We start from the raw sequence: 72,089 nt of genomic DNA, 5'->3' as shown, positions 1-72,089 counted from the left end.
CCCCAACAGCAAAAGCTTTAGAGCAAATATTAAACTTTTCAGGTCTCAGTATTTTAGACAACTCTCTCTCATAGACTCTGGTGTTGAGTATTTAACAGTTTTGCTTCCAATAATCAGTAGCAGGTGAGATGGATAGAGATTGGGAAAATCCTGGACTGGATTCCTCACCTGCAGCTCTCAGCAACATCTAAACTGTGGAGTGGAACAATAACCCAATATACAAATAAATTGTTATTCTTGCATATCTAAGTTTATACAGACAAATACATGTCAGGATTTGTGGGAATACATCAATTCCAATACCACAGTCACTATATACAGCTTGTACTTTAAATTCCTTACATGTGAGTTTTAAATCTGTTAAAATGAAAATATGTTGATTAAATGTTATTGTGCGATGGTATAATAAATCCCAAATAATCTAATGCAAGTTATGTGTGGTTACATTTACATATTTAGGGGATTTCTAGCTTTGTTATGTATACTTAAAGAGGCAGAAGGTGGTAAATTAACCCTTTCCTGCCTGGACTAAATTGTCTACATAGGAACTAAATTCCAATGTAAACAAATTGAAATCTCACGATCGTTCATGTGATCATGTGATTTCAATGATGGGATCGGGTCTGGGGGGAGTGTCTATGATGCTAGGCACACCCTCCAGCCCGCAATCCCATTTACCAAGCCTCTATGGTTTCAGGACAGCCAAACGGCTAGGATGTTCAATGCAGTTAGCACAGCATGGATTGTCCTAATGGTGGGAAAGGGTTAAGGTGTATATTGAAATATCCAAAATGTATTTTGTTACTTCTATATAGGAAAGTAGCAAAAGCTGTATTCCAAAAGTCCAGCAAACATACTTCTCTTCTGTGTAATGAGGATATTTTTAAAGTAACAGAATGTAGGCTACAGTCATACTAGCTATAACAACATATGGCACAAAAAGATTTTTCAGTGCCTAGCAATAGTGATGTCATGAATTGTTCGCCAGCAAATAGTTCCCGGCAAACATAGCTTGTTCGCGTTTGCAGCGGCGGGCAAACATATGCGATGTTCGATCCGCCCCCTATTCGTCGTCATTGAGTAAACTTTGACCCTGTATCTCACAGTCTGCAGACACATTACAGCCAATCAGCAGCAGACACTCCCTCCCAGACCCTCCCAGCTCCTGGGCAGCAGCCATTTTAGATTCATTCTGATCCTGCATTGTTAGTGAGAGGAGGGACAGTGTAGCTGTTGCTGATTTTTTAGGGAAATTGATAGCTAGGCTAGTGTATTCAGTGTCCACTACAGTCCTGAAGGAATCATCTGATCTCTGCTGTTTGGACAGCACCCCAAAAAGCCCGTTTTAGGGCTAGAACATCAGTCGTTTTTTTTTGTTTTTTTTGCCTGTGTAATTTTGACTGTGAAACATCAGTCTGCTAGTGTAATCTAATTGCAGTTGCCTGTCTGCAGTGCCACCACTCATATCTGTTGTAACAGTAGTGTAAATTAAAAAAAAAAACTTTTTTGACTGTGAAACATCAGTCTGCTAGTGTAATCTAATTGCAGTTGCCTGCCTGCCAGCGTGTGTGCCAGGCCCACTTGCTAAGTGCCACCACTCATATCTGTTGTAACAGTAGTGTAAATATTTTAAAAAAAAACTTTTTTGACTGTGAAACATCAGTCTGCTAGTGTAATCTAATTGCAGTTGCCTGCCTGCCAGCATGTGTGCCAGGCTCACTTGCCAACTAGTGCCACCACTCATATTTGTTGTAACAGTAGTGTAAATATTTAAAAAAAAAACTTTTTTGACTGTGAAACATCAGTCTGCTAGTGTAATCCAATTGCAGTTGCCTGCCTGCCAGCGTGTGTGCCAGGCCCACTTGCTAAGTGCCACCACTCATATCTGTTGTAACAGTAGTGTAAATATTTTTAAAAAAATATTTTTTGACTGTGAAACATCAGACTGCTAGTGTAATCTAATTGCAGTTGCCTGCCTGCCAGCATGTGTGCCAGGCCCACTTGCCAACTAGTGCCACCACTCATATTTGTTGTAACAGTAGTGTAAATATTTAAAAAAATATTTTTTGACTGTGAAACATCAGTCTGCTAGTGTAATCCAATTGCAGTTGCCTGCCTGCCAGCGTGTGTGCCAGGCCCACTTGCTAAGTGCCACCACTCATATCTGTTGTAACAGTAGTGTAAATATTTTTAAAAAAATCTTTTTTGACTGTGAAACATCAGTCTGCTAGTGTAATCTAATTGCAGTTGCCTGCCTGCCAGCGTGTGTGCCAGGCCCACTTGCTAAGTGCCACCACTCATATCTGTTGTAACAGTAGTGTAAATATTTTTTAAAAAAAACTTTTTTGGCTGTGAAACATCAGTCTGCTAGTGTAATCTAATTGCAGTTGCCTGCCTGCCAGCGTGTGTGCCAGGCCCACTTGCCAACTAGTGCCACCACTCATATTTGTTGTAACAGTAGTGTAAATATATTTTAAAAAAACTTTTATGACTGTGAAACATCAGTCTGCTAGTGTAATCTAATTGCAGTTGCCTGCCTGCCAGTGTGTGTGCCAGGCCCACTTGCTAAGTGACACCAATCATATCTGTTGTAACAGTAGTGTAAATATTTTAAAAAAATACTTTTTTGACTGTGAAACATCAGTCTGCTAGTGTAATCTAATTGCAGCTGCCTGCCTGCCAGTGTGTGTGCCAGGCCCACTTGCTAAGTGCCACCACTCATATCTGTTGTAACAGTAGTGTAAATATTTTAAAAAAAACTTTTTTGACTGTGAAACATCAGTCTGCTAGTGTAATCTAATTGCAGTTGCCTGCCTGCCAGCGTGTGTGCCAGGCCCACTTGCAACTAGTGCCACCGCTCATATCTGTTGTAACAGTAGTGTAAATATTTAAAAAAAACTTTTTTGACTGTGAAACATCAGTCTGCTAGTGTAATCTAATTGCAGTTGCCTGCCTGCCAGCGTGTGTGCCAGGCCCACTTGCCAACTAGTGCCACCACTCATATTTGTTGTAACAGTAGTGTAAATATATTTTAAAAAAACTTTTATGACTGTGAAACATCAGTCTGCTAGTGTAATCTAATTGCAGTTGCCTGCCTGCCAGTGTGTGTGCCAGGCCCACTTGCTAAGTGACACCAATCATATCTGTTGTAACAGTAGTGTAAATATTTTAAAAAAAATACTTTTTTGACTGTGAAACATCAGTCTGCTAGTGTCATCTAATTGCAGTTGCCTGCCTGCCAGCGTGTGTGCCAGGCCCACTTGCCAACTAGTGCCACCACTCATATTTGTTATAACAGTAGTGTAAATATTTAAAAAATAAACTTTTTTGACTGTGAAACATCAGTCTGCTAGTGTAATCTAATTGCAGTTGCCTGCCTGCCAGCTTGTGTGCCAGGCCCATTTGCCAACTAGTGCCACCACTCATATTTGTTGTATCAGTAGTGTAAATATTTAAAAAAAAAACTTTTTTGACTGTGAAACATCAGTCTGCTAGTGTAATCTAATTGCAGTTGCCTGCCTGCCAGCGTGTGTGCCAGGCCCACTTGCCAACTAGTGCCACCACTCATATCTGTTGTAACAGTAGTGTAAATATTTAAAAAATAAACTTTTTTGACTGTGAAACATCAGTCTGCTTTTTTGTGTTAGGCTCACAGCGTATACTGTGCCCACTTGCCCAGTGCCACCACTCATATCTTTAATAGTAGTGTAAGTGTACATTTAAAAAAAAATGACAGGCAGAGGCAGGCCACCCCGCAGGTGCCGTTGTGGTCATGGTGCTGTGATTCCCTTTGATCCTACAATAATGCCCAGTGTTCAGAGGCCACTTACCATGAACGCGAAAAGTTCTGAGGAGGACCTAGTTGACTGGCTAACACAGGACACCCAATTTTCTACAGCTTCCGCTTGGAACCTTGACGCACCATCCGCCTCCAGCTTAGCTTCGGGCACCTCTCAAGTGACCACTTGCCCGCCTGCCGCCACCACCAACACTAGCACCACAGCCGCTTCACTTGATCTGTCAGAGGAGTTATTGACACATCAGTTTGAAGAAATGAGTGATGCGCAACCATCATTGACAGAGGATGTAGATAACAGTGATATGTCTCAGTCAGGCAACATTACAGACATGGACGTACGGTGTGATGATGATGATGATGTTGTACCCGCTGCTGCTTCTTTTGTTGATTTGTCAGATACAAGTGAAGTGGTTGATAATGATGCGTCCATGGATGTCAAGTGGTTGCCTGCTAGAAGAGAAGAAGAAGAGGGGGAAAGATGGGGAGACAGAGAGGAGGAGGAAACGAGTTGGAAGCAGGGGGAGGTCATCATAAGAAGCTAGTGTCACAGTCAGACAGCATGCATTGGCACCCAGGGTCAGCCAGACAGCACGCCAATCAACGCATGCTGTTGCCACCACCAGAATGCCATCATCGCAGAGCTCAGCAGTGTGGCATTGTTTTTGTGTGTCTGCCTCTGACAACAGAGATGCCATTTGCAACCTGTGCCAAAAGAAACTGAGTCATGGGAAGTCCAACACCCACCTAGGTACAACTGCTTTGTGAAGGCACATGAACAATGATGGGATGAACACATGAGTAGAAGCAGCACACAAACTCAAAGCCGCCATCCTCCTCGTGGTCCAGCATCTTCAGCCCCCTCAACCACTGCTGTCCTACTTGCCCCCCTCTCAACCATCTGCCACTCCGTCTCTCTTACGTAGCAGTTCCTGCTCATCTGCCCACAGTCAGGTGTCTGTCAAGGACATGTTTGTGTGTAAGAAGCCAATGTCCCAAAGTCACCCCCTTACCCGGCGTCTGACAGCTGTCTTGTCTTAGCCCACCAGCTTTTACCATATAAGCTGGTGGAGTCTGAGGTGTTCTAAAAATTGGTAGCTAATGGGACACCACAGGAAGGTACCCGAACGAAATTTCTTTGCACAAAAGGCAATCCCAAACCTGTACTCGATTGTGCGAAAGGAAGTAGTGGCATGTCTGACACACAGTGTTGGGGCAAGGGTCCATCTGACCACTGATAGCTGGTCTGCAAAGCATGGTCAGGGCAGGTATATCATCTACACTGCGCATTGGGTAAACCTGCTGACGGCTGCCAAGCATGGAATGCGTGGCTCTGCAGAGGAGTTGGTGACACTGCCACGACTTGCATGCAGGCCTGCTGCTACCTCCTCAACTCGTCTTACTCCATCCTCTTCCATAACCTCTTCCTCGGCTGAGTCCTATTCTGCTGCTGCGTCTTGCTCACATCAATGGCACCCCCCAGCTCCGCAGGTACTATTCTACATCCCGGATACGGCAGTGTCACGCCGTCTTGGTGTTGACTTGCCTGAAAGCAAAGAGTCAAACCGGAACAGCACTCCTGTCCGCCCTGAACGCACAGGTGGATCTGTGGTTGACTCCGCACCAACTGGAGATCGGCAAAGTGGTTTCTGACAATGGAAGTAATTTGTTGGCGGCATTAAAATTGGGCAAGTTGACACATGGGCCGTGCATGGCACATGTGTGTAATCTGATCGTACAACGCTTTGTGCATAAGTACCCAGGCTTACAGGACATCCTGAAGCAGGCCAGGAATTTGTGTGGCCATTTCAGACGTTCCTACACGGCCATGGCGAATTTTGCAGATATCCAGCCGCGAAACAACATGCCAGTGAGGCACTTGATTTGCGACAGCCCGACACATTGGAATTCAACACTCCTAATTTTCGACCGCCTGCTCCAACAAGAAAAAGCTGTTAACGAGTATTTGTATGACCGGGGTGCTAGGACAGCCTCTGCGGAGCTGGGGATTTTTTTGCCAAGTTACTGGACGCTCATGCGCAATGCCTGTAGGCTCATGCATCCTTTTGAGGAGGTGACAAACCTAGTCAGTCGCACCGCAGGCACCATCAGCGACATCATACCATTTGTTTTCTTCCTGGAGCATGCCCTGCGAAGAGTGCTGGATCAGGCCATAGATGATCGTGAAGAGGAAGAGTTGTGGTCACCATCACCACCAGAAACAGCCTTATCAGCATCGCTTGCTGGACCAGCGGCAACGCTGGAAGAGGATTGTGAGGAAGAGGAGTCAGAGGAGGAATGTGGCTTTGAGGAGGAGGAAGACCAACCACAACAGGCATCCCAGGGTGCTTGTTGTCACCTATCTGGTACCTGTGGTGTTGTACGTGGCTGGGGGGTAGAACATACCTTCAGTGAGATCACTGAGGACGAGGAACGGGACATGAGTAGCTCAGCATCCAAATGGGGTCTTTCAGGCTGTCGTGCCTGTTGAGTGACCCTCGTATAAAAAAACTGAAGGAAAACGATCTGTACTGGGTGTCCACGCTACTAGACCCTCGGTATAAGCATAAAGTGCCTGAAATGTTACCAAATTCCCACAAGTTGGAAAGGATGCAGCAGTTCCAAAATAAATAAAAAAGTATGCTTTACACAGCGTATAAGGGTGATGTCACAGCACAACGGGAATCTAACAGGGGAAGAGGTGAAAGTAATCCTCCGACTCCCACAACCACGCCGGCAAGGACAGGACGCTTAACAGATGTGTTGTTGATGGAGGACATGCGGAGCTTTGTAACTCCTATGCATCGCCACAGCCCTTCGGGGTCCACCCTCAGAGAACAACTCGACCGACAGGTAGCAGACTATCTCGCCTTAACTGCAGATCTCGACACTCTGAGGAGCAATGAACCCCTTGACTACTGGGTGTGCAGGCTTGACCTGTGGCCTGAGCTATCCCAATTTGCTATAGAACTTCTGGCCTGCCCCGCTTCAAGTGTCCTGTCAGAAAGGACCTTCAGTGCTGCAGGAGGTATTGTCACTGAGAAGAGAAGTTGCCTAGGTAAAAAAAGTCTAGATTACCTTACCTTTATTGAGATGAATGAGGGATGGATCCCGAAGGGACTGACATGGGGCGATACATTTGAGTAAAAAAGGCCTAATGAGATGATCTGCCTTGGGCTATAAATGGTCCACAAGCTGCTGTATGTTATCTTCGAATGCCGGATGACTTGTGTGACTTATCCGCCACCAACTAGTGTTCAAGACGCAATGTTTTAGGGCACTTTCTGCCAGGGAAACAAACATCAATTTTTCTGGCCGCTGCTACAGCAGCGGCTGCAACAATACCTAATTTTTCAGGCATGTGTACATGCCAAATTTTTCTGGCCTCTGGTGCTGCACTGTGGCTTCAAAAAACAAAACAAAAAAAAAGGCACGTAACAGGGATTAAAGTGATAGGAATAGTACTACTTAACACACCACTCATATCTGGTGGCACAGTAGATTGCACGCACAGTTCCCCAAATTTGAAGTAGGAGTACCAACCAAGCATCTTTTTCCATCTCCCGGTTCCTAAAATCCATGCCATATACACGTCCCCTGATAGGGGACACCGCAATGGAAGGTACCCGGCTGAAATTTCTTTGCACAAAAGGCAATCCCCAACCTGTACTCGATTGTGCAAAAGGAAGTAACCTTACCATGGGTCCCAGGCCGCACGTCTTGTAATTCTCTGTCTGGGAAATTATCTATCTATCAAATCTATCTATTGATCTATCAAATCTATCTATCTATCTATCTATCTATCGTATCTATCAAATGTATCTATTGCATCTATTGATCTATCTATCTAATCTATGTATCTATCTATCAAATCTATCTATCTCGTGGCCAGACCGACCAAGCATCTTTTTCCATCTCCCGGTTCCTAAAATCCATGCCATATACACGTACCCTGATAGGGCACGTAACAGGTATTAAACTGATAAGAATAGTACTACTTGACAGACCACTCATATCTGTTGGCACAGTAGATTGCACGCAGTGCTCTGACAAAATGCAGAAGGACATTTGGCAGATGGACATTTGGCAGACGGACATTTGGCAGATGGACATTTGGCCGACAGATAGAAAGCTAAAGAATGTTTCGGCCGAGGGCAGATACGTTCCAGAGTGCTCTGTTCTAATCAGAGCCTCGGGCGCCGCAACTGCCTCTGGGAACCTTACCATGGGTCACAGACCGCACGTCTTGTAATTCTCTGTCTGGGAAATTATCTATCTATTAAATCTATCTATTGATCTATCAAATCTATCTATCTATCTATCTATCGTATCTATCAAATGTATCTATTGCATCTATTGATCTTTCTATCTAATCTATGTATCTATCTAGTAGATTGCACGCGCAGTGCCCCAAATTTGAAGTAGGAGGACCGACCAAGCATCTTTTTCCATCTCCCGGTTCCTAAAATCCATGCCATATATACGTCCCCTGATAGGGGACACCGCAGTGGAAGGTACCCGGCCGAAATTTCTTTGCACAAAAGGCAATCCCCAACCTGTACTCGATTGTGCAAAAGGAAGTAACCTTACCATGGGTCACAGACCGCACGTCTTGTAATTCTCTGTCTGGGAAATTATCTATCTATCAAATCTATCTATTGATCTATCAAATCTATCTATCATATCTATCAAATGTATCTATTGCATCTATTGATCTATCTATCTAATCTATGTATCTATCTATCTATCTATCTATCTATCTATCTATCTATCTATCTATCTATCTATCTATCTATCAAATCTATCTATCTTGTGGCCGGACCGACCAAGCATCTTTTTCCATCTCCCGGTTCCTAAAATCCATGCTATATACACGTACCCTGATAGGGGACGTAACAGGTATTAAACTGATAAGAATAGTACTACTTGACAGACCACTCATATCTGTTGGCACAGTAGATTGCACGCGGTGCTCTGACAAAATGCAGAAGGACATTTGGCAGACGGACATTTGGCCGGCATATACGTTCCAGAGTGCTTTGTTCTAATCAGAGCCTCGGGCACCGCAACTGCCTCTGGGAACCTTACCATGGGTCCCAGACCGCACGTCTTGTAATTCTCTGTCTGGGAAATTATCTATCTATCAAATCTATCTATTGATCTATCAAATCTATCTATCTATCAATCGTATCTATCAAATGTATCTATTGCATCTATTGATCTTTCTATCTAATCTATGTATCTATCTATCTATCAAATCTATCTATCTCGTGGCAATGGGGAGTTTGAGGTTGTGCAAATGGACTGTTTGCGGTGCGTTAAACGGGGAGTTTGGTCTGTCACTGTGAAGCGGGCGTAACCCTTAAACTACCCGATCGATACAACATCATGCCTGATGTTTTAAAGCACGTTATTCCAAACAATTTAGGAATGTTAGGTGATTTATGCCCTTTATGGATTAAAACCAGATTCTGCATCAACTATGTAATTTTCCATTGGAGTTTTGCCATGGATCCCCCTCCGGCATGCCACAGTACAGGTGTTAGTACCCTTGAAACAACTTTTCCATCACTATTGTGGCCAGAAAGAGTCCCTGTGTGTAGTGATGTCCCGAACTGTTCGCCCGCGAATGGTTCACAGCAAACATAGCTTGTTCGCGTTCGCCTTTGTGGGCGAACACATGGCGATGTTCGATACGCCCCTATGTGTCATCATTGAGGAAACTTTGACCCTTTATGTCACAGCCGCCTGACACATTAGAGCCAATCAACATCAGACACTCCCTCACAGACCCTCCCAGCTACTCGGAATCCGCCATTTTAGACTCATAACGACCTTGCTTTCTTAATGAGAGGATGTGTTGTGTTTTTGCTCCTGACATTAATAGGAAAAACATAGCTAAGCTAGTGTATTTACAGTCCAGAAGGACTCCACTCATCTCTGCTGCAAGCACAGCACCCCAAAAAGCCCTTTTTAGGGCTATATTTCGTGCCGTTTTTTTTTTTTTTTCGTTTTTTTTTTATTAGCATTTGCCTGGCTTTCAGGCTGTGTGTTTAAGGCTCACAGCATATGCTGTGATTACTGCCACCACTGATATCTCCCTAACAACATTAGTTAAAATTTAACTAACCAAAAATTTTAATTATTTTGCTAGTGTAATTTATTTTCATTTTCTATCAGGCCAGTGTCACACAGCATATACTCTGGTTCATTGCTCTGTGCCAGCCAGCAGCCACCAGTGTTAATATCCGTTTATAACATTATTTTAAATTTAAAAAAAAATATATATATTTTGCTAGTGTAATCTAATTACATTTACTATCAGGCCTGTGCCTGTCAGGCTCACTCAGCATTAATATACCTCATTTTTTTCAGTCTTTTGGTTAATTGGTCTGTGCCAGGCAGCCACCCAGCACTCATATCTATTCTTCTTCACCTTAATTCTAATATATAAAAAAAAAAATTTAAATTTGTTTGATAGTGTAATCTAATATAATTTTCTATCCGGCCCGTGTGTTTTGCTGACATACAGAGCCTACTGTGTTTACTTGCTACCCTCCCTAGTCTATGAGCCATGACTCATATGTGTTTAACCTTTTTTTAATCCCCCCCCCAAAAAAATAATTTCAATCATTTTTCTAGTGTAATCTAATAGTATTTTCTATCAGGCGTGTGTGTATCTGACTTACAGAGTCTACTGTTTTTAATAGCTGCCCTTCCAAGGCTATCAGCCACGACTCATATGTATGTGCTTAACCTTTTTCTTTAAATTCCCCCAAAAAAGTCTTTAAATCATTATGCTAGTGTAATCTAATTTTATTTTCTATCAGCCCTTTTTTCTAACTGTCTATCTGACTTACACAGCATGCTGTTGTTAATTGCTGCCCTACGTAGCAGCCAGCCAGTGCAACCACTAATAGAGTCATATGTGCATTGCACTTCTTAACATAATTTTAATATTAAAATCGAAAACTTTTAAATATTTTGCTAGTGTAATCTAACTTAATTTTCTATCAGGCCTGTGTTTTTGTCACTTACACAGCATACTGTATTAAATTGCTGCCCTACCTACCATCCATGACTCATAACTGCCACCCTGTGTGCCAGGCTCAACTAGCCAATTAGTGGCACCAATCATAATTCTTGTAACAGTATATAAAAAAAAAATCATAATTTTTTGGACTGCAAATATTCAGTCTCCTAGTGCCATTGAATTGCATTTACCTCCTGCCTGCCACTGCCAGCCTTTTGTGCCAGGCCGTCTAGCCAACTATTTACACCAATCATAATTGTTGTCACAGACAGTATAGTTACTAATTAAAATGAAAAAATTCTTTATTGTTGATCTTAATCCTCAGTTTGCTCATGCCCTAGAATTGCACTTTTCTACTGCCTTCCAAGCCTGTGTGCCAGGCCTACTTAAAAAATATTTACACCAATCATATTTGTTGTGACAGTATTCTAAATAATTAAAAATTTACATTTTTGGTAATAGTTGTTGTGAATCCTCAGTTTGCTGGTGCCATTGAATTGCACTTTCCTCCTGCCTTGCAGCCTGCTGTGAGCCATGCCCACCTAGCCAATTATTGCCAGCAATCATATTTCTTTTAACAGTATTGCAAAAATTGTCAATCATCACTGTTTTGACTGTCAGTAATCAGTCTCCTAGTGTCCTTGAATTGCCTCTACCTCCTGCCTGCCAGCCTTTTGTGCCAGGCCGTCTTGCCAACTATTTACACCAATCATAATTTTTTGTCACAGTATAGTTACTAATTAAAATTAAAAAATTCTTGATTATTGATGATCTTAATCCTCAGTTTGCTCATGCCCTAGAATTGCACTTTTCTACTGCCTTCCAAGCCTGTGTGCCAGGCCTACTTGAAAAATATTTACACCAATCATATTTGTTGTCACAGTATTCTTAGTAATTAAAAATTAAAATTTTTGTTAATAGTTGTGAATCCTCAGTTTGCTGGTGGCAGTGAATTGCACTTTCCTCCTGCCTTGCAGCCTGCTGTGTGCCCGGCCCACCTAGCCAATTATTGCCAGCAATCATATTTCTTTTAACAGTATTGCAAAAATTGTCAATCATCATTGTTTTGACTGTCAGTAATCAGTCTCCTAGTGTCCTTGAATTGCATTTACCTCCTGCCTGCCAGCCTTTTGTGCCAGACCGTCTTGCCAACTATTTACACCAATCATAATTGTTGTCACTGTATAGTTACTAATTAAAATTAAAAAATTCTTGATTGTTGATCTTAATCCTCAGTTTGCTCGTGCCCTAGAATTGCACTTTTCTACTGCCTTCCAAGCCTGTGTGCCAGGCCTACTTGAAAAATATTTACACCAATCATATTTGTTGTGACAGTATTCCATCTTAATAATTAAAAATTTAAATTTTTGGTAATAGTTGTTGTGAATCCTCAGTTTGCTGGTGCCATTGAATTGCACTTTCCTCCTGCCTTGCAGCCTGCTTTGAGCCAGGCCCACTTAGCCAATTATTGCCAGCAATCATATTTCTTTTAACAGTATTGCAAAAATTGTCAATCATCACTGTTTTGACTGTCAGTAATCAGTCTCCTAGTGTCCTTGAATTGCATCTATCTCCTGCCTGCCAGCCTTTTGTGCCAGGCCGTCTTGCCAACTATTTACACCAATCATAATTTTTTGTCACAGTATAGTTAATAATTAAAATTAAAAAATTCTTGATTGTTGATGATCTTAATCCTCAGTTTGCTCGTGCCCTAGAATTGCACTTTTCTACTGCCTTCCAAGCCTGTGTGCCAGGCCTACTTGAAAAATATTTACACCAATCATATTTGTTGTGACAGTATTCTTAATAATTAAAAATTAAATTTTTTGGTAATAGTTGTAGTGAATCCTCAGTTTGCTGGTGCCATTGAATTGCACTTTCCTCCTGCCTTGCAGCCTGCTCTGCCAGCCTTTTGTGCCAGGCCGTCTTGCCAACTATTTACACCAATCATAATTTTTGTCACAGTATAGTTAATAATTAAAATTAAAAAATTCTTGATTGTTGATGATCTTAATCCTCAGTTTGCCTCGTGCCCTAGAATTGCACTTTTCTACTGCCTTCCAAGCCTGTGTGCCAGGCCTACTTGAAAAATATTTTACACCAATCATATTTGTTGTGACAGTATTCTTAATAATTAAAAATTAAATTTTTTGGTAATAGTTGTAGTGAATCCTCAGTTTGCTGGTGCCATTGAATTGCACTTTCCTCCTGCCTTGCAGCCTGCTGTGAGCCAGGCCCACCTAGCCAATTATTGCCAGCAATCATATTTCTTTTAACAGTATTGCATAAATTGTCAATCATCACTGTTTTGACTGTCAGCAATCAGTCTCCTAGTGTCCTTGAATTGCATCTACTTCCTGCCTGCCAGCCTTTTGTGCCAGGTCGTCTTGCCAACTATTTACACCAATCATAATTTTTTTGTCACAGTATAGTTAATAATTAAAATTAAAAAATTCTTGATTGTTGATGATCTTAATCCTCAATTTGCTCATGCCCTAGAATTGCACTTTTCTACCGCCTTCGAAGCCTGTGTGCCAGGCCTACTTGAAAAATATTTACACCAATCATATTTGTTGTGACAGTATTCTTAATAATTAAAAATTAAAATTTTTGGTAATAGTTGTTGTGAATCCTCAGTTTGCTGGTGCCATTGAATTGCACTTTCCTCCTGCCTTGCAGCCTGCTGTGAGCCAGGCCCACCTAGCCAATTGTTGCCAGCAATCATATTTCTTTTAACAGTATTGCAAAAATTGTCAATCATCACTGTTTTGACTGTCAGTAATCAGTCTCCTAGTGTCCTTGAATTGCATTTACCTTCTGCCTGCCAGCCTTTTGTGCCAGGCCATCTTGCCAACTATTTACACCAATCATAATTGTTGTCACAGTACAGTTACTAATTAAAATTAAAAAATTCTTGATTGTTGATCTTAATCCTCAGTTTGCTCGTGCCCTATAATTATACTTTTCTACTGCCTTCCAAGCCTGTGTGCCAGGCCTACTTAAAAAATATTTACAGCTGCGAGTCTTATAGAGTGAAATAAATGTATGTTAATTTGGATCGATTTTTATCTGAATATGAGGGTGTCCCTGTTTTGGGTTGTCCAATTTTGGGATTACTATTTTGATATATAAGGATCCCCGGTTTATTTTGATCATATAACCGGGATGATGGAATAATTTCTATATTTTTAAATAGTCTTATGTCCTATGTTTTTTATATATATGTATCTTATAGATATTATTATAAAATATGATGTAAAAGAAGAGAGAGGAGCAAGTGCTTTAAGATATATGTATTTTATTCCTATACAGATAAGAGTCTTATCGTAAAATAGTTAACAGTAAAATCTAACACATAGATGCCGGCATCTAGATTTAAAACCACATTAAAACAATTTTTTATTTGAAATTTATACTTGTTATATTCTATCAGTATTACTGCTGGTTTTGAACTATAACCGTGGTTTTATGAAAGCAGCTCTAATTGGCAACATCTGATAAACAACAAAAAGTTTCTATTCCTTGACATACATGTATCGTATATTTTGTTTGTTACAATTACAATTTTTCGGTGCAGATCTAGTTTTACAATATATTAGCTAGATGAGTGTGAATACCACGTATTTTTACTTAGACATTGATATTCCAGGTCTACGGTGGTTTGTCACAGCGGTAAATGGTAGTAAGTGGATTTATCTGTCATATATACGTGTATAAGCAGATTGTCTCTTATTATAAAAACCTTGGTATATTGTCCATACTCTGGATCTCCTCCGTTAAAGTTGTGACCGGCCGGTCTTTTGGTGAAGTAGTTCCGTATGTTCTCCCTTGTTTTCTTTTTTTGGTTAAAATCCGGGTCCTTCAGGTATTTCCTGATCCAATTGTGGATTTTCTCCTCGTGTCTATATAACCCTTAAGCCAGGTGATTGAGGCTGGAGCGGTTACTGGATCCTTGGATAGGAATTACACATATGGAGTCTGTCCCTAGAAAGTGGGATATGGCTCGATGTACCTGTCCTAGCCAGCCCGAACACGAGAAAGGCCTCTCACCTGCTGGGTTCTGTGTTTAGATATCCTGTGACTGTCAGCAATCTCTACGCATTTCAGCCTGGGGCCTTTATCAAGATCTTGTTAAAAGGCCCCAGGCTGAAACGCGTAATGTGTAATAGTAAAAAAATGACAGGCAGAGGCAGGCCACCCCGCAGGTTCCGTGGTCGTGGTGCTGTGATTCCTTTAGACCCTACAAATATGCACATTGTTCAGACGCCGGGTGCCAGGGGGGACGCAAAAACTTCTGAGGAGGACCTAGTTGAATGGCTAACACAGGACACCCAATCTTCTTCAGCTTCCGCTGCTAGTCCTCCTAACATTGACGCACCATCTAAGTCCAGCTGTGCTTTGGGCAGGTCTCAAGTGACCAGTGCCACTCCCCTGCCTGTCGCCACCACAGCCGCTTCACTTGATCTGTCACAGGAGTTATTGACACATCATTTGGAAGAAATGAGTGATGCGCAACCATCATTGACAGAGGATGTAGATAATAGTGATCTGTCTCAGTCAGGCAGCATTACCGACATGGAGGTACGGTGTGATGATGATGATGATGTTGTACCCGCTGCTGCTTCCTTTCTTGATGTTTCAGATACAAGTGAAGCGGTTGATGATGATGTGTCGGTGGATGTCACGTGGGTGCCTGCTAGAAGAGAAGAAGAAGAGGGGGAAAGTTCAAATAGGGAGACAAGGAGGTGGAGGATGAGGAGACGATTTGGAAGCATGGGGAGGTCGTCTCAAGGAGCTAGTGGCACAGTCAGACAGCATGCATCGTCACCAGGGGTCAGCTAGACAGCACGCCAACGCCCATCAACGCATGCTGTTGTCACCACCAGAATGCCGTCATCGCAGAGCTCAGCAGTGTGGAATTTTTTTTGTGTGTCTGCCTCTGACAACAGGGATGCCATTTGCAACCTGTGCCAAAAGAAACTGAGTCGTGGGAAGTCCAACAGCCACCTAGGTACAACTGCTTTGCGAAGGCACATGGTCTCCCATCACAAAGGCCGATGGGAAGAACACATGAGTAGAAGCAGCACACAAAGTGAAAGCCGCCCTCCTCCTCCTGCTCCAGCATCTTCAGCCACATCAACCAGTGCTGTCCTCCTTGCCCCCTCTCAACCATCCTCCACTCAGTCTCTCTTACGTAGCAGTTCCTGGTCATCTGCCCACAGTCAGGTGTCTGTCAAGGACATGTTTGAGCATAAGAAGCCAATTTCTCAAAGTCACCCCCTTGCCCGGCATCTGACAGCTGGCTTGTCTGAACTCTTAGCCCGCCAGCTTTTACCATACAAGCTGGTGGAGTCTGATGCTTTCAAAAAATTTGTATCTATTGGGACACCGCAGTGGAAGGTACCTGGCAGAAATTTCTTTTCACAAAAGGCAATCCCAAACCTGTACTCTGTTGTGAGAAAGGAAGTTATGGCATGTCTTGCACATAGCGTTGGGGCAAGGGTCCATATGACCACGGATAGCTGGTCTGCAAAGCATGGTCAGGGCAGGTATATCACCTACACTGCGCATTGGGTAAACCTGCTGACTTCTGACAAGCATGGAATGCGTGGCTCTGCAGAAGAGTTGGTGACACCGCCACGACTTGCAGGCAGGCCTGCTGCTACCTCCTCTACTCCTCCTACTCCATCTTCTTCCATAACCTCTTCCTCGGCTAAGTCCTCTTCAACTTCTGCGTCTTGCTCCACATCTATGGCACCCCCCAGCTCCCCAGGTACTATGCTACATCCCGTGTCACGCCGTCTTGGGGTTGACTTGCCTGAAAGCGGAGAGTCACACCGCACCAGCACTCCTGACCACCCTGAACGCACAGGTGGATCAGTGGCTGACTCCGCACCAACTGGAGATTGGCAAGGTTGTTTCTGACAATGGAAGTAATTTGGTGGCAGCATTGAAATTGGGCAAGTTGACACATGTGCCGTGCATGGCACATGTGTGTAATCTAATTGTACAATGATTTGTCCATAAGTACCCAGGCTTACAGGACGTCCTGAAGCAGGCCAGGAAGGTGTGTGGCCATTTCAGGCGTTCCTACATGGCCATGGCGCACTTGTCCGATATCCAGCGTCGAAACAACCTGCCAGTGAGGCGCTTGATTTGCGACAGCCCGACACGGTGAAATACAACACTCCTAATGTTTGACCGCCTGCTCCAACAAGAAAAAGCTGTTAATGAGTATTTGTATGACCGGGGTGCTAGGCCAGCCTCTGGGGAGCTGGGGATATTTTTTCCAAATTACTGGACGCTCATGCGCAATGCCTGTAGGCTCATGCGTCCTTTTGAGGAGGTGACAAACCTTGTCAGTTGCACCGAAGGCACCATCAGCGACATCATACCATATTTTTTCTTCCTGGAGCGTGCCCTGCGAAGAGTGCTGGATCAGGCAGTAGATGAGCGTGAAGAGGAAGTGGGAGAGTTGTGGTGTCCATCACCCCCACAAACAGCCGAATCAGCATCGCTTGCTGGACCTGCGGAAACGCAGGAAGAGGATTGTTAGGAAGAGGAGTCAGAGGAGGAATGTGGCTTTGAGGAGGAGGAGGAAGAAGACTGAGCACAACAGGCATCCCAGGGTGCTCATTGTTGTCACCTCTCTGGTACCCGTGGTGTTGTACATGGCTGGGGGGAAGAAGATACCATCAGTGAGATCAGTGAGGAGGAGGAATGGGACCCTGATTAGCTCGGCATCCAACCTTGTTCAAATGGGTTCTTTCATGCTGTCGTGCCTGTTGAGGGACCCTCGTATAAAAAAGCTGAAGGAGAACGACCTGTACTGGGTGTCCACGCTCCTCGACCCCCGGTATAAGCATAAAGTGCCTGAAATGTTACCAAATTCCCGCAAGGTGGAAAGGATGGAGCATTTTCATAATAAATTAAAAACTATGCTTTACACAGCGTATAAGGGTGATGTCACAGCACCACGGGAATGTAACAAGGGAAGAGATGAAATTAATCCTCCTCCTCCCACGACCACGGCGGCAAGGACCGGACGCTTGCTTTCCTGACGTCTTGTTGATGGAGGACATGCGTACCTTTTTAACTCCCATGCACCATCAGAGCCTTTCGGGATCCAGCCTTAGAGAAAGACTCAACCGACAGGTAGCAGACTACCTAGCTTTAACTGCGGATCTCGACACTCTCAGGAGCGATGGACCCCTCGACTACTGGGTGTGCAGGCTGGACTTTTTTTTTTGTTATAAAGCAGGAGGACTTGCTTGACTTATCCGTCAACAACTAGTGTTCAAGCCACAAGCTTTTAGGGCACTTTATAAATGTTTTACAAACATCAATTTTTCTGGCCGCTGCTACAGCAGTTGCTACAACAATACCCAATTTTTTCAGTCATTTGTACATTCCTAATTTTTCTGGCCTCTGCTGCAGCTCTGTGGGTACAAAACTCAAATAAAAAAAATAAGGCACATAACACTAGTGATTAAACTGTTACAAATTGTACAACTTAGCAAACCACTCATATCTGGTGGACCATTAAATTGAACGCAAAATGCCACAAATTTGAAGGAGGAGGACCGACCAAGCATCTTTATCCATCTCTTGGTTGCACTAAATTATCTCCGTGTTCCATCTATGCCATACCTGTACTCTATTGTGCAAAAGGGTGGCATATGTGGTGTTTCATGCTGTTGTGCCTGTTGCCGGTCGTGGCCCATGGTATACAAAGGCTGAAGGAGAACGACCTGTAATGGGTGCCCCATCAAATTTTTAGAAAAATGTTCCTGGTTCCTCTCAATTATCTCTGGGTTCTAAAATGGATGCCATACCTGTACTCGCTTGTGCAAAAGGATGGCATATGTGGTCGTGTTTCCTGCAGTTGTTTCTGTTGAGGGTGCTGGACCCTCTTATAAAAAAGCTGAAGGAGAACGACCTGGAGTGGGAGTCCAAGCATGGTTTTTGGGGCTATTTCACTTTTCCAAACAATTATCTGTGGGTTTCTAAAATCAATGCCGTACCAGTACTCTATTGTTCAAAAGGATGCCATATGTTCTCTTTCCTGCTGGTATTTTGTTTGAGGGTCCTGGACCCTCTTATAAAAAGGCCTAAGGAGAAAGAGGTGTACTGGGTGTCCACTCCATTTTTTTTTCTATTTCACATTTGACCAAAATTATCTCTGGGTTTGTAAAATCAATGCTGTACCTATACTATATTGTTCAAAAGGATGCCATATGTCCTCTTTCCTGCTGGTGTTTTTTTTGAGGGTCCTGGACCCTCTTATAAAAAGGCCGAAGGAGAAAGAAGTGTACTGGGTGTCCATCGAATCATTTGTTTGATTCAAATTCCCGGTTGCAACAAATTATCTCTGGGTTTCTAAAATCAATGCCTTTCCTGTAATCTAATTTTCAAAAGGATGCCATATGTCTTCTTTCCTGCTGCTGGTTTTGTTGAGGGTCCAGGAGCCTCTGCTAAAAAAAGGCCTAAGTATAAATAAGTGTACTGGGTGTCTAATCGATGTTTTTTTAGATTTCACGGTTGCAACAAATTATCCCCGGGTTTCTAAAATCAATGCCTTTCCTGTAAGCTATTATTCACAAGAATGCCATATGTCCTCTTTCATGCTGTTGTTTCTGTTGAGGCTCCGGGAGCCTCTTATAAAAAGGCCTAAGGATAAAGAAGTGTACTGGGTGTATAATCTATGTTTTTTTAGATTTCACGGTTGCAACTAATGATCTATGTGTTTCTAAAATCAATGCCTTTCCTGTAATCTAATTTTCAAAAGGATGCCATATGTCCTCTTTCATGCTGCTGGTTTTGTTGAGGGTCCTGGAGCCTCTGCTAAAAAGGCCTAAGGATAAATAAGTGTACTGGTGTCTAATCAATGTTTTTTTAGATTTCACGGTTGCAACAAATTATCCACGGGTTTCTAAAATCAATGTCTTTCCTGTAATCTATTATTCACAAGGATGCCATATGTCCTCTTTCATGCTGTTCTTTCTGTTGAGGCTCCGGGAGCCTCTGATAAAAAGGCCTAAGGATAAAGAAGTGTACTGGGTGTCCAATCAATGATTTTTTTCTATTTCCCAGTTCATATAAATGATCTCTGGGATTCTAAAATCAATGCCTTAACTGTAATCAATTGTTCACAAGGATTCCATATGTCCTCTTTCATGCTGTTGTTTCTGTTGAGGGTCCTGGAGCCTCTGCTAAAAAGGCCTAAGGATAAATATGTGTACTGGGTGTCTAATCAATGTTATTTAGATTTCCTGGTTGAAACAAATTATCCCCGTGTTTCTAAAATCAATGCCTTTCCAGAAATCTATTTTTCAAAAGGATGCCATATGTCCTCTTTCCTGCTGCTGGTTTTGTTGAGGGTCCTGGAGCCTCTGCTAATAAGGCCTAAGGATAAATAAGTGTACTGGGTGTCTAATCAAGGTTTCTTTAGATTTCCCGGTTGCAACAAGTTATCTCTGGGTTTCTCAAATCAATGCCTTAAATGTAATCTATTGTTCAAAAGGATGCCATATGTCCTCTTTCCTTTTTTTTTTTTCTCTGTATTTTTGTTTATTTTAGAAAATGTAATGCACTTATAGGTTAAGATTATTACTTTGCACACTGCCATTTTCCATGCAGCATTTTGACATGTCATGTGATATGACTAGAAGAATGGTATGTTTTGAATCTGCTGAGCATAATAAAAAAAAATAAAAAAAAAAATTTAACTTGAGTTAATAAATGAAGCATGACTTCAGGAGTCAGGTGTGGTCATAGGTAGTGGTTGTTAGAAGATTCTTTTTAATGCAAATTGGAATTGCCACAGCGTGCATAAAATGTGCGTCACTAGTCCAAATCTTACCTTTTTTTTCATTCAGGATTAGTTTGGTGTCCGGCGCCATATTGGAAAGGCAAAAAACAGGTCTCCGTACCCGTTGATATAAGGGGTGACTAGTGCTTTTCCTTCTCTTTGTCAATAGTTGTGATTAACGAGTTGTCCAGTTACTATAGAACTGGTTTGATAACCCAGGGTCCTGGGGGGGTATATTGGCGGCAGCTTTGACAGCACTATCAGGCTAGAGAGGCCTTTCAGTGTCGTGGCTAGCTGTAACGCAGTCAGCTGAGGAACATAGGTAAGCCGATATCAGTAAGGTATCTCCAGGCTCCTCTTGGATAGCCCCAGAAAGTGTGACTATGAATCCCAAAAAGAAAATTAAATTAAGGTTGAAAACTAACTCCAAAGTAAATTGTAAGACCTGGAGCTCCTCAAACACACGTCCTACCGCAACAGCTATAGGCTCCGTCCCCCCAAATCTTACCTTTTTAATGCCAATTGATATTGCCACAGCTGGAACAACAGTAAATAACATGTGCGTCACCACAGTCTCCGAAGCTGTTGTCGGATGTATACAAAAACACTGATAAAGTATTCCTTTCGGGGAGCAAAGAGATGGCTACCGGAACACTCCAGGAACTTCCCAAGAGTCGCTGTCTTGTGTTTCTGGTGATGTTGGAGACATCTGGGTAGTGTACAGGGAGGCCCAAAATCCTCTCCATCTCTGTGCACCACAGGACAGGACGTCCTTGTCATCCATAAGCACATGAAATTGCTTGCATTTTCCTTGGTTCAAGAAGTTCAGCTTTTGTGGTGATAGTACAGAATTAAATAAACTTTGGTTTCCTACCATACTCAAGACAATCTTGTAGTTCAAGCTTCGGACTTGCTGTGGGAAACAGTGGCCTGTCCATACCAGGAAGATGATTTAGACAGAAGTAATGAGCTCTGATTGCAGGTGACACATGTTTATCATCAATCATCAAAGGGGTTGCGTGCAGAATATGGCTGATGGCCCCTTATTCACATGTTTGTCCAGAGCCACAACATTTGCAAACAGCCAGAAGAAAGGTCAGTTCTCACCAGCCTTAAGTTAAGCTTCATTTACCAAATGCTGATATTCAAAAAATAGACAAACAGTGCCTTAAAAAACACATTTGCGATATGGATTCACCAGAGCAAGGTCATTGCAAGTACTTCCCACGATAACAAAATTAAAATGCCATAACTCCGCAATCTTCCCCTTCACATTATTATTGTCACACTCCATTGTACTCCTATGCCCAGCTCCCTGCTCTTGTTTTTGTTGAGGGTCCTGGAGCCTCTGCTAAAAAGGCCTATGGATAAAGAAGTGTACTGGGTGTCTATTCAATTTTTTTTTAGATTTCCCGGTTGCAACTAATTATCTCTGTGTTTCTAAAATCAATGCCTTTCCTGTAATCTATTATTCAAAAGGATGACATATGTCCTCTTTCATGCTGTTGTTTTGGTTGAGGCTCCGGGACCCTCTTATTAAAAAGGCCTGAGGATAAATAAGTGTACTGGGTGTCTAATCAATGTTTTCTTCTATTTCCCGGTTGCAAATAATGATCTGTGGGTTTCTAAAATCAATGCCTTTCCTGTAATCTATTATTCAAAAGGATGACATATGTCCTCTTTCATGCTGTTGTTTCGGTTGAGGCTCCGGGACCCTCTTATTAAAAAGGCCTGAGGATAAATAAGTGTACTGGGTGTATAATCAATGTTTTTTTCTATTTCCCGGTTGCAAATAATGATCTGTGGGTTTCTAAAATCAATGCCTTTCCTGTAATCTATTATTCAAAAGGATGACATATGTCCTCTTTCATGCTGTTGTTTCGGTTGAGGCTCCGGGACCCTCTTATTAAAAAGGCCTGAGGATAAATAAGTGTACTGGGTGTCTAATCAATGTTTTCTTCTATTTCCCGGTTGCAAATAATGATCTGTGGGTTTCTAAAATCAATGCCTTTCCTGTAATCTATTATTCAAAAGGATGACATATGTCCTCTTTCATGCTGTTGTTTCGGTTGAGGCTCCGGGACCCTCTTATTAAAAAGGCCTGAGGATAAATAAGTGTACTGGGTGTCTAATCAATTTTTTTTTCTATTTCCCGGGTCATATAAATAATCTCTGGGATTCTAAAATCAATGCCTTTCCTGTAATCTATTATTCAAAAGGATGACATATGTCCTCTTTCATGCTCTTGTTTCGGTTGAGGCTCCAGGACCCTCTTACTAAAAAGGCCTAAGGATAAATAAGTGTACTGGGTGTCTATTCAATGTTTTTTTCTATTTCCCGGTTGCAACTAATGATCTCTGGGTTTCTAAAATCAATGCCTTTCCTGTAATCTATTATTCAAAAAGATGACATATGTCCTCTTTCATAATGTTTTTTCTGTTGAGGCTCCGGGAGCCTCTTATAAAAAGGCCTAAGGATAAAGAAGTGTACTGGGTGTCTAATCAATGTTTTTTTCTATTTCCCGGTTGCAAATAAAGATATGTGGGTTTCTAAAATCAATTCCTTTCCTGTAATCTATTATTCAAAAGGATGACATATGTCCTCTTTCATGCTGTTGTTTCGGTTGAGGCTCTGGGACCCTCTTATTAAAAAGGCCTGAGGATAAATAAGTGTACTGGGTGTCTAATCAATGTTTTTTTTATTTCCCGGTTGCAACTAATGATCTCTGGGTTTCTAAAATCAATGCCTTTCCTGTAATCTATTATTCAAAAGGATGATATATGTCCTCTTTCATGCTGTTGTTTCGGTTGAGGCTCCAGGACCCTCTTATTAAAAAGGCCTAAGAATAAATAATTGTACTGGGTGTCTAATCAATGTTTTTTTTTATTTCCCGGTTGCAACTAATGATCTCTGGGTTTCTAAAATCAATGCCTTTCGTGTAATCTATTATTCAAAAGGATGACATATGTCCTCTTTCATAATGTTTTTTCTGTTGAGGCTCCGGGAGCCTCTTATAAAAAGGCCTAAGGATAAAGAAGTGTACTGGGTGTCCAATCAATGTTTTTTTCTATTTCCCGGGTCATATAAATGATCTCTGGGATTCTAAAATCAATGCCTTAACTGTAATCAATTATTCACAAGGATGCCATATGTCCTCTTTCATGCTGTTGTTTCAGTTGAGGCTCCGGGAGCCTCTTATAAAAAGGCCTAAGGATAAAGAAGTGTGCTGGGTGTCCAATCAATGTTTTTTTTTATTTCACAGTTGCAAAAAAATTATCTATGGCTTTGTAAAATCTATGCCTTACCTGTCATCTATTGTTCAAAAGGATGCCATATGTCCTCTTTCCTGCTGTTGTTTTTGTTGGGGGTCCGGAACACTATTCTAAAAAGGCCGAAGGAGAACGACCTGTACTGTACTTGGTGTCCAATCATGTTTTTGTTTTCAATTTCACGGTTCATAATAAATATCACTGTGTAACTAAAATCAATGCCATACCTGTACTCTGTTGTTCAAAAGGATGGCATATGTGGTGTTTCATTCTGTTGTGGTTGTTGAGGGTCGTGGCCGTGGGACAGCATATAAAACGGCTGAAGGAGAACAACCTGTACAGCCTTGCTCCTCTTTTTAGGCAGGCCAGCTCTTTGCATACATGCCCACAGACTCTGTAACGCATGCCTCTTTTAGGGAGAGGTGCAGCCATAATGCAGGGTCAGAACCTCTGCCTGCAACTGTTATACTCGATTTTGCGAAAGGAAGTAAGCTTACCATGGTTCCCTGCACGCACGTATTGTTGTTATATTTTGGTGAGGGTAATCATGATGGCCATGTAGACCACCACCACTGAGAGTCCTGGAAGTAACAGGGATGAGATGAAAGAGCTAAGAATAGTAGAACTTGAAACAACAGAGTTAGCCATGGGTGTTAGTGCAAGACCGCTTGGCTTTTTTTTGCCTTTGGGTGCGGCTATTCATGCAGGCCATATCGAGCTGCCACCATTCGGTGTTGTATCAGGTATTAAACTAATAAGAACAGTACTACCAAAATTCAGCCAATGAAGGGCCTTATGAAGACTGAGCCAAGGTTGGATTGTAGTATTTGGCTAGGCTAATCATGATGGCCATGTAGACCACCACCGAGAGTCCTGGAAGTAACAGGGATGATGAGATGAAAGTGCTAAGAATAGTACTACTTGAAACAACAAAGTTAGCCATGGGTGTTAATCCAAGACCGCTTGGATTTATTTTTGTATTGGGTGCGGCTAATCATGCAGGCCATATAGAGCTGCCACCATTCGGTGTTGTATCAGCTATAAAAATAATAAGAACTGTGCTATCAAAATACAGACAATGAAGGGCCTATGAAGACTGAGCAAAGGTTGGATTGTAGTATTTTGTTCGGCTAATCATGATGGCCATGTAGACCACCCGTAACAGGGATGAAAGTGCTAAGAATAGCACTAATTGAAACAACAGAGTTAGCCATGGGTGTTAGTCTAAGACCACTCAGCTTTTTTTGGGGTTTGGGTGCAGCTAATCATGAAGGCCAGATAGACCTGCCACCATTTGGTGTTGTAACAGGTATTAAACTGCAAAGAACAGTACTACTTAACACAACCTACTTACCATGGGTCCCAGAGCATATGTTTGGTTATTATATTTTGTAAGGGTAATCATGCAGGCCGTATAGACCTCCACCGATAGGGTGAGTATGAGTAACAGTTATTAAAATGCGAAGGACATTACTAATTAACACAACATAGTTACCATGGGTCGCAGACCAAGAGCAGATGTCTTATTATTATATTTTGTATGGGTAATCATCCAGGCCGTATAGACCTCACCAAATAGGGGGAGTTACAGAGATTAAATTGCTAAGAATGGTAGTACTTAAAACACAACCTAGTTAAAATGGGTACCAGACCACATGTCTTATTATTATATTTTTTCAGGGTAATCAGGCAGGCCATATAGAACACCCCCGATAGGGGGGGGGGGACAGGGATTAAAGTGCTAAGAAAAGTACTAATTAACACAAGCTAGTTATCATGGGTCCAACACCGTGTGTCTTGATGTTATACTTTGTCAGGGTAATCATGCAGGCCATATAGACCTCCCTTGATAGGGGGAGTAACAGGGATTACAGTTATAAGAATAGTACTACTTAAACACAACCTAATTACCATGGGTCCAAGACCAGATGTTTTATTATTATACTTTGTCAGGCTAATCATGCAGGCCATATAGAGCTCCAACAAAAGGAGGGGTAAGAGGGATTAAAGTGATAAGAAAAGTTTTACTTAACACAACAAAATTGCCATGGGTCCCAGACCACGTGTCTTGTTGTTATACTTTCTCAGGGTAATCATAACCGCCATATAGACCTCCACCTATAGGGGGAGTTACATGGATGAAAGTGCGAAGAACAGTCCTACTTAACACAACCTAATTGGGTCCAAGAACGCATGTTTAATTATTAGACTTTATCAGGGTAATTATACTGTATATCTAACAAATCTATTTCTCTTCTATCGATTCTATCTAACTATCAATCTATGTATATCTATCTATCCTATCTATCACTATCAATCTATCTTCTGTCCGGGATGTTTTGAGACAGCCACTTTGGGAATGTTAGTTGATTTAGGCCCATTATGGATTAAAAGCAGACTCTGCATAAACTATATAATTTTCCATGGGAGTTTTGCCAGGGATCCCCATACAGCATGCGACAGTCCAGGTGTTAGTACCCTTGAAACAACTTTTCCATCACTATTGTGGCCAGAAAGAGTCCTTGTAGGTTTTAAAGTTCGCCTGCCTATTGAATTCAATGGCGGTTCGCGCGGTTCGCCCGTTCGTGAACAGTTGCGGAAGTTCACGTCCGCCTTTCGCCGAACCAAAATTTTTAGGTTCGCTACATCACTACCTAGCAATAGTAAAATCAATGTCCCCTTAAGATGCATGCCGAAAGGTCAGTTGTGTAAGCTCCCTGAGGTGGGGATTATGTGAAAAACATAAAGTTAAGGTGTCCCACACTCACCAATCCTGTGTAAATGTGGAATTCAAAGTCTACTGATAACTACTCTAGTTATTATTATTCTTTATTTATAAAGCGCCAACAGATTCCTCAGCGCTGCCCATGGGTAAAAGGATAACAGTACAATGGAGAAACGATACGATAAAAGACAAAATTTTACAGACAAATACAGGGGGAATTGAGGGCCCGTGGGAACTTACAATCTAGATGCGTAGGAGGATGGGAAACAGGAGGTGGGGACTGCATTAGTGAGGAGATAGAGGGCAACTGTTAGTTAATTGAAGTTAGTTTGTTAATAAGTCGGGTGATAAGCTTCCCTGAACAGAAAGGTCTTTAGGGAACGTTTAAAGGAGGAGAGGTTAAGGGAGAGTCTGACAGCTCAAGGAAGTGTGTTCCAGAGGGTTGGTGCCGCACGAGAGAAGTCCTGTAGTCTAGCATGAGAGGAGGTGGTGGTAGAGGATGCAAGAAGCAGGTCTTTGTTGGATTTTAGGGGGCGGGCAGGAGTATATTTGATGATAAGTGAGGACAGGTAGGGTGGGGCAGCATTGATGAGGGCTTTGTAGGTCAGGGTGAGAATTTTGAATTTAACTCTATTGTGAATGGGGAGCCAGTGTAGGGACTCACAGAGAGGTGCAGCAGAAACAGAGCATTGAGAGAAGTGGATTAGCCTGGCAGATGCATTTAGGATGGATGAGAGGCGGGAGAGAGGGAGGCCAGTTAGTAAGTTGTTAGAGTAGTTCACATATAATGATCATATATTCTCAGACCAAGTATTTGCAGATAACCCACTGCTATTTTAAAGTAATAATATTAGGACCAATTGTTGCTCTAGACTTCTTTTTACACTTTGAACACAATTTATTAATAAAGTAATGAAACTGCACAACCCAAGAGAGCTGTACATAGGTATCCATTTTAGTAGGATTTACCTACTAGTCCAGCAAACTATTTACATTTATACATAGAACCTGCAATACAAGATAAGCATGTATATGTGTATGGGTGTGCGTGTGTATATATATATATATATATATATATATATATATATATATAGACTGCTGAAAAAAAACTTCAGTGAAAAATATGTAGAATCTGTTATAAATTGAATAAGTAGTAACTTACTCCATCAAAATTGGACGTCCGGCGATGTCATTACTTATTCAATTTATAACAGATTCTACATATTTTTCACTGAAGTTTTTATCTTGCTCTCAGTTTTTTAAACCACTATTGTTACAAGACACCTGTGGATCACTGCTACTGGATCTTTGTGTATCATACTCCAGACAAGCGGATATCATGCAACTTATGCAACTTATGGAGTGAGTATATTGCACTCTTATTAATTGGCTATTACATACACACTAAGCCCTTCTCTCTTTGTCATCAGAAGGATTATTATAAATCCAGCCTGAGTTTAACACTAAAGATCTGCGCCATCTACCACTGGAAATCTATATTTACAAATATATACACAATATATATATATACATGTGTGTGTGTATCAATATATATATATATATATAGGCACATACAGTATATATATATATATATATATATATATATATATATTTACGATGTCCAGTTTAACTCCAAGTAGAGAATAAACAAATGCTGCACTCACCGGTCTTAGAAGAAAAAAGTCCTTTTATTTAAAAGATTAACAATACATCCAAAAAGCACAGTTACCCCCAAACGTTTCGGTACCCTCCTGGTACCTTTCTCAATGGGTATGTTGCAATTCTCCAAAAAACATTCCTAACTTACTAACACCCCTATCACCCCATTTAAACCCCTAGCATGCCCCTGACTTCCCGGTATGACTAACCAATGTGGAGCTGTTGCGTCACTGCTGCCGAACATGGAATGAGGAGAAGCAACAATGTGGCTAATTATCATAACCACGCCTCCTGTGACAGGCAAAGTACCTCGTCATCATCGGCTAAATCTAGTGCGCACGCAACACCGCAATCAGCTGGCAACCACAGAAGTTAATTAAAGAGGCAGATACCTGTCTAAAAATGTGAAAAGAAATGTGCAAATTTAAAATTTAAAATAGTGAGATTAAAAACGGCTAAGCATACCACTAATATAGTTAGAAAATGGTGTAGGCTGTATATATCCAATTTAGGATTTTTTCAATTGCATGATATTACTAATATTCCAGAGTGTTAACACAATGAAAGCATTATTCCACCTATTGTCTGGGAGTATTAAGTATGCATTATTATTGCATCATGCAGAGATGCTTATAATATAAGCAAACATCAATTCCCTCTTCCTGATCATTGTAATATGGTAGGAACTCAGGTTGTAAACAACACACTCATAGCGGGTTCCTATTTGTTATCCTTTGGTCATCTCACAACAAGGTAATCAGTCGGGAGAAAGGTAGTGTCCCAACCTTAGGGACTAGGTGACGTCACATAACCAGAAGAAGATTGTCCAATCATAGCCAAATCCAGCTACAGAAACACGTTATAGTCAAGTTGTACATTCAATCCTCTAGGAGAGACAGTGTCCAAACGATAGATCCAAGATGCTTCTATCTGCAACAGCTCCTGTCACAGGAGGCGTGGTTATGATATTTAGCCACGTTGTTGCTTCTCCTCATTCCATGTTCGGCAGCAGTGACGCAACAGCTCCGCATTGGTTAGTCCGGAAGGCAGGGGCACGCTAGGGGTTTAAATGGGGTGATAGGGGTGTTAGTAAGTTAGGATCATTTGTTGGAGAATTGCCACATACCCATTGAGAAAGGTACCAGGAAGGTACCAAAACGCTTGGGGGTAACTGTGCTTTGTGGATGCATTGTCAATCTTTTGAATAAAAGGACTTTTTTCTTCTAAGACCGGTGAGTGCAGCATTTGTTTATTCTCTACTTGGAGTTAAACTGGACATTGTATCTATTTGTTATGCAGCACCACGGCAGCTGTGCTGTATTATGTCTTATGGAGTGCACCTGCAAATTGAATATATATATATATATATATATATATATATATATATATATATATACCTTAAAACTTGCAAAAGTATTTTAATCAATTTAAACATATATAATGTACTGCTGCCAAAATTCTGGGGATCAGACCGGAGAACACAGTGAGAGGTTAAGGAGCCTCTACACTTTCACTTGTTTCCTCACATGTCAGCTGGATCAGTCATGGCGTAATTCACAAGGCACACAACTACACCACTTCAGGAAGAGGCAAAGAACCCAGAGGTGCAGATTTAGGCAGAAGACCCCCCCCTTGCCCCTGAGAAAGGAGATGATTCAGATTTAGTCATCAATATCAGTAGCCAAACACTTACGGAAGGTGAATCAAGTCTACTGAATAAGGGTTTAGCATTTATTCCTACAGACTATTCTGATGATTTCACTCTACATATTGATCTAATGAAATTCCACAGGCTACTGAAACTTAAAGATTATGGGAAAGACACACAGCTGAGGTCCAAAACACTAAAGAAAAATAGCTCATTCGAGCCTATTAAAATAAACCCCAGCATCAAGAATTTTACAAGGATGTTGAATTCAGAGTATACGGGACAAAAGAAGCCACATTCAAGATACAATTTATCAAAGGAGGAAATAATGGTTGCCCAATTCTTGAGTAAAGATCCATCTATAGTAATCTGCCCAGCAGGTTATGGATTATGTTCAATATAGCAAGGGGATCTATAGCCAAATACAAGTGGTACAGTGTATAAAACTTTGAAAATGAACCCTGTCAAAGAATTCAAGTTACAAATTGACCAGACGTTGCTGGATGGTTTCTCTAGTGGCTGGATTGACAAGGATACTTATGATTTTCTCACTTTAACACATCTCATCTGTTTGGTACTTTATACCTTACCTAAAGTCCACAAGGATATGTTGAACCCCCAGGGCGTCCCATAGTCTCCATCAGAGGATCTCTCCTTCAACCTTTTGCCATCTGCCTTGACAGTTTACTACATCCATTTGTCACACATATGAGGTCATAAATATGTGACTCTATCCAGATGATTACAACACTCTATTCTTTTGGAGAAATTAAGGATGTGATCTTTGTGATTCTTGATGATACAAGCTTATATACAATCATCCCCATAAGGATGGATTGGGGGATGACCATGCCTGCTAAACAAAATGATAGAAGAGTTCGCACATCTGAAACACACTTAGATAATACTCAGGAGCCTACAACACACAAAACTGATATTCAGCCGCTGGTAACTTAGATATCAGAGATTTTTTTACCACAATTTGAATTTCTTAAAACACAAATGACAAATATAATGGTTGAGTTAAAACAAATCTCTAGCCGACTTACGGAAGTGGAAGATAGATTATCTTGCAATGAAGATCTAGTATATAAACAGGAAAAAACCATAACTGAGAATTCTAAAACGTTGATAATGTTACAGGATAAAATACACGAGCTAGAAGATAGATCACAACAAAATAATTTGAAAGTCATAGGCCTCCCTGATAATGGGGACTACTTAGATTTGATGTTTTTTGCCAGTTATACCCTCCCGCTAGTGGTGGGCATTCCTCAAAATAATGCCCCAATAATAGTTGAAAGGGCACATAGGTTGGGTACAATTAGAGATAACCAAAGAGATAAAAATTACAATAGACCTGTGATGATAAAATATTTAAACTATCAAGATAAAATGAATATATTGAGATCCTACAGGAAAATGGGGAACCTATTTATAGGCCAAGTTAAAGTGTTAATATTTCAGGACTATTCTAGTGAAACCTCACTGAAAAGAAAAGAACTTGCCCCTTATTGTACCAAACTAATTAATGCAGGCTTTAAAGCCAGACTTATATACCCCGCCAAAATAATTGTTGAGGAATCTGGTGGTAACGCCATTATAAATAGTGAAGCTGATGCTAGAGAATTTTGCAAAAAAAAAAGCAGGTGCTCTAAATAGAAGTATCTGGGGAACATATTTTAGTTTGAAAAGATAAATGATTCAAGGGTCTGAATGTTTTTAAAAGTTTATGGTTTCTTTTTCTTTTTTCTCTGTAGTCTTTGCAAAATGTTACGTGACTCTAATGCAAAAAAAAAAACGCAGAGAAATTGTATAATTATTGGTTTTTGGAACTAACTGAAAATGGTGTTCTATAAAAACACTCATGCTTATCTTGATACGAGGAAAAATTATATTTATTTATTTCTCTCCCTCTCCCCTACCCCTACGCCCCCGCCCCCTATCTATGTGCTATCTTATAGCTAGCAGGAATGATGTGCTAAAGATGCCAGATGAGGAAGATTAAGTTTATTTCCTGGAATATAGGTGGAATAACGTTGCCTAATAAGAGGAAGCTAATAATTAAGCATCTTGCTAAATATAAACCCGATATTGTTCTATTACAGGAATCCCACCTAAAAAATTCGGAAGCACAGAAATGTAAATGGGTTGGCCAAGTAGTAGCATCAGATTGTGCCAGGAGGAAAAGGGGGGTTGCTTTTTTAATTCATAAAGATTTAGATTACAGTATCCAAAAAATAGAAACAGACTCTAATGACAGATAGATAATGCTTTCACTAGAAATTTCTCAGGTTAAATATGTACTCTGCAATGTCTATGGCCCTAACACTATGGATCAACCTTTTTGGGATAATATTATTGCCAGATTGGCCCTAAAATCCGAACAAAACATTATACTTGCTGGTGATTTTAATCTAACACCCATACCATTATTAGATAGATTTTCACCTAATCAGAGATGTAGGTCCCGGCAGAAATCTAAGGTTTTTTTCCAAATATGTAAATATCTTAAGTTACACAATATATGGCGTATCTATCACCCTGATAGAAAAAGTTATACTTGTGACTCTCGGACCCATAGATCCTTCTCCAGGATTGACTTTTTCTTAGTTTCCGACTCTCTTCTTAGAGATGATACCTGGACAGAGATTAATGAAATTGCTATATCGGACCACGCAGTATTATCAATGGCGATTGGTGCTAGTTCGAACAAGACAGGTACTGGAAATAATTTTTACTTCCCAAAATATATGATAAATGATAAATCATTTCAAAATTGGATAAAGAACAAGTGGCGCTAATATAGTCTTAACAACCAAAGTTATGCTAATAACTATGAGGTGTTTTGGGAAGCTGCAAAAGTTTACATAAGAGGCGAGATAAAGCTTTATATGATTATGGCCCAAAAAAAGTTTAAGGCCTGTGACGTCCAATTGGCAAACACTATTTCTAGGGCCTACCAGAAATATATAAATAGTCCACTTAGAAAACATTGGGATAAATACAGAATAGCTAGACAAAAAAGAGACTTGTTTCTCTGTTCAAAATCAATAAATGAAGAAGCCAGAATAAATGCTATCTACGGTGGTCGATATGGTAAGTCAGCTAAATATCTTGCTAGATTAGATAGGTCTAGGAAAAAGAATAATCTAATTGAGAATATTATTATGGAAGGCCAGAACTATACCCAAGTTGCCGATATTTCTGAGGTTTTTTTTAAATTATTATAAGAGTATATACTCGGCTAAATCAATAAATTTAGAATCCAGTGAGATTTTCTGGAATAAGATTAATTGTCCAAAAATATCAATAGAGCAGGCTAACTTAATTAACGTCCCTATTTCCCCAGCTGAAGTCTTGAAGGCCATAGAGGAAGCTAAACTTGGCAAGGCTCCCGGGCCAGATCAACTCCCTGCGGAATTCTATAGGTTGCTCAAGTCGGAAGTTGTCCTCATTTTGACTTGCTTATGCAACAATTATTTTATTGGGCAAAAATCCATGTCACGCTTTTTCTCGCATCAACCATAACCCTTCTTCTTAAAAAAGACACCCGGATCAAAACAGGGTTTATGATTAATAGGTCTCCCACCAAAAATATCCGAAAAACATATATGATGCTAGAATATTTGTGGAATAAATTACATAATGGTAACTCTCCACTCAAATATGATCTAGCTTTGGTTATGGTTGATGCCGAGAAGGCCTTCGATTCTATAATCTGGGAACATTTATATAATGCTCTGTCAAATTTTGGTTTCCTCGGGAACCTGATTAACTTTGTTAAGAGTATATACAATTATCCGATCTCTTCTATACTAGTTAATAATATCCAAACATCTTTTTTCAAATTAGAGAAAGGAACACGGCAGGGATGCCCACTTTCTCCCCTTCTTTTTAATATAGCAATCGATTTATTTAAGACAGGAACTAGAGGGACTAAATCTGGGCACCCAAAAATGTGTCTTATCACTTTATGCCAATGACTCACTACTATACTTTAAAAAGACTGATATAAATATTCCAATAGCCTTTAGAGCATTAGATCTTTTCAGCACAATATCAGGATACAAGGTGAACACCATTAAATCAGAGATTCTCTGGATACACAGAAATAAGGATAGTTTTATGCAGCATAACTTAAAAGAGGTAGAAAGCTTTAAATATCTTGGAATCAAATTACACAGGGATCCGAACGCATGGTATAAACTTAACTTTACGCCTTTTTTCTCATATATACAATCCAAGTTACAACGCTGGACTCTTTTTCCAATTCCATTATCAGCGAAAGTTATGATGATAAAATCTATTTTGTTTCCTCAGATAACTTATATTATGAACAATCTCCCTTTATTTATTAAGGACAAAGATATTAGAATGTTTAATCAAGCATGTGCCAAATTTTTCTGGAACAAGACCAGGCAGATGATTGCTATAACAAAACTATCTCAATATAAGGAATTTGGTGGTCTAGCATTTCCTGATATAAAGCTATATAATATTGCTATTCTAGCACGCTATGGCGTTGACTGGCTTCTATCCGCTGACCATTTAACCAATAGAAGAGAACCTTATCCGTCCATTATCAATTAAAGCAATTCTACACTGTACATATTCACAGCTCCCTATTATTAATGTTAAGTCATTGGTTAGTCTATACAACGTTGTTAAAGCATGGCAACAACTATTTATCCGTCTAAGGATTAATTTTTATATGTCAGCTTTTTTACCAGTTAGAGGAAACCCTGAGTTTTTACCTGGATGTCAGGATAGGACATTCAGGGGATGGGCTGAAAAAGGTCTAACAAAGATAATTCAATTTCTTGATGAGAGGCATAATATGAGAACATTTGAGAGTATTGCAGCAGAATATAACCTTTCTAATAAGTCTTTCTTCGCGTACTTGCAACTACGACATTTCATAAATTATAATAATAATTATATTATAATAAATAAATTACACTTAAAAACTTGGTCGGATTGTTTTGAAATAGTTGGAGATTATATTAACTTATACAGACAAGGAAATAATTCGATTTCATTATTATATAAGATCTTGGGGTCTATCCGATAAAAATCGTCGCCCGCAAAAGCCGGCAACGCCAATATTTGCGCGGGTTTGGTATCACATATACGGCGTAACCTAGAAGTTATGCGCGTATATTTCTGCCGTCGCCCGTAGTTTTTTGGGCTATAGGCAGGTTATCTATCCCCTAATTAGAACCCCTTACACCGCTGTCATCTACCTTATCTATCCCCTAATCTGACCCCTTACACCGCCGCCACCTATATAAAAATTATTAACCCCTAATCTAATCCCCCTATACCGCCGCCAGCTATATTAATATTATTAACCCCTAATGTAAGCCACTTACACCGCCACCATCTCTATTAAAATGATTAATCCCTTATTTAATCTACCTACCCCGCCGCCAGCTATATTATCTATATTAACCCTAAGTATATTATAGTTAATATAGGTATTACATTATATATATTAACTATATTAACCCTAATTATATTAGGGTTAATATAGTTCATATAGTTACTATAGTATTTATATTAACTATATTAACTCTATCTAACCCTAACACCCCTAACTAAATTTATATTAAATTAATCTAATTCATTTATAAACTAAAATATTCCTATTTAAATCGAAATACTTACCTATAAAATAAACCCTAAGATAGCTACAATATAATTAATAATTACATTGTAGCTATGTTAGGGTTAATATTTATTTTACAGGTAAATTGTTAATTATTTTAACTAGGTATAATAGCTATTAAATAGTTATTAACTATTTAATATCTACCTAGTTAAAATAATTACCCAATTACGTGTAAAATAAATCCTAACCTAAGTTACAAATACACCTACACTATCAATAAATTTAATAAACTACAAACATCTATCTAAAAATACAATTAAATTAACTAAACTACAAAAAAAAAAAAACACTAAATTACAAAAAATAAAAAAAGATTACAAGATTTTTAAGCTAATTACACCTATTCTAAGCCCCCTAATAAAATAATAAACCCCCAAAATAAAAAAAATTCCCTGCCCTATTCTAAATTAAACAAATTTCAAAGCTCTTTACCTTACCAGCCCTTAAAAGGGCCTTTTGTGGGGCATGCCCCAAAGAATTCAGCTCTTTTGCATACAAATACAATACCCCCCCCCATTACAACCCACCACCCACATACCCCTATTCTAAAACCACCCAAACCCCCCTTAAAAAAGCCTAACACTACCCCCCTGAAGATCTCCCTACCTTGTCTTCACCACACCGGGCCGAACTCCTGATCCAATCCGGGCGATGTGTTCCTCCAAGCGGCAAAGAAGAATTCTTCCTCCGGCGATGTCTTCCTCCAAGCGGCAAAGAAGAATTCTTCCTCCGGCGACGTCTTCCTCCAAGCGGCAGCAAAGTCTTCATTCTTCCGGCGGCATCTTCAATCTTCTTTCTTCGCTCCGCCGCCGCGGAGCATCCATCCCGGCCGACTGCTGAACTACGAATGAGGTACCTTTAAATGACGTCATCCAAGATGGCGTCCGCCGAATTCCGATTGGCTGATAGGATTCTATCAGCCAATCGGAATTAAGTTAGAAAAATCTGATTGGCTGATTGAATCAGCCAATCAGATTCAAGTTCAATCCGATTGGCTGATCCAAACAGCCAATCAGATTGAGCTCGCATTCTATTGGCTGATCGGAACAGCCAATAGAATGCGAGCTCAATCTGATTGGCTGATTGGACCTTCATTGTTTCTGGTATTGTCCAAAAATAAATCAACTCTGGTTGAAGGTAAATTTTTGGTTAAGTGAGTGTATTCCAGAGTATTGCTTCTTCTTTGACCCAAGAACTATTTTTTCTTAAATTTTGATGACCAGAATTCTGATCTGATAAATACTATTATTCTAGTTGTCCGTAATTTGATACTAAGAAATTGAAAACAGAAAAAAAAACCCTCTTTGAATGTATTTATAGAAGTCTTGAAACAACAGATTATTTTTGAGCAACATAATATTTCAAATATACATAACAAAGAAGTACAACGTTTTTTTAATAAATGGATAAATATTATACAATCATTTCCTATCCCTATACAATACATTCTTATGAAATCTTTCCATAAAAAGGTATACTTTGAGGGTCTGATATTAAGGGAAATATTCCCTGTAACCTGGTATAGAATGTCCTAATTCAGACTGGAGTCATATAAAACTTGGGCAATAAAGGACTTAGAAAAGCCATGCCCGGTCATTTGGTCATTTGGTATCATACTCCCTTGACATATGAGATGGGGTCACTGGTGGGCGGGGGGCAGAGGGTGAGGCGAGAGTTTACTCTTTTTTTTTTCTCTCCTTTTCTTTTCGCCTCCTCCTCATGTAAAATTAATATATAATTTGAGTGTATTATGATGAGTATCGTTGGATGTTTTGAATCCACTATATACAATATATATTCTATAAAATGTCAGGATAGGATAATTTTTCTTTTTTTTTGGGTAAACTGATTATAATGAGTAGATTTATATGTGGAGATACATTTTCTTGTGTTTTGGCATTGTTTCCTATTTTTTCTCCCTGTCTCCTGACCCTAAAGGTTCAGATGTGAACTATATTTTATGTTATATGATTGTCTATATTAATTTTATCCTGACAAGCAAAATAAAGATTTAAAAAAAAAATCGTTATCCCTATATTGGACCACCTACAGGCTACATCCTTAAGTTATTGGAACTCTCACTCTGAACAATTTACGTTTTGAAAATACCTATCTCCAGATTACTGAGATGGCCACGGGCTCCAATATGGCCCCTGATTATGCTAACATCTTTATGGAGAAATATGAAAAGGAAATAAAATAAAGTATTTGAACACCCAAAGATTAGCCTATACGGGCGCTACATAGAAGACTTGTTCATCATATGGTGGGGTACAATGGAGGCATTAACGTTGTGGACACAACATCTGAATGATCTGATTTATCAAGTGAAACTGAAGAATCTGGACGATAACCAACAAGTGGACTTTCTTGACTTGAGGATATATAAAGCACATGGACAACTCAATACTATTCTGTTTAAGAAAAACACAGACAGAAATTATATCCTCTCAGCACATAGTTGCCATCCAAGAAAGATGATTAAAGAAGTACTTAAAGGTCAAATATTTTGTGTAATACATTACAACACTGAACTCTCTCGTAAAGATGAACAACTTGATCAATTGGAAAAGCGATTCATTCAGATGGGAGGTAAACCAAAGCTCATTAGAGATCTAAGAACAAAACTGCAGTACTTACACCAAGAGGACTTACTAACTGACCAGGTGAAAATCACCAATGAGGACTGTATTACTCTACTTACCACCTACACCCCCATGGGGAAAACACTGTCCACCAGTGTGACGAAATATTTGGAGATCCTGTCATCTGATCCAACTCTCCCTTTCAACAAAAGGCAGAGGGTGGCCTATAGAAGAACCAGCAATCTGCAAGACAATCTAGTCCAAACAGACCCTACACACTGCTACACAGATTACTCATGGCTCAAACCTAAAAAAACAGACTCATTTAGGTACATATCTCACACGACGTGCAACTCTATGATCTTAGGTCACTCTTTCAAACATCCATACAACAATAGTCAATACGCCATGAGATTTTTTTCTAACATGTACTACTAAGTACGTAATCTAACTGAAGATGATGCCCGTATGAGGTTTGCTAATCATAGTTCAGCTATTTGAACTGCCATCAGAACAGGGAAGAGTGACCAGCCGGTTGCTCACCATTTCCTTGAACATAAACACATAGTTGATACTCTCTCTGTGCAAAGAAAATCAGAAAGACAAGGGCGCCTCCTCGTGTGATACAGTTTGGACAAATGTAAAAAAAGTGAATACAGATTTTATACTCACAAGTAAAGCAGCACTCTGTTGTGCTTATAGAGGCAGACTGGGAGTTCACAGTGTCCCAGTTCACTGACCAAGGCAGTGCAGCAAATCCCTCCAGGGTAGGTTTCAATCAAGCTCAGACTCTCAGCGAAGAGTTAAAATACCATAGTTTAATGGTGCAGTAAAATACAATATAAAATGTCACAAATGTGACCGTAACAATGGATAAACAAGCAACGCGTTTCTAAGATCTCTGTCTGTTTCTTTAGACAGAAGCCTGAGGAAACAGACAGAGATCTGAGAAATGCGTTGCCTCAGGGCTGTGATTATCATTCACCAGGACAGTTCCCATTGATATATTATAGTTTATGACATCTTTCTTATTATTAAGATGCAATTCTTGCGTCATGTAAGGTATCAATGAATTAGGTTGCCCTATAGACATACTTATCAGATAATCATTATTTAATATTTATTACTTAGAGATACATTTTCATCTAGTAAATTTAGTGGTCCATTTGTAAAAGATCATCTATAACCACATATATTTTATAACTATAAGTATATCTATAGCTGGTGATGTTATGTTCTAACCTATCATTTATATATTCCCTTTCCCATATGGCTTTTATTATTAGTTTAATTAAACTGCCAACAAGAAAGATGGCGGTTCTGCTACATCCTGACAGGAGCTAACACTATAAAATAGTGGATAAGCTGTTGTGTGAAATTACAATGGCTCTTATATATACACTTATATTGTGGTATATTTTTAGTAATACACCTTTACCACCAAGGCTTATTTTATTTATGTTTGTATGTTTTAATTTGAGTGTTATATGTTCATGTTTTTTGTATCATCAGGCTTTCTCGTGGCCAATAAATATAATTCTTTTAGTACCAGTATCAGTACTTTATTTGGAAACGTTTAATACCCACTCCACTCTATACCCCACTGGGGGATCCCTCACTGAATACAAGAATATGGTTGGTGTATAAACCAGGGGAGTCTGAGAGTGACTAAATGGGAGGATACGCCTTGAAAACATCATAACACTAAGGTCTTTTATATACCTCATAATACTTTTAGCTTAATCAGGTGTGTGCGTTTTTAATCATTCCTCATTACTTATAAAAATCGGTTGAAATACCCTACACTATGAGCACCCCCTGTGCGCTTGTCCTACTTTCTGTTTTCTAGATCTGTATTGGAGGATCCTATTTTGGAGGGAAATCTATTTGTGGACTGAGCCGCACCCCTTTGGGGACACTTTGGAACAAGTCCCATAGACAGAGAGACACTTATATCTGTGGTCTGGCCAGATTTACTATATTTATCTGTAAAGACTGCTGCTATTTGTAACATTTGATCAGTGCCGAATGTTATAAGAAACCCCAAGGGAGTTTATACTAGACTCTATAAAATTTGTACTCCAAAAAAACTATTTTTTGTTTAAGAAAAATTTTATTTGCAGAAACATGGAATGGCCATGGGGACAAAATTTGCACACCCAACTTCGCCAATTTATATACGTAAAACAATGAAGCAGGGGAGTAAGCAGGCTAACTGACTTGCGTAAAAGAGAAACCTGCTGGATATCCTCCCTGAACACATTAGAACCAGCAGGTCTTAATAAATACATTGACTTAGCTGCTATTTTATAAAAAACACATCTTGGGTAATATATGTTCTATATAAAATAACATGGAATTTAAAAACTGCTATTTATAGAAACTATGTTGCTAAAATAGAATGTATAATTACCAGAAAGTTTATGAATGGGGAATATAAATTAAATCACAGATAAATATTTCAATGGAGGAAATAGATAAGAATGGAGACATGTGGATATTATTTCTTGTGAAATTTTTATAAAGGGTTAGGCACACTATATATGCTAAAAAATCGAGGTGCAATGACACAAGACATTTGTGGACTAACAAGCCTAATGACAATACTGATATATAGGATCACTAAAACAAGAGTATAAAATATAAACCCTTTATCAACAGTCTTCTCATCTATAGTCTTTTGAATAAGAATACAAATATACATAGGAGCTGACATTATAAAGAGAAAGTTGGGGGGGCGGCCCCTACCTCTGATGAAGCAGCCAATATTGCTGTGAAACGCATCAGGACCCGCCCACAAACCACAAATGTCTAGCAAAATAGCGGATCAGCTGTTGTGTGTACTTACACATTGAGTGCTGACCCGCTCACGCTTTTAAGCTTATATTGTGGTATATTTTTAGTAATACACCTTTACCACTGAGGCTTATTTTATTTATGTTTGTATGTTTTCATTTGAGTGTTATATGTTTGTGTTTGTTGCATCATCAGGCGTTCTTGTGGCCAATAAATATAATTTTTTTTAGTGATTAACAGTACTTTATTTGGAAATGTTTAATACCCCCCTCCACTCTATACCCAACTGGGGGATCCCTGACTAAATACAAGAATACGTCGGTGTATAAACCAGGGGAGTCTCAGAGTGACGAAAGAGGAGCATACGCCTTGAAAACATCATAACACTAAGGCCTTTTATATACCTCATAATACTTGAGGTTTATTCAGGTGAGTGTGTTTTTAATCATTCCTCATCACTTATAAAAATTGGCTGAAACACACTACACTAGGGGCGCCCCCTGTGCGCTTGTCCCACTTTCTGTTTTCTAGATCTGTATTGGAGGATCCTTTTTTGGAGGGAAATCTATTTGTGGACTAAGACGCACTCCTTTGGGGACACATTGGAACAAGTCCCATAGATACAGAGTGACACTTATATCTGTGGACTGGCCAGATTTACTATATTTACTAACTGTAAAGACTGCTGCTATTTGTAGCATTGGACCAGTGCAGAATGTTATAACCCTGTCTGGGTTTGTGTATTACCATTCTAACGGCTAGATTACGAGTTTTGCGTTATGAGTAAAAAAGCAGCATTAAGCCTCATAACGCTGCTTTTTTACTACCGCTGCTATTACGAGTCTTGTAGGTACAGCTGTCCCACACACTTTTTTGGCCATACCGCAAATTAACTTACGCAATTTTCGTAAAGTTTTTTCCAAGGGGCTTCCATTGCGCCGGTAATACAAACATTTTTTTTTTAGGCCAAAAAGTGAGCGGTACAGCCTATCCCGCAAGATTCGTAACGCATTCTTAAGTCAGTAGTTATGAGTTTTACACTACAAAGCCGTAGCATAAAACTCATAACTAAAGTGCTAAAAAGTACACTAACACCCATAAACTACATATTAACCCTTAAACCAAGGCCCTCCCGCATCGCAAACATTAAAATAAAATTATTAACCCCTAATCTGCCGCTCCGGACATCACCCCCACTATAATAAACATATTAACCCCTAAACCACCACACTCCTGCCTCGCAAACACTATTTAAATATTATATAAATAAATCCCAGCCAACGAGTCTTAGCAATCTTTCAACAAAGGATTTTAATTGTATATGTTACTTCACACTGTACAATAATGAATCAAGAAAGTCTTAATGTAAACTCACTCAAATCCACACATACCCCATCCACCATACATATCCGTACCATACATAAATAGAGAACTGAAACAGTAAAAATAAAAACTGAAAAAACAATTGTTGCAACACTACAATTGTTATAACATAAATTAATAACCATAAATTAATAACCATAACACTCCCAGGGTGTCCCCAGGGGGTGAAGACCAGCACCCCCTGTATTCAAAAATAATAATAGAAAAACTGTTCAGCCTTTGCACAAATCAGGAAAGTTCTTTATATGTAAAGATGTAGCAGACTATAGATCCGAGATATTGAAAAAATTAATGAATATAGGCCATCTTACTCTGTTCCGGTTATTTCATGAATGACCATATACTCTTATGAAGCTTCTAGGATCTTGTTATATATTTGGCATATAGTTGTATTACAGTCCCGAACTAATAGAAAATTGCTACAAATTTTTGTAATCCTCGATTTGCAAGTCCCTGAGAGACAAAAGCACATGAGACACTTGTTGTAACTTGAAACATATATTTGCAAAAGTATTAAATGTGGTAATAGCGTTACAGTGCATATAAATGTCCCTCCATTAGAGCTGATGTGTGAATGGCCACAATATCTTGGTGTAATTGGCTGTGTTAAAGGGAGATATCCATGCAGTACCGGTCCAACCTCACACCCTTAAACTTCACTCACAGTGTACTAACTATCTCAGCATTAAAAGTTCCGCTGAGATAGTTAGTACACTGTGAGTGAAGTTTAAAGGGTGTGAAAGCTAAAATAAATACATAATTACCTGTAAAATAAAACCTAACCTGTCTTAACCCCTTAATGACCACAATGTACCCTGTATGTCACTGGTCGTTAAGCACAAGTCTAGCAAGAACACGCTATTAATGCCCTCTCTCCAGCAGGCTTTGAGGAATAGAGCAGTCTCAACGCTGGTGGCAAGACCGCGCTATAAAACAATCAAGTCCCAAAAAAAGGCCAGCGACATACAGGGTACGTCGCTGGTCCTTAAGGGGTTAAACTAACACCTAACCTTACACTACAATTAAATAAATTACCTAAATTAAATATAATTACCTAAATTAAATGCAATTACCTAAATTAAATACAAATACCTAAATTACAAAAATAAAAAAATAAAAAATTACACAAAATAAAAAACAAATTACAAGATATTTAAACTAATTACACCTAATCTAAAATAAAAAAGCCCCCCCAAAATAAAAAAAAACCCTAGCCTAAACTAAACTACCAATAGCCCTTAAAAGGGCCTTTGTAAAAAAAAATACAAACAACCACCCCAACAGTAAAACCCACAACCCACACAACCAACCACCCAAATAAAACCCTAACTAAAAAAACCAAAGGTCCTCATTGCCATGAAAAGGGTATTTGTAAGGGAATTGCCCTTAAAAGTGCATTTAGCTCTATTGCTGCCCAAACCCTAACCTAAAACTAAAACTCACCAAATAAAGCCTTAAAAAAAATTAACACTAACCCCTGAAGATCCACTTACAGTTTTGAAGAGCCGACATCCATCCGCAACAAAGCCGGGAGAAGTCCTCAACGAAGCGGCAAGCAGTCCTCAATGAAGCCGGGAGAAGTCTTCATCGAAGCCAGGAGAAGTGTTCCTCCAGACGGGCAGAAAGAAGTCTTCATCCAGACGGCATCTTCTATCTTCATCCATCCGGCGCGGAGCAGGTCCATCTTCAAGATATCTGGCGCCGAGCATCATCTTCTTTCGACGACTCCTGACGAATGAAGGTTCCTTTAAGTGATGTCATCCAAGATGGCGTCCCTTAGATTCTGATTGGTTGATAGAATTCTATCAGCCAATCGGAATTAAGGTTGAACAAATCCTATTGGCTGATGCAATTATCCAATAGGATTGAACTTCAATCCTATTGGCTGATCCAATCAGCCAATAGGATTGAGTTTGCATTATATTGGCTGTTCCAATCAGACAATAGAATGCAAGCTCAATCCTATTGGCTGATTGGATCAGCCAATAGGATTAAAGTTCAATCCTATTGGCTGATTGCATCAGCCAATACGATTTTTTCAATCTTAATTCCGATTGGCTCATAGAATTCTATTAGCCAATCGGAATCTAAGGGACACCATCTTGGATGAAGTCACTTAAAGAAACCTTCATTTGTTGGAGTCGTTGGAAGAAGAGGGTGCTCCGCACCGGATGTCTTGAAGATGGACCTGCTCCACGCGGATGGATGAAGATAGAAGATGCCGTCTGGATGAAGACTTCTGCCCGTCTGGAGGACCACTTCTCCCGGCTTCGATGAAGACTTCTCCCGGATTCGTTGAGGACTTCTTGCCGCTTTGTTGAGGACTTCTCCCAGCTTTGTTGAGGATGGATGTCGGCTCTTTAAAACTGTAAGTGGATCTTCAGGGGTTAGTGTTAGTTTTTTTTAAGGGTTTATTGGGTTGGTTTTAGTTTTAAATTAGGGTTTGCCCCGCAATAGAGCTAAATGCCCTTTTAAGGGCAATGTTCATACAAATGCCCTTTTGAGGGCAATGGAGAGCTTAGGTTTTTTTAGTTAAGGTTTTATTTGGGGGGTTGGTTGTGTGGGTGGTGGATTTTACTGTTGGGGGGTTGTTTATATTTTTTTTTACAGGTAAAAGAGCTGATTTTTTGGGACAATGCCCCACAAAAGGCCCTTTTAACGGCTATTGGTAGTTTAGTTTATTTAGGCGAGGGTTTTTATGGGGGGGGGCTTTTTTATTTGGATAGGGCTAGTAGATTAGGTGTAATTAGTTTAGATATCTTGTAATTTGTTTTTTATTTTGTGTAATTTAGTGTTGTTTTTTTTGTAATTTAGGTATTTGTATTTAATTTAGGTGATTGCATTTAATTTAGGTCATTTATTTAATTGTAGTGTAAGGTTAGGTGTTAGTGTAAGACAGGTTAGGTTTTATTTTACAGGTAAATTTGTATTTATTTTAGCTAGGTAGTTAGTAAATAGTTAATAACTATTTAGTAACTATTCTACCTAGTTAAAATAAAGACAAACCTGCCTGTAAAATAAAAATAAACCCTAAGCTAGATATAATGTAACTATTAGTTATATTGTAGCTAGCTTAGTGTTTATTTTACAGGTAAGTATTTAGTTTTAAATAGGAATTATTTAGTTATTAATAGTAGGTTTTCTTTAGATTTATTTTAATTATATTTAAGTTAGTGTGTGTTAGGGTTAGGGTTAGACATGTGAATGGCCACAATATCTTGGTGTAATTGGCTGTGTTAAAGGGAGATATCCATGCAGTACCGCTCCAACCTCACACCCTTTAAACTTCACTCACAGTGTACTAACTATCTCAGCATTAAAAGTTCCGCTGAGATAGTACACTGTGAGTGAAGTTTAAAGGGTGTGAGGTTGGACCAGTACTTCATGGATATCTCCCTTTAACACAGCCAATTACACCAAGATATTGTGGCCATTCACACGTCAGCTCTAATGGAGGGACATTTATATGCACTGTAACGCTATTACCACATTTAATACTTTTGCAAATATATGTTTCAAGTTACAACAAGTGTCTCATGTGCTTTTGTCTCTCAGGGACTTGCAAATCGAGGATTACAAATATTTGTAGCAATTTTCTATTAGCTTGGGACTGTAATACAACTATATGCCAAATATATAACAAGATCCTAGAAGCATCATAAGAGTATATGGTCATTCATGAAATCACCGGAACAGAGTAAGATGGCCTATGTTAATTAATTTTTCAATATCTTGGATCTATTGTCTGCTACAACTTTACATATAAAGAACTTTCCTGATTTGTGCAAAGGCTGAACAGTTTTTCTATTATTATTTTTGAATACAGGTGGTGCTGGTCTTCACCCCCTGGGGACGCCCTGGGGGTGTTATGGTTATTAATTTATGTTGTAACAATTGTAGTGTTGCAACAATTGTTGTTTTTTAAGTTTTTATTTTTACTGTTTCAGTTCTCTATTTATGTATGGTACGGATATGTATGGTGGATGGGGTATGTGTGGATTTGAGTGAGTTTACATTAAGACTTTCCTGATTCATTATTGTACAGTGTGAAGTAACATATACAATTAAAATCCTTTGTTGAAAGATTTCTAAGACTCGTTGGCTGGGATTTATTTATATTATATTATTATTGAGTCAAGGACCAGACTCTATCCCGTGCCTGAGCATATTGTAATATTTGCTTAGAAGGTGGTGCGGTCACTGTTTGTAATTGAATACTATTTAAATATTATTAACCCCTAATCTGCTGTCCCTAACATCGCTGCCACCTACCTACATTTATTAACCCCTAATCTGCCTCCCCCAACGTCACCGCCACTATACTAAATGTATTAACCCCTAAACCCTAAGTCTAACCCTAACACCCCCTAACTTAAATATAATTAAAATAAATCTAAAGAAAACCTACTATTATTACATAAATAATTCCCATTTAAAACTAAATACTTACCTGTAAAATAAACCCTAAGCTAGCTACAATATAACTAATAGTTACATTGTATCTAGCTTGGGGTTTATTTTATAATAACTATTTAGTAACTATTCTACCTAGTTAAAATAAAGACAAACCTGACTGTAAAATAAAAATAAACCCTAAGCTGGATACAATGTAACTATTAGTTATATTGTAGCTAGCTTACGCCTAGATTTAGAGTTCTGCGGCCAAAGGGGTGCGTTAGCTACGCGTGCTTTTTTTCCCACGCACCTTTTAAATACCGCTGGTATTTAGAGTTCACAGAATGGCTGGGTTTTCAGTGCGTTAGGCTCCAAAAAGGGAGCGTAGAGCATAATTTAACCCCTTAATGACCGGACCATTTTTCAGTTTTCTTACCCTTAATGACAATGGCTATTTTTAAATTTCTGCAGTGTTTGTGTTTAGCTGTAATTTTCCTCTTACTCATTTACTGTACCCACACATATTATATACCGTTTTTCTCGCCATTAAATGGACTTTCTAAAGATACCATTTTTTTCATCATATCTTATAATTTAATATAAAAAATATATAAAATATGAGGAAAAAATGGAAAAAAACACACTTTTTCTAACTTTGACCTCCAAAATTTGTTACACATCTACAACCACCAAAAAACACCCATGCTAAATAGTTTCTAAATTTTGTCCTGAGTTTAGAAATACCCAATGGTTACATGTTGTTTGCTTTTTTTGCAAGTTATAGGGCAATAAGTACAAGTAGAACTTTGCTATTTCCAAACCACTTTTTTTCAAAATTAGCGCTAGTTACATTGGAACACTGATATCTGCCCGGAATCCCTGAATATCCCTTGACATGTATATATTTTTTTTTAGAAGACAACCCAAAGTATTGATTTATGCCCATTTTGGTATATTTCATGCCACCATTTCACTGCCAAATGCGAGCAAATAAAAAAAATTGTTCACTTTTTCACAAATTTTGTCACAAACTTTAGGTTTCTCACTGAAATTATTTACAAACAGTTTGTGCAATTATGGCACAAATGGTTGTAAATGCTTCTCTGGGATCCCCTTTGTTCAGAAATAGCAGACATATATGGCTTTGGCATTGCTTTTTGGTAATTAGAAGGCCGCTAAATGCAGCTGCGCACCACACGTGTATTATGCCCAGCAGTGAAGGGGTTAATTAGGGATCTTGTAGGGACCTTGAAGGGTTAATTTTAGCTTTAGTGTAGTGTAGTAGACAACCCAAAGTATTGATCTAGGCCCATTTTGGTATATTTCATGCCACCATTTCACCGCCAAATGCGAGCAAATAAAAAAAAAAAGTGAAATTTTTCACAATTTTAGGTTTCTCACTTAAATTATTTACAAACAGCTTGTGCAATTATGGCACAAATGGTTGTAAATGCTTCTCTGGGATCTCCTTTGTTCAGAAATAGCAGACATATATGGCTTTGGCGTTGCTTTTTGGCAATTAGGAGGCCGCTAAATGCTGCTGCGCACCACACTTGTATTAAGCCCAGCACTGAAGGGGTTAGTTAGGTAGCTTGTAGAGAGCTTGCAGGGTTAATTTTAGCTTTAGTGTAGAGATTAGCCTCCCACCTGACACATCCCACCCCCTGATCCCTCCCAGACAGCTCTCTTCCCTCCCCCACCCCACAATTGTCCCCGCCATCTTAAGTACTGGCAGAAAGTCTGCCAGTACTAAAATAAAAGGTGTTTTTTTTTTGTTTTTGTTTTTTTTAATTATTCAGCTGTGATGGACCCCTGCCTTAACCCCCAACCTCCCTGATCCCCCCAAACACCTCTCTAACCCTCCCCACCTACCTATTTGCCACCATCTTGGGTACTGGCAGCTGTCTGCCAGTACCCAGTTTTCCCCAAAAAAAAAGTGTGTTTTTTTTTTATTTTTAAAAGTTTTTTTATTTTTTTCTGTAGTGTAGCTGCCCCCCCCAGTACTCCCACCCCCCTAACCCTACCAGATCCTATTATTATTAATTTTTTTACAGTTTGCTGCCCCCCCCCCTCCCTCTTAACAAAATTCATTGGTGGCAGTGTTTGCTGCGCGCGTGCGCGCACACACGCACGCGCGCGCGAGCACGCAGGCCCCCCCTCCGCTCGCTCCCGGCATCCGGCGTGCACAATGCACTTGTAGGAACCGGATGCCGGGTAGCGATGGGCCGCCCACCCTCCTCCCTTGTAAGCTCCCACCCACCAACGAACGGCCCCATCGCTACCGGTGCAGAGAGGGCCACAGAGTGGCTCTCTCTGCATCGGATGCTTTTTAAAGGGTATTGCAGGATGCCTCAATATCGAGGCATCACTGCAATACCCTGAGAGCTGCTGGAAGCGATTGCGATCGCTTCCAGCACTCTCTTAGACAACTGACGTACCAGGTACGTCCATTGTCACTAACTGCTAGTTTTTGCAGGACGTACCTGGTACGTCAGTTGTCATTAAGGGGTTAACGCCACTGCAACTCTAGATACCAGCGGTGCTTACGGAAGTGGCCAGCTTCAAAAACGTGCTCGTGCACGATTCCCCCATAGAAAACAATGGGGCAGTTTGACCTGAAAAAAAGTTGCGTTCAGCTTCTAACGCAGCCCCATTGTTTTCTATGGGGAAACACTTCCTACGTCTGCACCTAACACTCTAACATATACCCCGAGTCTAAACACCCCTAACCTTACACTTATTAACCCCTATTCTGCCGCCCCTGCTATCGCTGACACCTGCATATTATTATTAACCCCTAATCTGCCGCTCCGTACACCACCGCCACCTACATTATAGCTATGTACCCCTAATCTGCTGCCCCTAACACCGCCGACCCCTATATTATATTTATTAACCCCTGATCTGCCCCCCACAACGTCGCCGCCAGCTACCTACACTTATTAACCCCTAATCTGCCGAGCGGACCGCCCCGCTATTATAATAAAGTTATTAACCCCTAATCCGCCTCACTCCCGCCTCAATTACCATATAATAAATAGTATTAACCCCTAATCTGCCCTCCCTAACATCACCGACACCTAACTTCAATTATTAACCCCTAATCTGCAGACCGTAATAAATGTATTAACCCCTAAAGCTAAGTCTAACCCTAACACTAACACTAACACTAAATAAAATAACTCTTATTAAATAAATTATTCCTATTTAAAGCTAAATACTTACCTGTAAAATAAACCCTAATATAGCTACAATATAAATTATAATTATATTATAGCTATTTTAGGATTAATATTTATTTTACAGGTAACTTTGTATTTATTTTAACCAGATACAATAGCTATTAAATAGTTAAGAACTATTTAATAGCTAAAATAGTTAAAATAATTACAAAATTACCTGTAAAATAAATCCTAACCTAAGTTACAATTAAACCTAACACTACACTATCAATAAATTAATTAAATAAAATACCTACAATTACCTACAATTAAACCTAACACTACACTATCAATAAATTAATTAAATACAATATCTACAAATAAATACAATGAAATAAACTAACTAAAGTACAAAAAATAAAAAAGAACTAAGTTACAAAAAATAAAAAAATATTTACAAACATTAGAAAAATATTACAACAATTTTAAACTAATTACACCTACTCTAAGCCCCCTAATAAAATAACAAAGCCCCCCAAAATAAAAAAATGCCCTACCCTATTCTAAATTAAAAAAGTTCAAAGCTCTTTTACCTTACCAGCCCTGAACAGGGCCCTTTGCAGGGCATGCCCCAAAGAATTCAGCTCTTTTGCCTGTAAAAAAAACACATACAATACCCCCCCCCCCCCCCAAACATTACAACCCACTACCCACATACCCCTAATCTAACCCAAAACCCCCTTAAATAAACCTAACACGAAGCCCCTTAAGATCTTCCTACCTTATCTTCACCTCACTGGGTCCCGATCTGTCCAGAAGAGCCTCTGATGTCTTGATCCAAGCCCAAGCAGGGGCTGAAGAGTGACGTCCATCCTCTGGCTGAAGTCTGGATCCAAGCGGCAAATGAAGAAGTCCATCTTCGGGAAGAAATCTTCATCCTATCCGGGCAGAAGAGGACATCCGGACCGGCAAACATCTTCATCCAAGCCGCATCTTCTATGTTGTTCCATCGGATGACGAGCGGCTGATCTTGAAGACCTCCGGCGCGGATCCATCCTCTTCGTTCGACGTCCAACTGAAGAATAAGGGTTCCTTTAAGGGACGTCATCCAAGATGGCGTCCCTCGAATTCCAATTGGCTGATAGGATTCTATCAGCCAATCGGAATTAAGGTAGGAATATTCTGATTGGCTGATGGAATCAGCCAATCAGAATCAAGTTCAATCCGATTGGCTGATCTAATCAGCCAATCAGATTGAGCTTGCATTCTATTGGCTGATAGGAACAGCCAATAGAATGTGAGCTCAATCTGATTGGCTGATTGGATCAGCCAATCGGATTGAACTTGAATCTGATTGGCTGATTCCATCAGCCAATCAGAATATTCCTACCTTAATTCCGATTGGCTGATAGAATCCTATCAGCCAATCGGAATTCGAGGGATGCCATCTTGGATGACGTCCCTTAAAGAAACCTTCATTCTTCAGTTGGACGTCGAACAAAGAGGATGGATCCGCGCCGCTCGTCATCCGATGGAACAACATAGAAGATGCGGCTTGGATGAAGATGTTTGCCGGTCCGGATGTCCTCTTCTGCCCGGATAGGATGAAGATTTCTTCCCGAAGATGGACTTCTTCATTTGCCGCTTCGATCCAGACTTCAGCCGGAGGATGGACGTCACTCTTCAGCCCCTGCTTGGGCTTGGATCAAGACATCGGAGGCTCTTCTGGACAGATCGGGACCCGGTGAGGTGAAGATAATGTAGGAAGATCTTCAGGGGTTTAGTGTTAGGTTTATTTAAGGGGGGTTTGGGTTAGATTAGGGGTATGTGGGTGGTGGGTTGTAATGTTGGGGGGGGGTATTGTATGTTTTTTTTTTTTACAGGCAAAAGAGCTGAACTTCTTGGGGCGAATAGGGTAGGGTAGGGCATTTTTTTAATTTGGGGGGCTTTGTTATTTTATTAGGGGGCTTAGAGTAGGTGTAATTAGTTTAAAATTGTTGTAATATTTTTCTAATGTTTGTAAATATTTTTTTATTTTTTGTAACTTAGTTCTTTTTTCTTTTTTGTACTTTAGTTAGTTTATTTCATTGTATTTATTTGTAGATATTGTATTTAATTAATTTATTGATAGTGTAGTGTTAGGTTTAATTGTAGATAATTGTAGGTATTGTATTTAATTAATTTATTGATAGTGTAGTGTTAGGTTTAATTGTAGATAATTGTAGATATTTTATTTAATTAATTTATTGATAGTGTAGTGTTAGGTTTAATTGTTAGGATTTATTTTAAAGGTAATTTTGAAATTATTTTAACTATTTTAGCTCTTAAATAGTTCTTAACTATTTAATAGCTATTGTACCTGGTTAAAATAAATACAAAGTTGCCTGTAAAATAAATATTAATCCTAAAATAGCTATAATATAATTATAATTTATATTGTAGCTATATTAGGGTTTATTTTACAGGTAAGTATTTAGATTTAAACAGGAATAATTTATTTAATAAGAGTTAATTTATTTCGTTAGAATAAAATTATATTTAACTTAGGGGGGTGTTAGGGTTAAAATTAGCTTTAGGGGTTAAAAAATGTATTAGAGTAGCGGTGAGCTCCGATCGGCAGATTAGGGGTTAATACTTGAAGTTAAGTGTCGGCGATGTTAGGGAGGGCAGATTAGGGGTTAATACTATTTCTTATAGGGTTATTGATGCGGGAGTGAGGCGGATTAGGGGTTAATAACTTTATTATAATAGTGGCGCGGTCCGCTCGGCAGATTAGGGGTTAATAAGTGTAGGCAGGTGGAGGCGACGTTGAGGGGGGCAGATTAGGGGTTAATAAATATAATATAGGGGTCGGCGGTGTTAGGGGCAGCAGATTAGGGGTACATAGCTATAATGTAGCTGGCGGCGGCGTGCGGACGGCAGATTAGGGGTAATAAGTGTAGGTAGCTGGTGGCGACGTTGTGGGGGGCAGATTAGTGGTTAATAAATATAATATAGGGGTCGGCGGTGTTAGGGGAAGCAGATTAGGGGTACATAGGGATAACGTAGTTGGCGGCAGTGTACGGAGCGGAAGATTAGGGGTTAAAAAATTTAAATATAGTGGCGGCGATGTGGGGGGACCTCGGTTTAGGGGTACATAGGTAGTTTATGGGTGTTAGTGTACTTTAGAGCACAGTAGTTAAGAGCTTTATAAACCGGCGTTAGCCCAGTAAGCTCTTAACTACTGACTTTTTTCTGCGGCTGGAGTTTTGTCGTTAGATTTCTAACGCTCACTTCAGCCACGACTCTAAATACCGGCGTTAGAAAGATCCCAAAGATAGGATACGCAGTTGACGTAAGGGGATCTGCGGTATGGAAAAGTCGCGGCTGGAAAGTGAGCGTTAGACCCTTTCCTGACTGACTCCAAATACCGGCTGTAGCCCAAAACCAGCGTTAGGAGCCTCTAACGCTGGTTTTGACGGCTACCGCCCAACTCTAAATCTAGGCCTAAGTGTTTATTTTACATTAAGTATTTAGTTTTAAATAGGAATTATTTAGTTATTAATAGTAGGTTTTCTTTAGATTTATTTTAATTATATTTAAGTTAGTGGGTGTTAGGGTTAGGTTTAGATTTAGGTTTAGGGTTTAATAACTTTAGTATAGTGGTGGCGATGTTGGGGGCGGCAGATTAGGGGTTAATAAATGTAGATAGGTGGCAGCGATGCTAGGGGTGGCAGATTAGGGGTTAATAATATTTAACTAATGTTTGTGATGCAGGAGTTTATGGTTTAATATGTTTCTTATAGTGGTGGCGATGTCTGGAGCTGCAGATTAGGGGTTTATAAGTATAATGTAGGTGTCGGCGATGTTGGGGTTTCAGATTAGGGGTTAATAAGTGTAAGATTAGGGGTGTTTAGACTCGGGGTTCATGTTAGGGTGTTAGCTGTAATCATAAAATGTGTTTCCCCATAGGAATCACTGGGGCTGCGTTACGGAGCTTTACACTGCTTTTTTGCAGGTGTTAGTCTTTTTTTTCAGCCGGCTCTCCCCATTGATGTCTATGGGGAAATCGTGCACGAGCATGTATAACCAGCTCACCACTGACTTAAGCAGTGCTGGTATTGGAGTGCGGTATGGAGCACAATTTTTTCTCTACGTTCACTTCTTGTCTTTTAGCGCCGGGTTTATAAATACCTGTAATACCAGTGTTGTAGATAATTGAGGGGTGACAATACTGTGCAAGTTAGTACCGCATCCCTCATAACGCAAAACTCGTAATCTAGCCATAAGAGTGTTATCTAATTGTATATACATTTTTTTTATAATAGTTTTCTCTTTTGCGCTGTTACATTTCATACAGATATGTGTATTGTTGTATTTATATATATGTGTATATGTATTACATTAAATTTCTGAGACATATTGCTGTCCACATCTATTGGGGTTTACATCCACTTTTTTGATGTTTATGTGTTTGTTCTCTGGGTGTCCATATGGGGAACAATGCCACATTTGAAGGAATTGAATACATACTTATAATGAGGGTTTATCAAATGCAAATTTTTGTTGAACATGTTTGGCATCTTCTATTTGCATATAATATAGGTTAATACAACCAGAGTATATTACTAAGTAGCTTCCTCTAAATGGGTTAAATTGAAGGGATGTGCTGATGACTAGTGATTTTAATTAGGCAATCAGAATGGTTGTGTATTAATGAGCTGTTAGGACAGAGGATCCACAGGTCTATGAGTACGGCTCTGATGAGCTGAAACGCGTCACACTGGGATGTCTTTGTCAGCACTTCACTATATCTGGCTTGTATATCGTTGTTTTTAAGTTTACAATAAACTTACTACTTTTTTACTGGAACTCCGTCTGGATATCTTCTTCGTTTTGTATGATATATATACTGTACATATATACACACACACACACATATATATATATATATATATATATATATGTATATATATGTATTTGTATATCGAGAAGAGCACTCTCAGAATTTGTAGTCAAACTATAAGTTTATTTATTCCAATACTGTTATAATGTCGACGTTTCGGCTCCTTTATGAGCCTTCTTCTGGATGAAATTAATCTAGAAACAAACATGAGAAAAAAACAAAACTAACAAAATATTTAAAGATAGTGTTGACAAACAACAAAAACACCCAACATCAAAATGTATGTATTAACTTTAAAATTACTATTGGATAAACATTATCTCACTCCAACTGAAGTTCAGGCTTAAAAACAGGCAAGTACATATTTTACAACCAGTACTATCCATCATGCTGCCAAATGTGTACCTGTCCTGGGACATATATTAAATGCTCCAGCGCTAGTACAAAGGCTAGAAAATGGATTGTCAAATTGCATCAACCACCAAATGAATTATTCCCAAAGTAGAACACCTGAGACTAAATGATAAACTGTATTATTGTGACTGTATAAGCCTCTAATGACCAACATGTTATGTGTCTATGACTTACTAAACCACAGATTAGAGACAAAAAGAAAGAAAGAACAGTAAGAGATTCCAGCCCGTTCAAAATTACATCCGGACAGAAAGTATGAAACTGCAACATTAGAGTACCGATCTATGGAGCCACTCAAATAGAGCATATAACAAGTCATTCTAACAGACAATCTAAATCAACTACAGGGAGTGCAGAATTATTAGGCAAATGAGTATTTTGACCACATCATCCTCTTTATGCATGTTGTCTTACTCCAAGCTGTATAGGCTTGAAAGCCTACTACCAATTAAGCATATTAGGTGATGTGCATCTCTGTAATGAGAAGGGGTGTGGTCTAATGACATCAACACCCTATATCGGGTGTGCATAATTATTAGGCAACTTCCTTTCCTTTGGCAAAATGGGTCAAAAGAAGGACTTGACAGGCTCAGAAAAGTAAAAAATAGTGAGATATCTTGCAGAGGGATGCAGCACTCTTAAAATTGCAAAGCTTCTGAAGCGTGATCATCGAACAATCAAGCGTTTCATTCAAAATAGTCAACAGGGTCGCAAGAAGCGTGTGGAAAAACCAAGGCGCAAAATAACTGCCCATGAACTGAGAAAAGTCAAGCGTGCAGCTGCCAAGATGCCACTTGCCACCAGTTTGGCCATATTTCAGAGCTGCAACATCACTGGAGTGCTCAAAAGCACAAGGTGTGCAATACTCAGAGACATAGCCAAGGTAAGAAAGGCTGAAAGACGACCACCACTGAACAAGACACACAAGCTAAAACGTCAAGACTGGGCCAAGAAATATCTCAAGACTGATTTTTCTAAGGTTTTATGGACTGATGAAATGAGAGTGAGTCTTGATGGGCCAGATGGATGGGTCCGTGGCTGGATTGGTAAAGGGCAGAGAGCTCCAGTCCGACTCAGACGCCAGCAAGGTGGAGGTGGAGTACTGGTTTGGGCTGGTATCATCAAAGATGAGCTTGTGGGGCCTTTTCGGGTTGAGGATGGAGTCAAGCTCAACTCCCAGTCCTACTGCCAGTTTCTGGAAGACACCTTCTTCAAGCAGTGGTACAGGAAGAAGTCTGCATCCTTCAAGAAAAACATGATTTTCATGCAGGACAATGCTCCATCACACGCGTCCAAGTACTCCACAGCGTGGCTGGCAAGAAAGGGTATAAAAGAAGAAAATCTAATGACATGGCCTCCTTGTTCACCTGATCTGAACCCCATTAAGAACCTGTGGTCCATCATCAAATGTGAGATTTACAAGGAGGGAAAACAGTACACCTCTCTGAACAGTGTCTGGGAGGCTGTGGTTGCTGCTGCACGCAATGTTGATGGTGAACAGATCAAAACACTGACAGAATCCATGGATGGCAGGCTTTTGAGTGTCCTTGCAAAGAAAGGTGGCTATATTGGTCACTGATTTGTTTTTGTTTTGTTTTTGAATGTCAGAAATGTATATTTGTGAATGTTAAGATGTTATATTGGTTTCACTGGTAAAAATAAATAATTGAAATGGGTATATATTTGTTTTTTGTTAAGTTGCCTAATAATTATTCACAGTAATAGTCACCTGCACACACAGATATCCCCCTAAAATAGCTAAAACTAAAAACAAACTAAAAACTACTTCCAAAACTATTCAGCTTTGATATTAATGAGTTTTTTGGGTTCATTGAGAACATGGTTGTTGTTCAATAATAAAATTAATCCTCAAAAATACAACTTGCCTAATAATTCTGCACTCCCTGTATGTAATAAGATCAAACCTTAAGCTGTATATCGATACAAAGTTTATGGCACATCATTTAATCCTAAACACAATGTGAATCCTTAAATGGCCATATAATCCAAACACATGCTATGTATCTACTCAGAGCCAACTTAGAAAATCAACACAGTGTACAAACAAACCTGAAACACTGCTATCTACAATTATGGGAAGATCTACATAAAATTCCCTGTGTTAGACGATGGGAAACAACAACCGCCCAGACACTATCATATTAATGCACTTAACAATGTGCACATAATATTGCATTGTATTCAACCTGCTTACCACAACATATGTATACATATACTATACTATACTATACTAACAGTGTGTCTCAGCTCATAACCACCTGATCATTTTAGGATATGCTATAGGACAAAAGAGAAAGACAATTGTTGCAATATGAAAATTAACCTAAGTTATATCTAAAATACACTGTCCCTAGACTTGTAACTTTAAAACCCAAATATGTAACTTAAAAGCCACACGGTTACACTGACATGCACTGTTAGATTAAAAAAAATTAAAAATTGCAAGAACTACCTTTAGTCGGCTGTGAAGCCGTACTCCCAAATGAAGAGAAACGCAGGTGGTGGATAGGTCACCTGAGCTTGCTTAAGTACAACAAATCATGTGACTCCGAAAGCAACAATAGCAAATCAATAGAAACACAGCCGTCAGTGTAATTTATTGCATACATACAATGCGGCCAGGTGGCTCAGTTTAAAAGGAAACCCATACAAAAGTGCACACACGATAAAAATAAAAATGAAAGCCCACACCTAGCCAGATCTCACTGTATACAACTATCTCCTGCGCAAGATATCGCGAAAAGATGATATTCACAGAACAACAAACCGTCATGTGTGTTCATTCACTATTACTATTTTGACAGCGTGTCTCAGACAGTAACCACCTGAACAGTTAACAATGCGCTATTGTTGAAATTAAAACAGGCATTACTTTTGCAATACAAAGATAAACCTAAAATGTGACTTAGAGATGCAGACCCTAAACATGTAAAAAAAACTGTTAGTCATAGTAAAAACCAAACCTGCAAGACATACCATTATTCGGCTATGGAGCCATACTCCCAAACAGAGAAAAGCGAGTGGTAAATGAGCCACTTGTGCCTACTTAAATACCATGTATCACCTTACTATGGAACTATCAATAGCAAATAGCTTAAAATCCGCCATCAGTTAAAAAACACTGTTATATATACAGAGCGCCCAGACATTATCATATTAATGCACTTAACAATGTGCACATAATATTGCATTGTATTCAACCTGCTTACCACAACATATGTATACATATACTATACTATACTATACTATACTAACAGTGTGTCTCAGCTCATAACCACCTGATCATTTTAGGATATGCTATAGGACAAAAGAGAAAGACAATTGTTGCAATATGAAAATTAACCTAAGTTATATCTAAAATACACTGTTCCTAGACTTGTAACTTTAAAACCCAAATATGTAACTTAAAAGCCACATGGTTACACTGACATGCACTGTTAGATAAATAAAAAAACAAAAATTGCAAGAACTACCTTTAAGGGATTTACACTTTAACTATCTTCACAGGTACCTGCTACCCAAATGCTCCCACTTTACCTTTAGTTTGGTAACCCCTTTTACCCAATTTTCATATACCAATAATGACAGACACAGATTTGGCGTTAGAAAAGGTCACATTTATTAAATTCAAATCTAAATTATGAAAAATGAGCGATCCTCAACTACTAGGATAATAACATATCCTTAATCCAATTTGGATTTGAATTGATAACACAATTCATGCAACAGCATGACGAGAGAACTGGGCGTCCCCACGTAACCAAGGAGCGTGACCGCGCGCAACTCAGGGGCGTCAATTTGCTAGTAACGGGCCGAAAGGTCTGCAGACTAGGAGGGCTTGTGGGTTTGACCGACAGACCAATACCCCGCCCCCGTACCCTACACACCTCCCCCCATTACTGCATTACCCACGTGCCAGGACGCCCACTTCCCGCCACCAAAAGAGGACCCTCTTGCCGCCAACCAAAGCACACCTAGTGACCTTTTCTTACCTTGTAAGGGTCTTTACGATGGCCCTCAGATCTCAGACCTCAGAACAGATCATAATAGCCTGGTTTACATTTTTCCTACTCTTGTCGGATCATAACAGATCATAACAGCCTGATTTAACTTTTTCCTACTCTTGTCGGATCATAACAGATCATAACAGCCTGGTTTACCTTTTCCTACTCTTGTCGGATCATAACAGATCATAACAGCCTGGTTTACATTTTGCCTACTCTTGTCGGATCATAACAGATCATAACAGCCTGGTTTACCTTTTCCTATTCTTGTCGGATCATAACAGATCATAACAGCCTGGTTTACCTTTTCCTACTCTTGTCGGATCATAACAGATCATTACAGCCTGATTTATCTTTTCCTACTCTTGTCGGATCATAACAGATCATAACAGCCTGGTTTACCTTTTCTTACTCTTGTCGGATCATAACAGATCATAACAGCCTGGTTTACATTTTTCCTACTCTTGTTGGATCATAACAGATCATAACAGCCTGGTTTACCTTTTCCTACTCTTGTCGGATCATAACAGATCATAACAGCCTGGTTTACATTTTTCCTACTCTTGTCGGATCATAACAGATCATAACAGCCTGGTTTACCTTTTCCTACTCTTGTCGGATCATAACAGATCATAACAGCCTGGTTTACATTTTTCCTACTCTTGTCAGATCATAACAGCCTGGTTTACCTTTTTCCTACTCTTGTCGGATCATAACAGATCATAACAGCCTGATTTACCTTTTTACTACCCTTGTTGGATCATAACAGATCATAACAGCCTGGTTTACCTTTTTCCTACTCTTGTCCGATCATACAGATCAAGGCAAAAGCATTGTAAAGAAATAGGCGGCCCCACGTGACTAAGAAGTTGTAGGACATAGCAAATAACACAAGGTTTGAAGAGCAGGCGAGCATGTTATTTTTACCGGCAGACCACCACTCAATGTCCATCCTTCCTGTGTGACACTATCCCTCCAAGATAGAGACCAGACTAGTTCAGTCCCCACCCATTTTAGCTTGAACCAGCTGAATATTTATTTTACCTGCTCCTGTAGCTCAATTGAAGGAACCAAACCTATGTCGTTCCCACCCAGGTGTATAATTAAGATATCGGGTAGACCCCACTTTCTCGTAGAGATCTGTGCTGTCCCCAATAACTGGTTTCATTTCATCCCTCTCTTCCCAATCCACCTACTTCCTGCTTCTTTAGAACTAAAACCTAAGTTTGCTCCCTGTCTGGTTGCAGCTGTGTGTGAAGCTTCCCAGTGCACGTAGGAGTGTCTGATTATCCATAATCTTGTGGCTCTACCTGAAATGGACACACCAAACAACACATTATCACCACAACGTAACCTAGCTTCTCCACTACTAATGAAAAAACCCTTTTGAACTGGAACCTGGTTAAACTACTACCATTCTTGTGCCTAAAGAACATGACGCCCTTAGCAGGGGCCACACCTAAATAGCCTCTCACGTGTGAAACAGGACATATTTACCCCCTGTTGCTTTAGAAGTTATCCAGGCCCCTTTCCCTTCCCTATCTGTCTGATCTTCATATGAATATTAGTCCTGATTCTACAGGCATTCCATCCTCAATGCTTTCCCAAAGCCAGCATAAATATCGTCGCAAAAATTGTATTCTCAAAACCAGCAGTACAAACCTTGTTTAAAATTTTTTCTAAGATTTCCAATCTCTCCGCTGACCAACCTCTAACCCTTTTCCTAACCAGGAATCTTTTTTGTCGCATCCACTTCCTCCAACAGCTGCGCAAAGGAGATTCCTGCCATTACAGTGCTTAAGTTGCCTTTCTTGATACCTGCGTGCCTAGGTTATACCAAATTGTCCAAAAATATCCATGTCCGTGTTGTCAATGATTGTCTGACCAAACCATTGATTACCTCTAATTGCTCCCAATCTGCCAAAGATAAATGGGGCAATCCTTGCCTTTCTGCGCCGCATTGGGTGCAAGCTTCCTAAAGGCCTCCCATTTAAACCTTGATAGAGCATCAGCTACGACATTCTTAACTGCTGGTATGTGTTTATAACTTTATATTATGCTCTAAACATTTTAAAACTAGAGGCTGCGTGAATGCTATGGCCTGAGGGGAAGATGCTGATAGGTTATTTAATACAATTACAACTCCTCTATGTCAGACTGGAACAAAATGCTTTTGTTAGCCAATTCTTTCCCCCATAGTTCTATCGCTGTCACAATTGGGAAAGATTCAAGTAACACCAACCCTTTTCATGCCAAGCCTGCGGCCACTTACCCACGCATCTTCTGCCATCCAAATAAGCCCCAAACCCTGCCCTTCCTGCAGCATCTGTATATAACCGGATTTCATTAGCTGTCACCTTCTGCTCCCAAATCCTGATGCCATTAAAACTACTTAGGAAATGATCTCATACTTTTAAATCCCCTTTTTATTGACTGTTCAGTCAAATCATGTGACTAGGCTTTACAACCCCTCTGGTACTCACTTCCAACCTTCTTTTAATGATTCTTCCCACTGGAATCACCCTGCATGCAAAATGTAACAGCCTCAGTAATTTCTGCATATTCCAAGTGATACCTTCTTTTATAAATCACCTGCCGTATGGCCTCCCTTATCTTCACAACCTTATCTTGGGGCAATCTGCAATGGGGATTACTGAATAACTCTAAATGCCTAGAAAGAATAACTTAGAACAGGGACACTCTGATTTGTCATCTGCCACTGGAACCCCCATCTCTACAAACATTTTCAGCAGTACATTAAGAACTCTATCACATTCTCCTGTACCCTTTCTACCTACTACCATGAAGTAATCAAGGTAATGCACAATACTACTCTCACCTGCCCTTCTCTCTACCAGCCAATGCAAAAGTGCTGGACATTTCAAAATCCACACAAGATATAGCGCACCCCATAGGCAGATATTTGTCAATATAAAACTTGCCCTCAAATTTGCATCCCATCAAAACAAAACTTTTTGGCTTTATAGGTAGTAATCTGAATGCAGATTCCATATCAACTTTTGCTAAATCAGGACCCAGCCTGCCAACCTAACCAAATTTACTGCCTGGTCAAATGCTGGTAGGATACTGATGCATAATTTACTGACTGACCCTTAGGGTAGGATAATCGCTGAATCATTCAGAATTTACCAGCCTCTTTTTTGGTAACCACTCCCAAAGATAATTTAATCAAATTCTTTAGCTGTTTGTCATTAAAGGGGGGGCCTGCCATCCTTCCTAAGGCTACCTCCTTCCCTAGTTTTTCTCTCAAAACTTCTGGGAATTTGTAAGAACCCCCCATATGCCATCCATGTAACAATCAGCGATCAAATGCAAATATCTCATCATCCCTTTTGTCTGTGCATAGAAAGCAAAACCTATAACCCATTCAGGGCCTTCTCAGCGTTTTCCACTAATTTTGTCTTTAAATGCCTAGATAACGGCAGCAACCTTGTTGCTGAGACTTCATCATCTGCATCATATTCCTGATCAGATTGTTCTGTATCCTTATCCTTTAAACCCCCGTTCTCTCCCCTCCATTAGATATTTTGCTTAATAGAATATTTCAGCTGTGTATTCAATAAATATGAGTACAGTTTAGGAGTGCCCTCCCAATGAGATTATTTATGGATTATGAATATTAATAACAACAATAAAATTATTGTCAGCAATACCCCCAATTCATATAGTAGAATCTTAGCAGTGCACCCCAGAAAATTGTTATATAATTCCAGAAGCGCACTCCAAAATCACACTATTGAGATATTTAGCAATTAATGACAACAAGCTTACTATCAAATATCAAATTAAATAAATAAATATCCCAAATTAAAATATTTGCTTATTTCTGAACAGGTTGTTTTTATAAACACAGTGATTATATGTATGCAGTAAATAGACTATTGGTTATGACCATATATATAAATTGATTATTACCATATAAAAATTATAATATAAAGTAAGGTTAATTAGATTAATTAATATTCAATTAAATCGCCTGTATCCTGGATATGGTCACGTTATTATTAGGAAATGACTTTACCTCAAAATAACTTAACTATAAAATATCACCATTTAATGTTACTAGATAGAACAATTTATGATTAGCCAGTAACCTTAACGAATTTGGAATATGGCTTATATAACATATAGCTAGTAAATATTAAAGCTACTATAATTTCCAGGAGGTATAATTTAGCTATCTAACCGAAATAGTTATATATGACTTAAATTAGGTCTCAACAATCCCAGGAGCCTGAGAGCCACTGGCTCCTAGAATTTTTACCCCCGGCTCCTAAAGGGTTATTATCCATATATCTATATACAAATCTAACTGTCTGGCTCCAGAAGATATGCCTGGCTCCTAAATATTATTACTGGCTCCTAATTTTAAACAAACATGTAAAAACATTGACTAAATAATCAACCAGAGCATTTTATACTTATTAACAATTCAATATATCAACAAGTACAGCATAATGAGTCTGATCTGGCCACAATCAATTTCAAAACATTTACCAGTAACTAAAAATAGCTTATGAGTATAAAAAACAAAAACCCTTTCTACAGTGGTAAATTGAATCAATGCTAGCATGAATATTATATAGGATACAATGATCTATTTGATATTAAATTATAGATATAAAATACACTATTAAATCACAGCTTTAAGCTGTAGAACCTATTTATACATTACCAGCTAGAAATGTAACAATTAATGAGACTTCAGTATACAAAGTTCTTTCCCAATTTCTTAGCAATTATCCTGTTCCTTGGAGCCATTTCTGCAACAAAGAAAACTGCTCTGCTCTTAAAAAAAAATAAAAAAATTATTGTGAGCTCCAAGCATTGTGCAATCATCTTTATAGGCAGTTAATTTCCTCAACTCCTGTTCATACCCCCTCTCCCCCTCCTGGCCAATCCCTGTGCTAGCCTATTTAGGATCAGCTAGTTGCAGCTTATCTACACTGCCCATCACTTCTTCTATGGTCCTGCTATAGCTGTGCTATCCAAAGGAAGGGGCTACGCCTAGCCCCCAACCCCCTATAACCTTCCCAGTCAGTAAAGTCAATCTCCCTTAAGCTGTTCCTCTCCTATTTTAGTCGATACACTTTGCTAGTCGGCTGTGAAGCCATATTCCCAAATGAAGAGAAACGCGGGTGGTGGATAGGTCACCTGAGCTTGCTTAAGTATAACACATCACGTGACTCTGAAAGCAACAATAGCAAATCAATAGATGATTAACACTGCCGTCAGTGTAATTTATTACAACAAAAGCCCTGATGTACATACAATGCGGCGAGGTGGCTCAGTTTAAAATGAAAAACATACAAAAGTGCACACACGATAAAAAATAAAATCGAAAGCCCATACCTAGCCAGGTCTCACTGTATACATCTATCTCCTGTCCGAGATATCGCGAAAAGATGATATTCACAGAACAACAAACCGTTATGTGTGTTCATTCACTATTACTATTTTGACAGCGTGTCTCAGACAGTAACCACCTGAACAGTTCACAATGCGCTATTGTTGAAATTAAAACAGGCATTACTTTTGCAATACAAACATTAACCTAAAATGTGACTTAGAGACGCAGACCCTAAACATGTAAAAAAACTGTTAGTCATAGTAAAATCAAACCTGCAAGACATACCATTATTTGGCTATGGAGCCGTACTCCCAAACAGAGAGAAAAGTGAGTGGTAAATGAGCCACCTGTGCCTACTTAAATACCATGCATCACCTGACTATGAAACTATCAATAGAAAATCGCTGAAAATACCGCCATCAGTATACTGGTTAAAAAACACCGTTACATGTACAGAGCGGCAGTGGGGATCAGTGATTAATTAAACAAATGCTACAATCTACAAATGTTATGAGATGGAAGAGAAACAGAAAAACACATAACCAGCAACATCTCACAGGTACAACTATCACCCAAGAAAGCTTTGACGAAACAACAGAAGTTATTATAATCCAACATATCTGCAACTGGGTGATGAGTCCACATATAAAAAGCTCACACAATCCAAGTTTTTTTTTTTTCAAAAAAATGTTAGATGACAGTTTGTCTTTTGCTTTAAATTGTGGCCATATAGACCAACAAACTTTTGATTTTTTGCACAGAGAACATCCGACATATCCCATTGTGTACACCATCCCCAAGTTACATAAAGATCAGACCAATGCCCCTGGACTACCCATAGTATCTGTGGAAGGGTCTCTCTTTCAGAATCTATCTATCTGCATTGACTTTTTTCTACAGGATCTAGTCAAGTTGACTGAAACATTTCTACTGGACTCTATTGAATTGATACAACTTCTACATGATTGTGTGTTTCCTGCACAATGCATTCTTGTTATGCTGGATGTTAATAGCCTCTACACCATTATTCCACATGATTTGGGTGTAGAGGTGGTTAGATGAGGTCTTCTATCAAGCATAACCTATGAGGGCCCCCCTATCGAGGTATTACTAGATTAGCTGTTATTATGTCTTACACATAATTATTTCAGATTTGAAGGAACATACTATTTTTAACTAGTCAGAATGGCCGTGGGATCCAGTTTGGCTCCCTCGTACGCCAACTTGTTTATGGCATGGTTCAAGGGTCAGCACATCTTTACAGACAAAAATCCCAATGTCCGTCTCTACCGTAGGTACATTGACGACTTGTTTGTAATTTGGGGAGGCATGCAACAAGAACTTTCTGAGTGGATTCAGATCCTTAACTCAGCAGAAGCATCTATATCTCTTAATAGTGAGAGTGATCGATACAAAATCCTCTTTCTTGATCTATGTATTTACATGACTGAGGCTGAAGGGGGTTGTCTTTTGAAAACCACCCTCTATTCTAAACCTACAGATTGTAACACACTACTATTTATTTGTCCACCATATATGACTGTGTACAGCTTGTCTGTCAACTGTTTCTGAATAATTTCTGTGTTTTTATGTTCATACTATTGAACTAAGGGTTTTATGATGGTTGGCTTGTCTCAACATCACTTTAATGATTCAAGTACTAGCCCATTGGATGGTTGCAGATGTGTTGGATTATAATAACTTCTGTTGTTTCGTCATAGCTTTCTTGGGTGATAGTTGTACACTGTGAGATGTTGCTGGGTATGTGTTTTTCTGTTTGTCTTCCATCTCATAACGTTTGCAGATTGTAGCATTTGTTTCATTAATCACTGATCCCCACTGCCGCTCTGTATATATAACAGTGTTTTTTAACTGATGGCGGATTTTAAGCTATTTGCTATTGATAGTTCCATAGTAAGGTGATACGTGGTATTTAAGTAGGCACAAGTGGCTCATTTACCACTCGCTTTTCTCTCTGTTTGGGAGTATGGCTCCATAGCCGAATAATGGTATGTCTTGCAGGTTTGGTTTTTACTATGACTAACAGTTTTTTTTACATGTTTAGGGTCTGCATCTCTAAGTCACATTTTAGGTTTATATTTGTATTGCAAAAGTAATGCCTGTATTAATTTCAACAATAGCGCATTGTTAACTGTTCAGGTGGTTACTGTCTGAGACACGCTGTCAAAATAGTAATAGTGAATGAACACACATGACGGTTTGTTGTTCTGTGAATATCATCTTTTCGCGATATCTTGCGCAGGAGATAGTTGTATACAGTGAGATCTGGCTAGGTGTGGGCTTTCATTTTTATTTTTATCGTGTGTGCACTTTTGTATGGGTTTCCTTTTAAACTGAGCCACCTGGCCGCATTGTATGTATGCAATAAATTACACTGACGGCTGTGTTTCTATTGATTTGCTATTGTTGCTTTCGGAGTCACATGATTTGTTGTACTTAAGCAAGCTCAGGTGACCTATCCACCACCTGCGTTTCTCTTCATTTGGGAGTACGGCTTCACAGCCGACTAAAGGTAGTTCTTGCAATTTTTAATTTTTTTTAATCTAACAGTGCATGTCAGTGTAACTGTGTGGCTTTTAAGTTACATATTTGGGTTTTAAAGTTACAAGTCTAGGGACAGTGTATTTTAGATTTAACTTAGGTTAATTTTTATATTGCAACAATTGTCTTTCTCTTTTGTCCTATAGCATATCCTAAAATGATCAGGTGGTTATGAGCTGAGACACACTGTTAGTATAGTATAGTATAGTATAGTATATGTATACATATGTTGTGGTAAGCAGGTTGAATACAATGCAATATTATGTGCACATTGTTAAGTACATTAATATGATAATGTCCAGGCAGTTGTTGTTTCCCATCGTCTAACACAGGGAATTTTATGTAGATCTTCCCATAATTGTAGATAGCGGTGTTTCAGGGTTTTTTGCACACTGTGTTGATTTTTTAAGTTGGCTCTGAGTAGATACATAGCATTTGTTTGGATTATATGGCCATTTAAGGATTCACATTGTGTTTAGCATTAAATGATGTGCCATAAACTTTGTATCGATATACAGCTTGAGGTTTGATCTTATTACATAGTTGATTTAGATTGTCTGTTAGAATGACTTGTTATGTGCTCTATTCGAGTGGCTCCATAGATCGGTACTCTAAGGTGGCAGTTTCGTACTTTTTGAGTTCTGTCCGGATGTAATTTTTAACGGGCTGGAATCTCTTACTGTTCTTTCTTTTTGTCTCTAAGCTGTGGTTTAGTAAGTCGTAGACACATAACATGTTGGTCATTAGAGAGTTATACGGCCACAATAATACAGTTTATCATTTAGTCTCAGGTTTTCTACTTTGGGAATAATTCATTTGGTGGTTGATGCAATTTGACAATCTGTTTTCTAGCCTTTGTACTAGCGCTGGAACATTTAATATATGTCCCAGGACAGGTACACATTTGGCAGCATGATGAATAGTACTGGTTGTAAAATATGTACTTGCCTGTTTTTAAGCCTGAACTTCCAGTTGGAGTGAGATAATGTTTATCCAATAGTAATTTAAAGTTAATATATGTATTTTGGTGTTGGGTGTTTTTGTTGTTTGTGACCACTATCTTTATATAATTTGTTAGTTTTTCTTTTTTTCTCATGTTTGTTTCTAGATTAATTTTGTCTAGAAGAAGGCTCATAAAGGAGCCGAAAAATCGACATTATAACAGTATTGGAATAAATAAACTTAAAGTTTGACTACAAATCCTGAGAGTGCCCTTCTTGATATACAACTACTTCTATATTTTTTTTGAGGATTGCACCCAGGTCCGGTATATATCACCAAGGTTGGAGTGCTGGGCCACTGGCTAATTGAGACTATATATATATATATATATATATATATATATATATATATATATATATATATATATATATATATATATAGACCTTAAAACTTGCAAAAAAAATAATGCTTTGAAGGGGCGGAGACAAAGGGCATCGGAAATGAACGCTTAGGAAAAAAGCTCTGTTAGCGCAGCTGGCCACATATAGCTACCTACCCATGTACTGCTGCCAAAATTCTGAGGATCAGACCGGAGAGCACAGTGAGAGGTCAAGGAGACTCCAAACTTTCACTTGTTTTCTCACATGTCAGCTGGATTGGTCTTGGCCAAATTCACAAGGCATGCAACTACTCCATCAGGCACATCTATCCATACTCAGCAAAGGTCCTAGATTTATTATCATGTGACATACAGTGGCCCTTCATACAATAATTCAGCTGATAGTTTGTATTCTGCATCTTGTTAGGCTCTTCTGTGATATGCCATTGAGCCTTAATCCACAGCACCTCATTTCACAGATGGCTCGAGCATTGCAACTATAAGTCTATGTGTAATAAGTAAGGTAACACACTGCTATTTAATAGTATCAACGCTAATGATTATTATTAATCATCTTTTCATCTTACTGATTTCAAATTAAAAGCTAAAGCTTTCATTTCAGTAGTGCCACATTCTTTGTCCTTCAGAATTAAAATCAACTTGTTCTAGTACTTTTTAATATACCAGTGGCATCCATTTATATGTCTCACAAAAGCTCTAAAATGCAGAGATCTCTACAAACAGCACATAAAGATGACTCCCTCAATGGAAAATCAGGGCCTATTTCTTCTGCAGTGTCACTCACTCATAAGAGAACTATGTTTCTGACAAGAGATGTAACAGAGCTGGGAGGGCAATTGGAGACGCTTGAGGAACAGGCGGATGTTTTTAACACAGAATTGTACTCTCTTAAAAGGAAAACCTCACATTTTTACCCTCCATGATAAATTGGAGGAGTTTTAAAACTGTAGTAGGAGGAACAATATACAATGTAGAGGAGTATCTGAGTCTATAACCTCTAAAGATCTTCCCATGTAGCTCCAAAACCTGTTCTTACATTTAAAAAATTCTACAGGTGACCTGTACCTTTGTATAGAGCCCATAGAGCTCAGCAGCCCAAGCCAAGGGACTCAGAACCCCCCAGAGACTTAATAATTAGGTTCCAACACTGCAGCTAAAGAAACATTTTAACCCATGTTTGAATCCTTAAACAGATTATCTTTAATAACACTGCTATACAAATATATGCAGATCTCCCACACACATTACATAAAGGAAAAGATTTGGCTTAAATAATAAGTCCAGCAGCACAGCAGCAAATATTAAAGAAGAAGTTTATTTCTTTCTTCACATCAAACCGGTACAGCACATGGAATAAACAGCTGACGCGTTTCGCTCCCCCTATTGACGCTTCATCATAGACTAAGGATATTACACCAGTGACCATCTTATATAATGGTCCCAGTTAATTACCGTATTAACTCTATGTGATACATCATTATAATACACACACACCATTAAAAACAGTAAACATCACGGATTATTCAAGTCCTACTTTTCCTGAATATCAAATTAAGGGAAAACAAATTATGTAAATATATATATATATATGCAAATCAGTCACCTATATGCTAATAACAACCACAGGGGTAACAATGACCCACATACAGGAATAATACTAACAGTAAAATAGGCATCCATATGAATATATCTTTTAAATATTTTATATACTGTATTTTATATATTTTATATCTTTTATATCTCTTAATGGGCCATTATACACTCATGTTTTCTTGCATAAATGTTTTGTAGATGATCTATTTATAAAGCCCATAAAGTTTTTTTTTCTTTTTTTTAAAAATGTATAATGTTGCTTATTTTTAAAGAATATTGCTCTGATTTTCAGACTCCTAACCAAGCCCCAAAATTTTATTTGAATACCGTCAGCTACCTTCCCCAGCTTGCTCCTGTTTGTGTAAAGGGTCTTTTCATATGCAAAAGAAGAGGGAGGGGGGGAGTGTCTTATTTTCCACTTGCAGTGGGCTTTTCAACTACCTTTTCAAAAGAGCTAAACTGAAAGCTTCTAAGTACGTTTTTAAACCATTTTATACTGGATTTTTATATCGGTATCTGTGCATCTTATTCTTTATAATAGTGTCTATTACATGCAGTTATATGAAAATGAGTGTATACTGTCCCTTTAAGTGTATAAATTTGGGTATTTCCTTAGAATTATCAAGGATACCATGAATAACATTTAAGTCATGAATACCATTTAAGTCCATACCCTACTGCTAACATAAGACATTGCATATTAACATAAATATATATATATATATATACAGATATGCACTCAATATATTATATACCCATATCATACCTAATTATATGGCAGCCAAATTATATGTTTATATATGTGATAGCATAAACGTATTTGAAAGCAAACTGTGTATGATGAACTGTCCCTATTTATAGGAAACACATATGGAGTATATCACTCTCCAAATGCTGACTAAATGCCAGCTGGATATCAGTGTCTTCATTGAAGAAGACCCATTTATGATCAATTAAATCAAACACACTAATATCTTAAGAATGTCTCACCAATCATACTGATCATACTGATATAAATACAAATATAAACGTATATAAGCAAATACATCAACTTTCACCTTTGCTAAAATATATCCTTGTACTTGTTGTTATGATTATGTCTATTATCTTATTTGATGTAAATATTTTCATTATTATTATTATTTTTATTTTTATTTTCATAAATAAATAAATAAATAATAGACTATGCACCTCAAAAATAGGCCAATTCAATATATATGAAGAGACTACTCCTGAAAAATGTGGGGAACTAGTAACCATATTAGAAAGCTTAAAAATAGCCTATAGTGGGGGGAACCTACACAAAATAGCTAATGTCCCATTCAAGGTTCAACCCAGTAGGAATCCTGGACTTAAGCTTATATATCCAATGTAGCTCCTTTTTATCAAGTATTTTGCATCTGTTTCCTCCCCTAAAAGGAGTCTTTGCCACATCAATAATTCTCACTGTAAAATACCCTCTATTTGTATAATGGAAGAGATTGAAGTCCTTATTGAAAATTTTGACATCATTTACATGCTCTCTGATCTTCACATTCACCTCCCTTGTCATCTTACCAACATACTGTATATGGCAATGTTTACACTCTAAAACAGGGGTGGGCAGACTTTTGTAAGGCAAGGGCTACTTCTAATTTTATTCCAAGTGACGTGGTCACCTAGCTAAAAAAAAACAAAAAACACCAGGCTTGATGATAATAATTACAATAATGTAATTTATTAAAAAAAAACACAAAGAATAGTCCAAGATGAATGCCATCATCAAGTAACATCAACAATTGTCTTTTAAACACAAATGTGGGATTCCCACTAAGTACCTTATATGTCGATGTATCGCCAAGTTGGAGCAGAGCCTCCTCAAAGTGATCATTCTTTTTAAGAACAGCTATATTTCCTCCCTTGTCGGAATTTCTAATTAATATATCATGATTACTCTGAAGAGTCTCCAAAGCCAACTTTTCT

The sequence above is a fragment of the Bombina bombina genome, chromosome 7 (assembly GCF_027579735.1).
Source record: "Bombina bombina isolate aBomBom1 chromosome 7, aBomBom1.pri, whole genome shotgun sequence".
NCBI lineage: Eukaryota > Metazoa > Chordata > Amphibia > Anura > Bombinatoridae > Bombina > Bombina bombina.
The sequence above is the reverse complement of the archived record's forward strand: the minus strand, read 5'-3'. Positions refer to the sequence as shown.